General features: G+C 37.4%; 2 protein-coding genes, 1 long non-coding RNA gene and 1 other non-coding gene across 4 annotated transcripts; 2 read left to right on the forward strand and 2 right to left on the reverse strand.

Annotated features, from left to right (window-relative positions):
- The first annotated feature begins 208 nt into the window (after positions 1-208).
- On the forward strand, positions 209-24052 carry LOC106911117 (disks large-associated protein 2-like). Its single transcript, XM_088001924.1, has 5 exons — positions 209-1426; positions 16083-16300; positions 17770-17923; positions 19968-20187; positions 23238-24052. The coding sequence occupies exons 1-5, from the start codon at positions 347-349 to the stop codon at positions 24050-24052; spliced, it is 2487 nt and encodes an 828-aa protein (XP_087858050.1). The 5' UTR covers positions 209-346.
- Positions 8204-8276, reverse strand: trnav-uac (transfer RNA valine (anticodon UAC)). Its single transcript has one exon. It is a non-coding gene; the product is annotated as a tRNA-Val (tRNA).
- On the reverse strand, positions 16227-36116 carry LOC106923561 (uncharacterized). Its single transcript, XR_015761784.1, has 4 exons — positions 35966-36116; positions 18961-19199; positions 18063-18120; positions 16227-16310 (listed from the first exon to the last, which is right to left on the reverse strand). It is a non-coding gene; the product is annotated as an uncharacterized LOC106923561 (long non-coding RNA).
- A 5237-nt stretch (positions 36117-41353) lies between these two features.
- LOC106923560 (disks large-associated protein 2-like) lies at positions 41354-49018 on the forward strand. Its single transcript, XM_088002272.1, has 7 exons — positions 41354-41387; positions 41523-41881; positions 42498-42583; positions 42658-43064; positions 43300-43391; positions 44687-44839; positions 47725-49018. The coding sequence occupies exons 1-7, from the start codon at positions 41354-41356 to the stop codon at positions 47938-47940; spliced, it is 1347 nt and encodes a 448-aa protein (XP_087858398.1). The 3' UTR covers positions 47941-49018.
- The last annotated feature ends 5813 nt before the right edge of the window (positions 49019-54831 follow it).

The raw sequence follows: 54831 nt of genomic DNA on the forward strand, positions 1-54831 counted from the left end.
TCCTTGCCAGTCTACGGCTTGGAAAGTATTATTTATGCTAATAATTTCTAATTTGAAGTCAATATACTCTCAAGTGTTTATAAAGAGGTAAAATGTAATTATTTTAATATGCATGACACTTAACAGATGAGTGTAAAGAATCACAGTAGTATTAAAATGTTTGAAGCACAGCCAAAAACGAGATCAGATGAAGACATTTAAACTGGACTTATGATTTCCTCCAACTCGGTGATTTTAATGTTTTCCTCTACTTCTTTCTTCTTTGTCTGCATCAGACCAGAAGTTTACATCTTGGTCCCCTCCTCGGAAGGTAAATGAAGGCAGACGTCTCCCCCCTGCCAGGAACATGAAGGGCTTATCGGGCAGTCGTTCCCAGCATCATATCCCTTTACCTCATGGTTTTGACTACGATCCCCACATCCACGATTTCCATGGCCACCATGGCTCCGAGTCCCGCCACCCATCATACCTGCTCAGTCCCACTGAGAGCTGCCCCGTGGACTTCCACCACCGGTACTCGCCCCGAAGCTCCATTCACTCTGACTGCATGATGATGTCCCCTGTCATGATGCCCCCACCTGCCGCATCAGACCACATCTCCAGCAGCACCTTCCCCAGAATGCACTACAGCTCTCAGTATTACGACTCAGCCACCAGGGAAGACTGCGCTGCCATCACGGCCTCCGCCACCTCGCCGACTGTCACTGCTGCGGCAGCCGCTGCTGCTGCCTCCTCCCACCACGCCGGCACCAAAAGCAATCGACTTCCAGCTAACCTGCTAGACCAGTTTGAGAAACAACTGCCACTTCACCGCGACGGCTTCCACACGCTACAGTACCAGCGCACGTCCACAACCACCGAGCAACGCAGCGAGAGTCCCGGCCGCATCAGACACCTCGTTCATTCGGTTCAGAAACTCTTCACCAAGTCCCACTCTTTGGAGGGGTCATCCAAGATGAATGGCACAAAAGGTGATATAGGAGGTGGAGCAGGGTCATATTACCATCATGGCCACCACTCCACCAAACACGGCAGCAAGAGGAGCAAAAGTAAAGAACGTAAGCACCGCTCTGGAGGTTGGTGGAGCTCTGATGACAACTTGGACAGTGACAGCACCTACCGCACACCGAGTGTAATGTCGAGACACCACGGGGAACATGTCAGCCACTGCTACCCAGAATCCATGCACAGCCACCACTTTGGAGAAATGTCGCTCAAGGGCTCCAAGAGTAACAACGATGTCAAGTGCTCAGCCTGTGAAAGCATGGCCATGGCACCTGAGGGAAAATTCATGAAGAGGAGCTCCTGGTCGACACTCACAGTCAGCCAAGCCAAGGAGGCCTATAGGAAGTCATCGCTTAATCTGGACAAACCCATGATGCACACCGACCTCAAAACGTCTTCACGAGCATGTCACTACCTTCAGGTAAGTGGGCTTTTTCTTCATAAAGTTGCTTTTATAATATAGTCGCCTTCCTAAAATAACATCCTAAGCAATTTTTTTTTTTTTTTACCCAAATAAAATTTTGGGGTGGTGATTTTTTATTTATTTATTTTCCTCCCCAAAATTAGCTTTGGCAAAAAAAAAAAAAAAAAATATATATATATATATATATATATATATATATATAAAAATTCCCCTCTCACCCTCCGTGGGTGGTCTCTTTCATCCTCTGAGCTCGGGTCCTCTACCAGAGGCCTGGGAGCTTGAGGGTTCTGCGCAGTATCTTGGCTGTGCCTAGAACTGCACATTTCTGGACTGAGATGTCTGATGTTGTTCCTGGGATCTGTTTGAGCCACTGCTCCAGTTTGGGGGTGACTGCCCCGAGGGCCCCTATGACCACAGGCACCACTGTGGTCTTCACCTTCCAGGCCTTCTCCAGTTCCTCTCTGAGGCCCTGGTATTTCTCCAGTTTCTCATGCTCCTTTTTCCTGATGTTGTGGTCACTTGGTATTGCTACATCCACCACAACGGCTTTCCTCTGTTCTTTATCCACCACCACAATGTCCGGTTGGTTCGCCATTACCATCTTGTCTGTCTGGATCTGGAAGTCCCACAGGATCTTAGCTCGGTCATTCTCCACCACCTTTGGGGGTGTTCCCCACTTTGACCTCGGGGCTTCCAGTCCATATTCGGCACAGATGTTCCTGTACACTATGCCCGCCACTTGGTTATGTCGTTCCATGTATGCTTTCCCTGCCAGCATCTTGCACCCTGCTGTTATGTGCTGGACTGTCTCAGAGGCCTCCTTGCACAACCTACACCTTGGGTCTTGTCTGGTGTGGTAGATCTGAGCCTCTATTGCTCTGGTGTTTAGTGCCTGTTCCTGGGCGGCCAGGATGAGGGCCTCTGTGCTGTCCTTGAGTCCAGCTTTCTCCAGCCATTGGTAGGATTTCCTGATATCAGCCACTTCAGTTATTTGTCGGTGGTACATCCCATGTAGGGGCTTGTCTTCCCATGATGGTTCCTCCAGCACCTCGTCCTCTGTTCCCCATTGTCTGAGACATTCGCTGAGCACATCGTCCATTGAGGCTTTGTCCTTGATGTATTTATGGATCTTGGATGTTTCATCCTGGACAGTGGCTCTCACACTCACTAGTCCTCTGCCTCCTTCCTTACGGCTTGTGTACAGTCTCAGGGTGCTGGATTTGGGGTGGAACCCTCCATGCATGGTTAGCAGCTTCCGAGTCTTAACGTCCGTGGCCTTTATCTCTTCCATTGGCCAGCTAATTATTCCGGCAGGGTATCTGATTACTGGTAAGGCATAGCTGTTTATTGCACGGATCTTGTTCTTGCCATTGAGCTGGCTTCTCAGGACTTGCCTTATTCGTTGGAGATATTTGGCTGTGGCTCCTTTCCTTGTGACCTCATCGAGGTTGCCATTTGCTTGTGGTATTCCCAGGTACTTGTAGCTGTGCTCTATGTCTGCTATTGTTCCCTCTGGGAGTGAGACCCCTTCTGTGTGGATGACCTTCCCTCTCTTTGTAACCATCCGGCCACACTTCTCTAGTCCGAATGACATCCCAATGTCAGTGCTGTAGATCCTGGTGGTGTGGATCAGTGAGTCGATGTCTCGCTCGTTCTTGGCGTACAGCTTGATGTCATCCATGTAGAGGAGGTGACTGATTGTGGCCCCATTCTTGAGTCGGTATCCGTAGCCAGTCTTGTTGATGATTTGGCTAAGGGGGTTCAGGCCTATGCAGAACAGCAGTGGGGACAGAGCATCTCCTTGGTATATGCCACATTTGATGGACACTTGTGCAAGTGGTTTGCAGTTGGCTTCAAGGGTGGTTTTCCACAGCCCCATCGAGTTTGCAATGAAGGCTCTTAGAGTCCTATTGATGTTGTACATCTCTAAGCATTCAATGATCCAAGTGTGTGGCATCGAGTCATAGGCTTTCTTGTAATCAATCCAAGCGGTGCACAGGTTGGTGTGTCGGGTTTTGCAGTCTCGGGTGACTGTGTGGTCTACAAGGAGTTGGTGTTTGGCTCCTCTGCTATTTATGCCGATGCCCTTCTGTGCCGTGTTCATGTATTTATCCATGTGCCCGCTTATCTTAGCTGCTATGATGCCTGACATGAGCTTCCATGTTGTAGAGAGACAGGTTATCGGCCGATAGTTGGATGGGACTGAACCCTTTGAGGGATCCTTCTGGATCAGGATTGTGCGCCCTTCAGTTAGCCATTCAGGGTGAGTCCCATTCTGTAGCAGCTGGTTCAGTTGAACTGCCAGTCGCTCATGGAGGGCAGTGAGTTTCTTTAGCCAGTAGGCATGGATCATGTCAGGCCCTGGTGCTGTCCAGTTTTTCATACCCGAGACTCTTTCTTGGACATCTGCCACAGTATATATATATATATATATACACATATATATATATATATATATATATATATATATATATATATATATATATATATATATATATATATATATATATATATATATATATATATGATATACAATATGATATATTTTAGGAAGGTGATGATATGTATATTGGAGCTCTTATGGATGCAACTTTATGATGGCATGTATAATTAGAAAAGATATGTTTTGTTGCCAAGTCAGAGTCCACCATTTGACTTTTGATGTTAACAAATTCCAGTTTAGTTCTTCATTAAACTTAATAACTAATGTACACTACATTGATATGACTGTTTTAATTAAAACTCAAAGACTATTCCTTCAGAAATACTATTTTGTATATCATATTGTTATCTTTGAAAATTCATTGAGACGCTTGCAAAGAAATGTGAATGAATCAAACTAGCTGTTCTTGTAAAAAAGTACTTTGTGGACCAAATTAGGAAGGAAGCAAAATGCTCAACTGTAAGTCATTTTAAGTTAGATAGGCTAGTCTGAAGTACCAAGCACACAATAATACTCTATAAATGCTTAGGCTATAACTGGACAGAAAATGTTTTAAAAAAGAAATCCTTAAGATGTCTTTAAGAGTTATTGATATTTCTTAAGAGTACAGATATTGTTTTCCCAGTGACGCCTTGAGATTCACAGTCAGGCAAAGAAGCAAAAAAAAAAATGCTATTTTTTTTCTGTGCTACATGGAGTCCTTTAATAGAGAAGCATGTTTTGGCAGGTCTCTGTGTTGGGCAAATGAAGAGGCTGCAGGTGGCACATGGGCACAATCTGTTCTAAGAATGTTCACAAAGAAAAGGCTGTTTAGTGGGGAAATGAAGAGGAAGCTTTGTACAGCAAAGGATAAGTTAGCTAATCAGATTTAATAGTTTTTATTTTCTGGGTTGTTTTTTTTTTCCCTCCAAATGTTTGACAGTTGGTAGTAGGGCTGAAACGATTCCTCGAATGATTCGAGTACCTCGATTACTAAAATTCCTCGAGGAAAATTTACCTGCCTCGAAGCTTCGTTAATTTATGTTTTATTAGTTAGCGCACCGTGTTCCGGCCGGGACTTCATTTGCGTTGCGCGGAGCTCTCACTTCCGCCTCTGAGTTGTTGACAAAAGCTAAGTCTCAGCGGCATAAAGTCCAATCTTCAAGATTGGCCCGTGGGGATTTTATTGATTGATGATAATGCCCGACTTTTTATCGTTTTTGGGGAACCAATAAGCATCCTTAAAATGACTGGGGGAATGCCTGGAGTACGGCAGCATTTCTCCTCCGGGGCTGCTCGTTGAAAGCGAACGGCGGGAAGAGCGCTGAGGTGAGCGGATAGCCTGAACAGGGCGGGCGGCTGAGTAGCTGATGCTTACCGTGTAAATGTAGCTTTACCGACGAACCGCACAATAAATTTCATATCCCGGTCTGAAGAAACGGGTGGCGGAGCGCATCGTACATGGCTGGTAGATGAGTTTCTGAGTGTGACCAGTGAAGGTGTCGTAAATATCCCGTATTGCTTCCCCCCGTGTTCGTCCCCCGGTCTAACGGTTCGTCAGTCCGCTGGTCTATTTCCTCCCCTCCACCCCATGTTCGTTCATTCGCCCTCTCCTCCCACTCCAGGCGACATTTCCCGTATTTTCAAACCCAAAGCGTGACAGGTTAGGTGGCAAGGTGAGTTTAATTAATCTATTAAACTCACTGAAGATGAATACATAAACTAAAAGCTGGATTGTAGACATTTTTTATAAGCATATTTGTGAGCCTGCCTCTTTGTTATTAAATTCAATATAATTTCAGATTTTTCTATAACTTTTCTTCTGGTTAACTTAGAAAGTGAGCTATTATTGTTACAGGTTAGTTTTCTAAACTACAAAAAAGCAACTGTTAGGGATGCTCAAATATGAACAATTGGACTGATATTGATATCTGATAGTAACACCGGTATTATGCCAGATTTACCAATATTTCATTTTATAATTTTTTTTTATCCGATTACTCGATTAATCGTAAGAATAATCGATAGATTACTCGATTACTAAAATATTCGTTTACAACAGCCCTAGTTGGTAGTATGTATTATTTTCTTCCAGAAGCTGTTAGAACACCAGATTGGTAACTTATATCCTTAAACCTCATTTATATTGATAGAGATAGTTCACAAACCAGCATCTGCAAAGTGTCAGCAAACACAACTACAACTACATTTGCTCTTGATTAAATCAGGATTTTTGCATTTTGCTTGTTGATTTTATTTGTAGGAGTTAATGCACTTTTCAATCTAAAAACACATGAGAGTCACTACAAACACAATGCTCTCTCTGGTCCTGTAATACTATACAAAAAGACAAGTGCTTGTCAAACACTTTAGTGTGTATAATGCCTGTGTTTGACACACTTCCTCGCTGTGAAAAACATCAAGCATCCTTCGTAATCTTTTTGACCACCCCTGGAGGAGCATTCACCTCAGTTTGTAGCAAACAGTCACTGACGCTAGTAAGAGTGTGAGGTAAGGCACGCAAGAGGAAATTTTGAAAAGTAAACTCAATGTTACAGGGATAGGACATTTTTACTGTCATCTGGGGAAAAAAACAACTCAAAAAAAAAAAAGATGACTTGTGGAGAGTAACTTAAAACTGAGTCAAGAACACAGGTTCTTTTACAGGCTGTCATGTTGAAATATACAAACTGTTTGAATTGGTAGGGGGGAAAAATGAATCTTACATCAGCTGATTTACTGCTTAGGTCCACCGACACCGAGATTCACAAATGTATTAATATCCTTTGAACTTTTACATTTTCTCACCCGATAGCCACAGATTTATGCATATTGCATATTTTATTTTAAGCACAAAGAAGCACTGAACTGTAAAATTAAAAGAATTATAGTTATAATTTGTTTTACAAATAGAAATCAGAAAATTGCATCTGTTTGTATTTTGACAATACCTTTGAATAAATTCCAACACAATGTCCCAAGCAAATGCTTCATACATTTTTGAGGATCTCATTTGTAAAGAAAAATATAATTTATGCTTTATGTTTTACATAAAATCTAAATGAAAGTTTGGTTTTGGGTTGTAATGAATGCTTCTGCAAACCAATGCTGTACACAGCAAATCCAGGAGGCCCAGATTAACGCTGTCAGATTTGATTTCAACACTTTTAAGTGTCTGTATGTGTCCACACCAGAAAGTGTTAATTTAACTCTTTTTGGAGTTGGTACCTTAACTCTAATAAAGTGTCAAATATCAAGTCTGCTGGAGTTAATCATTTTACACTTACTAACACTAATTCAGTGTTAGATCTTAATATTAACTCTCACAGAGTACTTCTTTAACTTCTTAAGCGTTATTCGTAATTAATATTAAATAGGTATTTTATTGTGTTGAACTTTTAAAAATTCTTTGGAAAATAAACATTTAATAAAGAGGCAATGATTTTCTCAAATGCATTTATTTCAAAACGTGCACCGTAATTACAAAAACTTTTTACAATGTGGAATAATGTGCATGTTTCACATGTCTCTTTCCTTCACATATTGCTTTTTAAAAGGTCTAACACAGGGGTGTCAAACTCAATTTCACCGAGGGCCACTTCAGCATATTGGCCCCCCTCAACGGGCCACATTGACGGTACAAATCAGGAGTGCATCCCTGCTAAAACACCCCAGACAAAAGGTTGACTTCCCTCATTCAGTTCTGTAGAGGATTATAATGAGTCAATGGTCCAGGTGTGTTAGAGAAGGAATCCATCTAAAGCTGCAGATGGTAGCTCTGGAAAACTAGACTTGGGCACCCCCATTATAAATGTATGAAAATACAATGTTAAAAATAAATTAAACACCTCATATTGTTAAATAACTGATTTTATGTATTGAAGTTTTAAATATTGCATTTGAGTTCCCATGGCCTATAAAATGCTGGGGGGCCACGAGTTTGACACATGTGCATTACACCATAGAACTGCCAATTGGTAATTGAAGTAAAGTAGCTTCGATTTCAAAGAAGCCTACACTGAAGTCGATTGGCAAATGAACCAACACCAAAGAGGAAGGCTCTTATTGTCTCACTGCACCCCAAGAGATGCATAACCTACAAAAACCATTTCTGTCTGGTTTTGAACCAGAGACCTTTTGCGTGTAAAGCAAACATGATAACCACTACACTACAGGAACTGAACTTCTCTGTTTTGTTTCAGTTTAAGGTTCCAAAGTTGATGATGTGAGATGCAACGCATAAAAATTTCAACTGAGGCTTGCACTCAGATGCCTGGATTCAGAGTACAGACCATGACACCACAGAGCCCTTGTTGACCTTTACACCTGTGATGAATAGAACATGCAAAATCTGTTTCTGTCTGGTTTCGAACCAGCGACCTTTTGCATGTAAAGCAAACGTGATAACCACTACACTACAGAAACTCATACTCTATGCAGTGTTCCTGGTAGATGATCCACATTTTGTTAGAGACTAATGTCAACGATGAGCATAAAACAATGTCAAATACTTATACCACAGATCCTCTCAGAGAGCACAGTAACTTGGTGAACAAACTGCCAGACTTCTACTTGTGCCTAATTTCACATCACAGTCCATAAACTAAGCCTGGGATCAACAAATTGTATTAAAGATGTCATTAGCAGAGACAAATGGTTCTGCAGAGACTTGGCTAAATGGCTATAAAATAAAGTCAATACTTACAAATAAAAAATATCTGTGAAATACAATCAACACTTGAAAATGGTTCAAAAATACAATCAACACTTCAAATACAAAATCTCTGGAAAATAAAATATTATGCATGTTGTTTTGAAAAACATTAGAATATAAGCACTTATCAAATCTTCATTGTGGTAAGATCATGTAAGTTATTCTTAAATCCATGGAAACTCAGCAGTTTGTAAGGTAGGTGAGTTAGCTCAGCAGGTTAGAGCACGGTGCTGGTAATGCTGAGGTCAGCGGTTCAAACCCCGTATGAGGCAATTCATGTCTAAGGTCTTTCAGACAATCAACACTTCAAAATAAATAAGGGTTCAAAACTAAAATCAGCACTTCACAATTAAAAAATGGTTCAAAAATAAAATCAACACTTCAAAATAAATAAGGGTTCAAAAAATAAAAAACACTTTACAATAAATAAGGTTTCAAAAATAAAATCAACACTTCATGGTTCAAAAATAAAATCAACACTTTACAATAAATAAGGTTTCAAAAATAAAAACACTTCACAATTAAATGGTTCAAAAATAAAATCAACACTTTACAATAAATAAGGTTTCAAAAATAAAATCAACACTTCACAATTAAAAAATGGTTCAAAAATAAAATCAACACTTCAAAATAAATAAGGGTTCAAAAATAAAATCAACAGTTCAAACTGGTAAATGTTTGTCTGTTCAGTCCATAAAATCAATACTTACCGTTTGTAAGAATTTATTTTTGTTGAAATGGCGCATTAAATTCAATTCTCCATTACAGACCAGAGAAAACTAAAGAGAATGCAACGTTGTGTTAATCCATTTGAGGAGCCGGTAGTTTATCTTGAGGAAATAAACGACGATGCAGAAGTTAATTAGACTGTAACATGCGCAGTCCGCTGCTCAACCACTGCGGAATTAGAAAGAAACCGCTGGAAGTAACTCATCCAGCGGATTTAACAAATGGAGCCTTCTGGGTTCACGTTACCCAGGAGAGCGGCGCTCTGGAGGAGCTGCAGATGTAACATCATCTGTCCGTTTCGGAGAAGCAAAACCATGCAAAAAAGAAAAAAAAATATCCTGGTAAAAGCGCACACCGGACCGCACAGGGTAACTCACAGAGTTCAGTTGATCTGTTTGGATCAGACAGATCCAATTGACTGATGAATTAGCAGATGGGAACCAGGAGGAAGTTGTTCAGACCCCAGCAGGTGAAGTGATGCTAATTTAAGTGAAGTCGCTTAATTTAATTTATTAAAAGTTATTGGGGCCTCAGTCAGTGGTTTTTGTCACTACGAGAAAAATGTAGATGCATTTATCTGCTTAATTTGTGATGGGATCTGGATTCACGGTGAATATTAACTAAACCGCATAAAATGCGACTAAATATCCGATGTTAATATGATTGTAATTTCACGGATAAAAATAGTACATGACCGATTTTTTTTATGTTGTCGGTCAAGATAACAGATAACAAAAAAGTCTAGCGCGACCTGCCGCCCTGACACCAACTCACACACATCTTCATTCACAGTCTTACTTGTAAATTGATTTTTCTTTCCTTGGACGTTTTGATGTTAGCTTGTTGATGTCTCAGTTTTATTCAATGGGAAAATCAATAAGCAGCTTGAGGTGACTCTGCTGCTCTCTAGTGGCGAGAAGCCGTAATGTTGGCTGGTAACAATCGGAATGCATTGTGGGAGATGTAGTTTGTAGTCAATTTGTGCTGAAAACCTATTTTAAGTCAATCATCGGCCTATAAAATGCTGGGCGGGCCACATAAAATGACATGGCGGGCCACATGTGGCCCGCGGGCCTTGCGTTTGACATGTGGTCTAACATATCAGCTCGGCAATACAAAATGCCGTATGCTTAATACATTTTTCTTCAGTACAATATGCATGAAATTGTTCAAAGTACAAGGTGGAGAAAGTAAAGCCTGTATCAATACATGCAATTCATGTAATATTTGATAGAGTACATTTTCTTTTAACAGGTAGATTGCCAGATATGTACAGTACATAACAGACCAACCTGATATTCAGATCCATCATTTCTTATCCAGTTTCTGTTTCTGTTAATAAGAGACAGATCCTCTGTGCACTCCACCAGAGAGATGTCCACTCACTAACAGATTGTCTTCAGGTTGTTGGGCTGTTCATGACGTTTGGCGGAGACACCAACATGCTCCTCTACTGCATCGGACAGTCTTCAGTCTCTGAGTACTACAGCCAGTGTCGGTCTCTGGATCATAACAAACAAAAAACAGAACAATAAGGAATGGAGCGAAGGAATACATTTTTACTACAACTCTTAACAACAAGCCTCCATTACAGAAATGTGGAGTTTCACAGATATTAACACTTACATAATCATTTTTGGAGCTTGAATCTTCAAAGAATCCATGGAGGGATCAGGAGGGGGAGATTAGGCTGACGACTGGCGATTCATCCGCAACCAGACTGGTTCTAATATATACAAAAAGGCAATAAAAGGATTAAAACATGCTGCAAAACGTATATAAGAAGACACAACAGCGGGAATAATGCTCTCAACGTGAAAAAGCCTTTTACATTTTTTTCAAAGGTAAGAAATCAATCAGAAAGGTTGATAAATCTGACCAATATGCATGTAAACGTCCAACATCACGAAAAAACATACTCCAGATTATTACGGATCTGTTCAAGTTAGCCAATAATTTGATTAAATCTTCATCGGCTCGATATTTATCCAACCCTTATAAATATGCTAACACCGAGCCGTCTGTCATACAGGTTGAGCTCAACTCAAAACAATAGTTATAAACCATCTCAGAAAAAAAGTAACTTACCAAGCGCAGTAAATAACTCAGACATGTGGAGAGTAAATAGTCCTGAAATGACTTGGCTTCTGTCGCTTCGCTTCGGTGGGAATCTGTGATTCTGGGGCGGAGGCAGTGAATTAACTCCTTCAGTGTTAACTCCGCCGCTGGTGGAGTTCAGAGTTAAGAAGTCAAGAGTTATTGATTCCATTTTAACACCTCTAGATTTGATACGGAAACACTTTGTTTTAACACTGGATTTTAACTACTAATAATATACACCCCAGACTTACATAAACAGAAAGTGACTATAGTAAAATTAACTCTGCTTTTGCACAAAGTCTACCAACACCAAAACATTTAACACTTTTGAATTTGCTGTGTACATACATAAAATAATTATTTGGGCAGGTTCTAACAGAAAATTGTTCTTGCTCGTTATCCATCTTAGGTTACTGAAACAAGAACCGAGTAAATTTACAGAAACAAGTGAACGCACTTCCAAACTAGGTTATTTATCATTGATCTGACAAAGAGGTTTTCAAATACAGTCTTCCTAGAAAGTAACTGCTGACTAACTCACCCTGGTGTAAGAACTTTTTCAGTGAATTGGACTTTTTACCCAAAGATTATTTTAAAACAAACTCTCTTTGGTGTTATATTACCTAATGAGGCTGTAAAGCAGCTGGTCTGTCTGGTAGCCTGAGAGGGTCAGCACATCTTGTCAGGTATAGCATCATATGAGCTCCAACAGCAGTGCTAATGAGCTGGTGCACAGCCTCCATAACTGATTGCTGCCTTGTTAACTACAGTCTCAGATGATCAATGGCTGCACATTAAGATGAAAATCATTCTTTCTCTGCTGCTGTCATTAAGGCTTATTAATTTATTTAGCACATTATGGATGGATGTTCTTCCACTCGTGGGGAAGGATAAATCTAACAGAAAGATGTCATGCATAATGATTTAAGTTTTTTTCACATTTTGAAACATCCTAGGATATTTAGTTCTTTATATTTCTGTTCCGTCATTAAATTCAATAAACAGGACAAGGAGAGGTCAAATTCTGACAGGAGCTCATTTTGGACATGAGCAGAATAGAATGAGAGGGATGGAGGCAGACTCCTCGATGCCAGAGCCAAAAAGAGCAATCAGCTCATGTGCTTTCTCTGACAGTAGTTCAGCAGTGGTGGCAGAGACACAGCCAAGTCATGTAAGTGGATGAAGTGAGTGACTGGAAGAGCAGAGGAGAGTCTGCACTGTGAGCAAAAAAAGCTTCTCTCTCATGACACAACTGAATTCCCTCCTGACACTTTGTGATTTATTTTAATTTCAGAACTGTTAAAAAGAAAAAGTCCCCATTTTAATTAATTAGACATCAACGTGAAATAAATCTGAGACTCCTGTGAAAACACCTCAAACAATCAAAATGTTGCAGCCATTTCTTTCCTTAGATTGATAAACGGGTAAAAACAGTAACAATGACCCCATTTTAGTTTACTTTTAATCATTGATATTACTGTTTTCTATTGAATTGAGCAGACAAAAAGTGAATCTAACTAATTTTATAAACTAATTTGTCCTCAAATCATAATTAAAGGGAGATCCTACACCGGCCCAGCAAAGATAAGCATTAAATAAAATCTATTGGTGAGTAAAAATCTGCATTTTGAATACCAAGGAACACAACAGATCAGGGATAAAACTCTTTAAAAGTTTAAAACTTGACAGTCATCATCTTCTTTTTCTAAAACCTGAAATGAATTAGAAATTTTAATGCTACAGCAATGAAAGAGAGAACAGGAAAGACCCATGAGCATAGAGAAAATATTCCTGAGCATATGTTGCACTCAGAGGTTGTTTTTTTTTGGTGACTAATCATGACAGTAACTGTTGCCACTTCAAAAGAACCTTTAAATATAACTTTGCAAGTAATGAGGCAGCACTGCACTTTGCCAGGTTCAGAGAGCATTCTGATAGAACAGACTCAGATGTATGCATATAGAAGAATATGTAATGAATTTCTTCTGAATCCAATTTTCTTCTCAATCCAACAGGGACTGAATCTATAAAATTAATTTCACTAACATCTCTTTTACACCAATACCTGTACAGACAGTACAGACAGGAAAGTAATTACAGATGCTTCATGTCTGACCACTATATCTTTTTTTTTAAATCAGACAACATTAGGTACTTTGCTGAATAAATCTCTCTAGTTTCCATCTCACATGATGTATCCAAACATGTGTGCATACATCCCTTTGGTCTGAGAACTTGAAAATATACAAGTTGTTCTAAGAAGAAGAAATTAATTCAATTTGTACACCACCAACCACAAAATGATGATAAGCTTCTACTTCATTAATACATCTGTCTGTTTGAGGGACATATTTTTTTTACAGTGTCAGCATCAGTGTATGTGTGCAGTGTCTTTTGACAGGGCTTACTCTTCCAGCAGGCATCAAGGACAGGAAACTTTTATTGGATGTAGTTTTATCCAGTTAAAAAAACATGCAAATGCTAAAAGAAACACTTTTCAGTAAGACTCAGTGAAGAAGTATCAGTGGAAATATGTTACCACGGAGTATAGAAGGAATGTTGCGTCTTTGTAATTCCTGAGTTCATAGTATATCTAAAAACCAACAGGTAGTGCTTTTCTATGTGTGTAATAACACTTGAGCTCAGTAATGCAAGTCTCTACTTTGCATTAAAGATCACATATTTTCCAGGAGTCATAACCTGGTTTATCTCTCCCCCAAAATGACAAAATATTCCAACATAAAAGTCATAATGCGAGAGTTTTGTTGCATAAATTTTTAAAAGTAATACACACAGAGCTTTCAAGCTGAAAAGTTGTAGCAAAGAGATGCAAAGAGCTGATACGACATGATTTATCGTCTTACAATAGCAGCAGAGGAAGATAGCAGTGGAAGCAGAATGAGTATCTGCTGTTAAAAAGACAAAATAAGAATAGAAAACTTGTTTTTTAAAACGGTTTAAAACAGTTTTTTCCAGATGTTGTACAGATTCATTTGAATGTTGTAGCTGTCAGGCTGATCTCCAGTGCTGTGATAACAAAAAGCCCTCTAAGGTAATTAATTAAAACTAACTGATATTTCCTGGATAAAATAAGAAAGTAATTTTAATATATCTAGTTTCCCCTTTTATCATTGCTTTAGTTAGTGAGGAAAGAAAGACAAGCATTATGTCACACTGCTAAATCAGGAAAAGTATATCAGTCTTTGTAATTTACTGTATAGTAAATTACTTCCATGGTGATACTGAACATAATACAGAAAAGGTTTTTGAACTTCGTTTTGCTTGAGAGTGCATGTTTCATTGTCTTAAATTACTTTGAGATTCAGAATTATGAAGCATCTCAGCCTGTGCATTTTGTTTGGAGCTGTCTTGGTTTGCATATAGCTTTGTTTGAATCACTCAGATTTGCAGAAAATACAGGGATTTCTTCTACCAACAACTCTAGTTGGAACAAGAAATCCATCCGGTTTATTTTTGTCCCAGAAATCACACTAGAATTATTGTAACACAGAATGAAAAAGTCAAGATTCTTTTCCTCTAACTTTTTACTCTGCTAGCACCGTTGTTCACCCTTAAAAAGAACAAATTCTTAGTCTGTTTTATGCAGGTTAAAACAAAATCGATTCATCTTAGCTCATCTTTTAAATACTCAGGTTCAAAGTCCCAATAATAAGTACTGCTGTTTATTCAGCAGATCTTACATGAAAATATATAAATGTTGTTACTGATCAATTAGCATATCAACTGATGGATGGATGGATGGTCTGTAATTCACTTATTCTGATCTGCCAACCTGGGTACCAGGAAAAAAAAATGTCACTATGACCTACTTATTTTGATGATTAGTCCAAATAATCCTCCTAAAACCAGAATTAGGTCCACTGTTTCATTTAGGTTGGTTTAATTTATGACTGTATGTTTTCTTTATAACTTTTTAACTTTGTGTTTTTATTATGTAAAGCACCCTGAACCGTTGTGCTGCTGAAATGTACTTGATTGATCGACTAATTGACTGATTCAAAGACAGCTTGTTTGTGAAACAAACTGCAGTTATTAATTCTTGCCTTCAAGGGAGATGATTCATCATAAAGCAGTAAAGGACTGTCCACCTGAAATGGCTGTTAATTTATCTTTTGCAATAATAATAAATGATGCTAGGAAAAGCTGTGCTCAACTCAGATGTTTATCGTATAAAAACTAGCATCATCAAGTTCAAAATATTCACTCTGTCCCTTGAAATTACTGCAAAGAACATCAGCTCTTAAAATGCAGGACTTGTAAAAACACAATGTGCCTATTTCAATGTTTTTAAGAATGAATCAGGATATTTATTAATGTTAGCTAAAGGAAAGGCTGCCTCTATCTTATTCTAATGAAAGAGAGAGGTTTAATAACGATATTGTTTATTTTAGGAGGCGAAGCTCAGAGGTCAATAAAACAGTTATTGAGCCTAATTTTCCCGTTGGAGACACAAACAAGCCGATCTTATGCAACAGCTTTCCTCATAAACGTCTCGTACTCATTTGGCTCATTGGGCACCATTGTACATGCTAATGATAATTTTGCACTCACTAAAAAAAGGCTTACATTTTGCACTCAGAGGAAAAGGAGCATCCGTCTGAAATTTCTCCACAAACACTGGACTAAGCATGACAGTGTTTTGCATTAAGATGTGTTGTGTCCTGCAGGTACCCCAAGATGAGTGGAGCGGTTACCCCGGTGACAAAGACGAGGAGATTCCATGTCGCCGCATGCGGAGCAGTAGCTACGTCAAAGCTATGGGAGAGCTGGAGGATGAAAGCGGAGACTCCGACACGAGTCCTAAGACTTCTCCACAGGCAGCCATTCGTCCTGATGCTCTTGTCCTTAAATCAGCCATGCAGAGACCCCATTTAGACTCCCAAAGGTAGGGCTGCCTGCCAAGCACAGCAGGTCCTTATCAAAGCTGTGTCTATGGTTTAGTTTTCAGTTTTTAATGACAGATATCTTGCTTTATAAGTAAAAATAAGCAAACCCTCAAGCAAACATCAACTAAAATGCTGGTGTACAAGTGAAACATTTGTGGGATTTAATAACTTGAAAATACAATGTCGCTAGTTGATATGCACACACAAACTGGATGAACGTTGCCCCTCTTAATGGAATGAATAGACTTAATGTGAAAAAAGAAAAATTCTCATTGATAATGTAGCATAATCTAACATCAACGTTGGTCAGAAGAACAAATATTACAAACAAATATTTATTGAGGTCTAAAAAAAATAGGACACGGTTGTTAAGAAAAAGTTAATGGGACAAGATTCTCATTTATTTTGTTTGTTAGTAGTCCCTATGAGACAATAGGCAGTACAGGTGTGGTGTTAACCTAATATTTTGATCATTTTGTTAGACTGTCTCCAAGCACCGACTCTCCCACATGACCTTTTAGGTTAGTTTATTTTATTTTGCACAATTAAAATACATATCAAAGATATTAAGAAAAAGAAGTAATGAGAACAGTGCAGGAAGAGGCAATAGCCCATTGGATGTAAATAAAGCCTCCGCACAAATGGGAGTTTGCAAATTGTCAAATACCAGAGGGAAACTTTTGTTCTTTCAACAAATGTCCAACTAGTAACTTTAACTTTTAAAATAATTATTAAACAGAGAGGATTTCTTTTTTAAACGGGGCTCTGGGAAATTGCCATTAGCAGACAAGAGCAGTGGTTACTTAAACCTTTACACTGCTGCCACCTTTACAGTTGAGTGTTCTTCACAGTCATCTGAACTTACTTCAACAAAAACTGAAAGAATGATAGAATAATTCTTCTAAGACATAAAGTAAAACATTAGCAATGAATTTGAGTTTTTCCCGTGTGAGGTGACTGGACTTGTTTGTTTCATACCTGTTGTTTTACTGACTTTCAATTGAACTTGTTTTTATAATGTTGGCTGTCTGAATTTTTGCTTTAAGCCACTGTAGCTTTTAAATAGAGACAAGTTCTGTGAGGCGTCATGCACTACTCGGTTCTCTCTGCCTCTGAGTGCTCTGTGCCCTTTTATTCACCATCATCACTGTGGGGTTCTGATCGCTTCTGCGGTTGTATGCAAACAAAAAAGACCCTGTGGTTTCTTCTGCACAGCTCACAAATGTAGTAATCTATCATTGTTCTGAATCTACACTCATTTAAGTGCAACTCTTGTATAATTGGACTCTTAAAGCTGAAGTTAACATAGCTCACATTTAAAACTGTTCTTAAATTGATCTCTTTTTTTATTTTGTCTGGATTCTGCCTATACACGTAATGTATTTTCCCCAGCAACAGTTTAGTAAACAGTTTTTAAACTGAGAAATTTTGTGTCCCTCCACCCCAACTCGCTCCTGTCCTTGTTCAGCCAGGGTTACCACTTGCAAACCAGAGATTTGCGGCCCCACCCAAGTGTCACGCTGGATCCTGCCACCTCCTTTCATCCCCCTCCTTTTCGCTCTCGCAACCAGAGCTACATGCGTGCCGTTAGCACCCTCAGTCAAGCTAGCTGCGTCAGCCAGGTGAGTCTTAAACATCCATCTAAAGGATGCATAACTTCAAATGTAAAATTGAACTTACCTCATGTTTTGCACCATTTTCACAGCTCTATATAATGTTACTATTGGTACAGTTATTGTGGAAACACTTCTCATTTCTTACCTCAGTTTTAATCCTCATCTTCTCTCCTTACGTCCATTTCTACAACTTGACACTCAAGCTAAGCAGACAGAAGAAAATATCATAAAAGATTTGAGTCAGAAAGGGAGCTGTCATGAAAACAAGTGTTTACCAAAATGTGGCATCATCTCTTGACAACCATTGTTTTAAATCAGACTGTTATTAAAACATGACGTTTAACTTAGCTACATCATTTGTCAGCTGCTTTAGCAGTCTAAAAATCAAAATATATGATCAATGAGTATGCTGTTATCTATGGCAACTTGTACACATAATCTTTGATTTGATTTACAAATCTTTTTATCAATTAAGGCATTTCCCATTACAACTTTTGACTTGCTTATTGGCACCCAGACAAAGATTTATAAAATGTAATTCAGTAGGAAAAATTAGCACTTTAATTCCTCTCCTAACCCAACGGTCACGGGACCTAAGTGGTGAATTCTTGGATATCCAAGCACTATCAATCCTTTACTGTGTAGAGCACATTGTTTTCTTAATGTGGGTCCTTAAGAAAATAAAGTACAGAGATAAAAGGTTAATTTATTTAAAGACATGGGTGCCAATAAGTGTGGAGGGATATGTTTTGAATATTGATAGTCAAACAAAATCTGTTTTTCAAATTGACACTAAATACATATATTCTTGGATCTGTTTTTGAAGCACTAAGTCTCATTGTAACATCTACTACTTCCTTTCAAAATGTTGTGGTGTAAAGAGGTAAAATTAATGAATTGGAAATTATACTGATGCCAAGTTTATCACTGCTCTATTTTAGGACTTAAAAAAACTGGAGTTTTTAATCAATTGTTTTTCATCAAAGTAAAAAGCTAAGCTTGAACAATGAATTTTAATATCTAACTATCCATTACACACCAACCTTTACAGGTATGTCGCTCTTTAATACTGTGTGTGGATTCACACAGCTGGATCCTCTGTGGGAGTTATTTCGGACCGCCACTGTGAGATGTGCTGGGGTTGCTGCAGTAAGAAGATGCATGACAGAGCCAGCTCCAATGCTTCCATATGGAGAAGGGGATACAGCAGGAAAGATTTTGGTCAAAAGATAGGGGCGTACATTCAGGCAGCTGCTCTCCTTTGGATGCACATTTAAAGTTTCTGTGGAATAAATACAAAATGGAGAGAGAACAATTATGGTTTTATACAATTATTCTAGTGCACAGATTGGTATAAATTCCATAAATACAACACAGTGCATACAGAACAACTTTGATCTGTGAATAGCAGGATACTTTTAAAAACACAAGAAATAGCAAAATTGTTATCTCCTAGAATTCTTACTCTCTCACTTTTTTGCAGCATGTCATGGAAAATATCTTGTGAAATAGCTGTAAGGTCCCTTATTTCACTTCATTTTAAATAACTCACTTGAAAAAATAAAGCTAATTTTGAGTCTTCTTCACACAGAAGCACTTTATAAGTATGATGATGAGGATGACAATTATGAGGCTATTGTTAGCCCAACTTGCTGGATTTGGCCAATCAGGTCAAAAACAACCAGCTCAGCCACCAACCAATTTCTCGGTGCATCTTTAATCACACACTACTTCCAAAATACCTGCTAGAGTTAGAGAGACAATGAATTGACACTGGAATGCGTTTTAATATTTTGTATAATTAGTTATATGTCACAGTCGATCTCATGTCTTATAACAGCTTCTGTATCTTTTTCTGATTTGTCTCTTGTTGTCACCTGCAGTGTCTCCATTTGAGCTGACTTTCATTCAGTTTAAGGTCGAGTTTTACAGTGGCGTTTCCTTTTGCTAACACTCCTTCATATTTGCTGTACAAAGGGGAAGAATCAAAGTGAGAAAGAGAAAGGAAGAGGAAAAATTAAGGACTGCTATTCCTGTTTTTGTCTCTCAGGTGAGTGAGACTGAGATCAATGGCCAGTTTGAGTCAGTTTGCGAGTCCGTTTTTAGTGAAGTAGAATCACAGGCCATGGAGGCCTTGGACCTGCCTGGTTCGTTCCGCACTCGAAGCCACAGTTACCTCCGTGCAATTCAGGCTGGTTATTCCCAAGATGACGACTGCTTGCCTTCAATGACATCCTCCACTGTCACTTCAACTCTCAGATCCACAACAGGTAAAACAACTCCCTCCCCCCAAAATGAAAGAGGGCTTAGTCTGCATATCGTCATACATCGTATACATGCGCACAAATCTGACATACCTACATATGTACAGTGGGGAACCCTTAAGATCCAGAGATGCCAGGCTGAAGTCCTTTCATTTTCTTTGAAATCTACGGTGTTTATGTCTGTTTTTGCCACTGCTTACTCCCAGTATTTTAGATGGATTTGCTTCTCTGTTAATTTGCATGAACTGTGCATTGGCCAATTTTCCACATCTGTACTATCTGGAAGTTAAAGATGAGGTTTATAATTTACTTAGTCCTATCCTGACAAACCACACAGTCCCATTACACAAGGCATGCACAATAGGAGTAGCCTTTACCCTCAGCATGCTCAACTGTGGTGTTTTATGTGTGGCAAAGCGTGTCAGTTACTTAGGGAGGGGCTGAGATCTGATGTGCTCTAGTGGTTGGTAAGCCTTCCAACTGTCTATCTTGGCTCTATTGAGTGCAAAATTTGTAAATGACTTTCTAATTAAGCACATTACTAAAAAACAGAAACCAATTTAAGGTAAGTCAAGGAGACTTAGAGAATGGAAGACATGTGCACACACTTGCTGGTTGCACAAAGGAACTGATTTTTATTGTCAATGTTAAAGGAACATATTCGCTATTTTTTTTCTTAGTAAGCTGTTGTATTGTGGTGCATAAAACTGGAAACAGCAGTGTTAAATACTTACAGGGCTTCATGTCTATGCTGTTGATGGAATTATTTAAGATTTGAAATGACTGCATTCTATGCAAAGGTCTTGTCAAGGATTAATTTTTAATTCCGATTTTAAAAAATTGCAATGTAGGTTTGAACCTAAACTTCAAAATATTTTTTATTCATTACTGACTCTTGAATGGACTAGAATTACAATATGTTGCTCTTTTAATACGATTTCAATTGGTGTTATGGTCTTATGTAACACAATACATGCAGTACAGTGAGAAGACTCAAGTACATCAGCATCTTTGTGCAAGCAGAATCTTTGTATTACCTCCCTGAGTAAATGTATTTGGTGTTTGCCTGCAAGAGTAAAGCTATGAACCCTATTGAAACATTTTTTTTATCTATTTACATGAACTGTTTTTCAATATTATATCCAATAACTTTGTACATTTTGTCAATTTATTATTGGAGACATTTGCACTTTTATCTCTCTGTTGGTTTTGTTTTCTTGTTGAATCTGGAGAATGATTTATTTTTTTAATCTTTTTATCCTTAATTGGGCTTCCAACTGCAATTTCTTCGTGACTGAACGACTATGGATAAAGGTCTCCAATCCCACCGTCTTATTTGCTGAACTCTATTGACTTAGCCATCGGCACTAAATCTTTCAGCTAGGTCTGGGCTAAAAATTATTTGGAGTAAGGTTGTATTTTAGAAGTTAGTAAGGTTATAATAAAAGTTATTAAAGCACAGAAAAATAGTTACTTGGTGATTAGTTACAAACTTGTTCATTGGTGTCCTTTTGCACAGTTCTTGGAGAACAGTCGTCTTGAAATAAAATGCAATCACCAAATAAGGCTATTTAAAAAATATCAGGTCATGTTTTGTTTTTTTTATAATGGTAGTATTCAGGACTAGTTTGAACCCAAAGGTTAGAGGGCCATTGAATGGGAAAAGGAATCCCATGATGCTCCGTAGGGCAGACGAGCTACAAACCCCTCTACATTTGACCATCCAGATGTTGAAGGATAACCAGGGGAAAAGAACAACTGGAGGCATCAGGGATGATTGTTTCAGGTATTTTAATGTTGACATGCATACATATCTATGTATATGTGTGTTTTTGCACTGCCTTCTCAGTAGAAATTATAGAACCATAAAGTTTAAGTTATCCTAAGTAGCAAACACAGTTCCAAACAACTCATAAAATCTCAGACATTGTTTCTTCTTTAACATTTGTACCACTGAATATTGAATTTTAAAGTGATGAATGTGATGCTGGCTTTTGTGAGTTGTTGATCATGTCTCTATTTAAATGTTTTTAGACCATATTCTAAGTGTAACCACATCAGACATGTAATTTCAAAGAGCTTTCAGAATGTTTTCATGTCAAAACCATAAAATAGCAGTGAATGTCATTGCCTTGCCACTGTCTCCAACCATTTGTCAGGGCAGAATCTGCCTGTTGTACATGTGTACATTTTATTTCTTCCTTGCCATAAAAATTGAAGGCCATCTTTGGCAAAGTCTAACCTTTGGAACTGAGTTTGTCAGCTGTTTTTGACTGTGGGATTGCAGCCTCGCTCTGATGGGGCCTTGGAGGCAGAGAGTGTACCTCTCCCTTTTGCTGGGTTTTATACAACTCTGCACGGTCTTATCAGCCACTTTGGACCTGATATGTTCAATAGGGTTCATATTTGCTTCTTAACCCTGTGGGTTGTGATTCCTCTACTCCCTTTACATCTTTTCTTTTGCACAAAATGGCACACGGTGCTGGGACATATTTGGCATGCTCAAAGAAAGGGGTCCTCAAAGAAAGGATTTCTGATTGATAATGATTGATGTATTTTACTTTTTGTTGTGCTGTGCAGTGAAAAGATGGAAAGAAGCCTTGTGAGGACTGAGAAGGCAGTGTAAAAACATTGTGAAAACCTACAGTATGTGAGTTTTTTTGGAAATAATTATAGCAAAGTGACAAAAGACATTTTTTTTATTGACTCTTCTAGTATGTATAACATTCACTGAGTTTACAATTAATGTCAGTACTGATTTTTAAAAAGCAAACGATGAAACATTGCTTTGCATTCCACCCGCATTACAAATGTTGAGGTTTTCCACAGTTCTAATGTAGCAGATGTGATTTGTTGGGTGTTCTTCCTCCTTTTTGCAAACACTTGAAAGTGTCTATATCAAAGTCTGCTGCATTTTAATTTCCTTTTCTCTCACATACTGCAAGTTTTCCATAGATATGTGACCATTCTAGTTTTAAATCCTAATCCAATCATGTTCCAGTTGTTCCTTTCACCATGAATGTCCTTATATTTGCATACTCGCATCTTTCTTGCAGAGGGATATGATCTTGTGGATGCCACATCCTTGCTAAATGATGACATGATAGAGGATGATGACGGTGCTAGCTCCTCTGCCTATGCAGAGCTGGAACGGCTAGAGAGAGAGACTGCCGCTGCTCGAAGCCAGCATAGCACTAGCTCAACTGTAACAGCCATCTCCGTCCCCCCAGCAACGCCACCTTCATATAGGGTCCCTGCTGCTTCACCCATTGCCACCACTGAGCCACCAGTACCCCAAGCGCTCCAGGCTTTCAAGGAGTCTGCCAACATGGTCGCTGCCTTCAACTTGCAATGGAAGGATGAAATCTCTGCAATGCGCTACGAGCTAGCAGAGCTGCATAGAGATGTCTGTGGAGAGTTAAAAACTTTCAACAGCAACTTCTTCAACTTCACTCAGTGCTACAATATGTGGACTTTATGCCGGGAGCCCTGCAGTGACAGCACCACACAGACAGACGACAGAGTGTCCATAGGAATTCAAGCAGGCTCAAGCTGGTCAGTTAGACATCATACACAGGACAAGTCAGTGATGTGTCAACCAGAGCCAGCACCTTTCAGCATTATGGACTTTATGGACCCACCTCGAATTGAAATCATCGAAGGAACTCCTGAGAGCACACCGGAGGGGTCCGGCAGTCCTGCCAGTCCACTACCAATAGAGGACTTCCCATGGGAGATTAACAAGAAGCAAAAGGCTCATAAGCAGTCAGACACAAGTGGCCACACAGGTGGTCACAGAAGTGCCAGTCTAGAACTGTGGAGCAGAAAGTACACCAGTGGGCCCATGTCATATCTGTCTATGTCATTCTAATCATCTGCATTTTCTGCATACTGTAAAAGGATTTAAAAAGATCCAGGTTAAGAGCCAGATATGTAAAGAAAAGCTGTTGTTATATGTCCCTTTACTCTATGCAGACACAGTCTGTCATCTCTTGAACTGCTTACAAGTTTCCAAGTATTTTTTTTAACAAGTGTCTTGCTAAGCCATGGAATAAAAGAGGGTGATTTTGTTTTACACCAGAGTCAGGTAAGATATGAATGCGAGAGAGAATGTGGCTGATATTTCAGATCCTCAAGTGCCAAAAAGTGCATCATTAGCTATCCTTCACTGTCCTTACATACCTTAATTACTGAGAGAGAAATACTGTTCATATAATTGAAAATGTAAGGAATATTTAGACTGAATCCCATTTTAAGGCCTTAAATGTGTCTCTAAATCTTTGATGAAATTAAACATCAATTCAGTTAGTCGAAAGTGATAAACAGGCCTACAACGCTAAACTACTTCACCCTGAACACCTATCATGCAGTGCAATTGGAAAACCCTCACCACTGGTGTCAATGTTAAACTAATGTAGGGGCACGACCTAGCTGAAGTAAAAGGAGAAATGGGATTCTTTCTAATTTATAAATTAATAAAAAGGTGTTTTTGGACCACAGAAACCTTTTCTTGGTTTTAGTACCTTTCAGGAGAAATTTCTCCTTGTTTTATAGAAGTCCCTATCAGGATTTCATTACCTACAACAATATTAAGGAAAGTAAGTTAAAATACTAAAATATGTGACAGAAAATCATATGAAAATTGGCGTAGACACCTAAAACATCACATGGTCAATCAAAAAAATTAAAATAAAAAATACAGAAACTTAAATGGAACCTCTCAGTTTACCTGTTCATCATCAACAAGCCTTTACTTATATAATCTTGTGTAATGGATCATGTCCAAAGGAACAAGATGCTGGATACAAGCTGCTGATGTGAGATTCTTCCATGGGCTCACCTTCCGATTGCAATTCATTCAGAGGAATTTTCTTAATTTCCCTTCTACTTGTTTGGCCCAATCTCGGACAGACGGATCATTCAAGCCAGAGTTTTATACTTCCCATAATCCTGGTTAGAATTACATCTGCTCAAAATACAATCTCATGTATATGAGAGAAAATCAGTGACCTTCACATACAAAGGAAGGACATGCAAATACTACACAAACCAGGCCCAGCCAATCCTGGTTCTGCACAGTCACTCTTCCCTCTCCTTCAATCCTGCACAAAATGCATAGGAGACCCACTATGTGTTGAAAACATATGCTGATGAGGATTTTAGCCTATTTACAGCTTTCTGGTATGTCATTAACTTAAATCATCATTAATATCTGAAGCTCAGAGTCTAAAAATAACACTATGAGCATATTCAGCTTCCAAACTGTCAGTGAGCCTTCAAAACTGGTTGGTCCAAAAACACCTACTATACAGGGAGGCAAATAGTGGCATGTTTCTGCACATTAATCTGAATAGATCATGTTCATTCCAGTTTCTCATTACGTAGAAACATCTTAAGCACCTGCATATACTGAAAAAATACTGTGAATACGTTTATAACTTTATAAAACATAGTTTTGTAATGAATGCATTAAATAATACATTATTTAAGAATATATTGATATACTACTGACATTCTAGTTATTTCAATCAAAGCATTCCTTTGCCATTGCCTTCATCCATTTGTAGCAAGTAACAGCGGAAATGGGCATTCCTGAAAAAAATTTACAACGAGTTAGTTAAACAAACTACAAACATTATTTAAATAGAAGATACCATGATCTAATGACAGGAATATAACACCCTATCAGGTTTGTAAACATTTCCACAACACTGTGTTGAATGCTTCGTCTCAAGGCTCTGCAAAACTTCATCCTCAAACAGAATTGTTTACAATGATTCAATTTGAGTGACCACGAGACCCAACTCTGTCAGGAAGGTGAAACAGGAGAGCGATTCAGGCTGATCACGAAGGATGAAAATATTAAGTTTAGTCCATTCCAGCACAAACTAAATTCATGCTACATCTCTATAAATGTACAATATATATACATGTATCATTTTGTATATAGACAAACTTATATTCAAAACTTGTACTGTTCGCAGTTACAGAAAATACTGTGTTCTGATAGAACTGCGAGGAATTGTTGAGGTAAATGTGGTTCTTAAAGTTTTTACTTCTTACTCTTTCCCAGCTATTTGTTTTATTGTCAACAACAGTTTTTTTTTTCTTTTGGCACATATGATGAAATTTGTAATTTCTCCTATTTTGTATGTGGTATTCACTGGAGGCCCTCACATGTTTGATACAGTGTCTTATATTTTAAAAGACACTATGACACAAACACAGACGTTCATCAGTTCTTTAAATGTTGCTTTTAATTTGAGTTAATTTGATCATAATCAGCAATTGTAGAACTTTTCCCATAATCTAGACCCGCACAGTTTGTAACTTCTGAATTGTAATAATTAAACATTATCCCTACAAGTAGACAATCAGAGCCGACAAAGGCCTCTACCTCTTAGAAATGTCCCCAGAGGTGCAGTGTAGTACCGCTGAATGTTCCAACACCGCCTCACTAGTGACGGCTAAGGTGGACTCCTGTCTTAATGGATATGGGGTCTCAATCATTATTTTGTCTCTTAACTGCCACAGCCATTTCACCTCCTATATCACTTTACTGACGTGGCGTACCAAAGCTCACACAGACATGAACAGATCTAAGGCCAACAACATTGAAAAGGCATAAAAAGAAAGGCATTGTCGCCTGGTTCATAAAACGAAAATTGCTCCATTTCTACACTACCAAAAGACAAAATTGATCAAACATATAATATTTTGAATTACATTGATAAAGAGTTGAATTTGAGGCCATACAAGAAAATGCAGAAACGACCCTGGGATTCTTGCAGTTGCTCTGTCTTAAAAAGCAAGGAAATCTATGTCTTGAACATGTGAAAATTTTTCTCAATTTCTAAAATTGCTACAAACATGAAGTGTTCATCCCAAGGATTGCACACATAGAAATAAATTAAATTATGTATTGTAAATTGGAGTTATACAGATATTAATATTGCTCACATTTACTAAAACGCGTTAAATGTGTAGTAGAAATGTTATTGTAGCTAATGGCAGCTTTGCGAGGTCTTGCATATAAACTAGGTGTTTATACTGTGTAATTGTGGTCCATTCCTTCAAATGTCTTCAAAGCTCTCTTGTAGTTACTCTGATCTTCATTTTTTATCAAGACCGTATCACATTCTTGGAATCTAAAACCAAGTGAAAGTTTCCTTAGTGTGTCTTGCTTTAAAATCAGGAATATAACACCCTATAAAAAATATGGTATGTGCAAAGACATCCAAAAGGTTAATTTTTTTTTATGTTATCTAACCGGACTGTACTCTCCCAGTATTTAATTGGCCTCTCAAATGTTCTGCATCAAATATTATAGTTTCCACATGTTTTTTCTTCATCAGGGGAGTCTTGTGCAGTGAACATGCACAGAGGCCAATGTGGCTAGGCCTTTTCACAATGGTCAGTGACTCTTTAACAGCTATTCTAATTATTTTGATTCCTCTGACATAAATATTGGAAGAAACTCCAAAATGTGACTGGTGTTTGGTAGAACACGGGTCACTGGGATGCTCAGATCTGTAGAAATATAAATGTAAACAGTTCCATCAGTATATTTGGCAGGAAGGCGCAAAAGCAATTGCTTTCAACATGCTTTTGAGGGATTGGTATTAAAAATCTTTTTATAGGCCATCAATTAGGTCTTTATATGCACACCGATATTATATGCACTATAAGTACAGACAGATTACATACATTTTTATGGTTTTGAATGTCTTTTAGCATTGAATTTCCTTCAGGTGGGAAATGCTTATTCCCTGAGTCATTCCACATAATTAATAGACCTATTCACTTTGATATCTTTGTATGTGTGAATTGCTATTTTTAATTGCCACCGGCATCTTTTATGAAGATCACCTCAATAACCCCATGAGACCAATTTTAACTGGGAAAAACATTGATGTGTTCAAAACGTATTTTCCTTGCTCTTTTGGTAAAATTTATTAAAATCCAATATGTATTTTTTACAATGGAGATTTTCCCAATGACATGTTTTACTTATTGATTTAAAAACACGTAACCATGAAGTTTGGAAGAATTGGGTGCAATGGAGATTATTGTCAAACATAGCCACTTGCAATACAGAGAAGAAATTTCAAAATATTTTGACTTATTACTCCACTTAAAACATCATTACTGAGGCCAAATGCTGGATTTTTGCAAATAAATCAGAGAAGAAGGCTCTTGACTGTGACAAACATCCTTTAGTAATCCAATGAATATAAAAAAACATCCACTATTTAAATTTTTTTTTTTTTAGAGTTGTTTATGCTAGATTTTCTGATTTAATTATCTTCCTATTGTTTTAATCGTGTAAACAAATTTAAAGGTGCTGTAGACTGGCAAGTCATGATGTCTTCAATTTACATTTATTCATGCTATGCAAGTCCTTTATTTCTATATGTATACCATCAAAGTATGTGCCAGTTGTAATATTAATAAACAACACAAAGCGTGACTGGCTGAAATAGAATGGAACCTGGAAAAGTACTGATCATGTTATTAACAAAATTATACATATGCTTTGATTTAGCTGTTCATTTTTAAGTTTACTGACAACATACGTGCTTTCCTCAGATAGTTAACATTATAGCTTACACATGATGCTAAAAATCTAAGAGGTTGTTGGTGAGATTACTGCCATGTAGTAGCATTTGCATGATTTGTGCCATTATGTAGAAATCCTCTCTACATCACTCAGAATGTACTCACTTTAGCATATTATCCCCCCCAAAAAGACCTGCTAGTATATAATTGTTAGTATATCATTTTTCTCAATTTACAAAAAAGCTAACCAGTAATCAATAGATTCTAGGTAACTTGGCCAGGTAGATTATTCCAGTCTGTCATTATTATTTTATCACACAGCCCAAAGATGTTATCCTTTCCTTGAACAAAGTGGAAATGTAGCAAAATAAACAGATCTAAATATTTTAAAATGATATATAACTATAGCTATATACACAGAATTAAATATTTAACAAATCTCAAGAAGAAAAAAAACAGGATAGTCACCATTATTTTTAAACATGCAACTTTATTTTATGTAATGAAATATCTACAGTAAGTGTTTGTGAGAGTTTCTGAATTGCTTACAATAGCTAATATGTTACCACACCCTCTCATCTCGCTATGTTTTGTTTCCTTTTACTTGTAAACCAGAGATTTAATGCAACAACTGTGCCAAATCTGTGAAGTCCAGGTAGGACAAAGGTTTCTGGATGGATTCTGACCTTGTAAAACTGCTTGAATATAAACCTTCTTTCCCATTTTGTGTTTTTCTCCGTTATTTAATCCAAGTGTCTTGGATAAAGTATTATTTTCTATTCATACTGCAGGTTAGAGGAAAACTTCTGACATTTTGCTTTTGTAAAACATTTCTTTAGCCTGCATTTTTGTTAGCCTTTGTCTATTTTGTTAAACTAAAGAAAATGTTTTTTTCTTTAACGGCCATTGCCTACTATGGTGTTTCTTGTCTTTTTTTTTACTTTATGTGTTTTCAAAAAAATGATTGAAGACAGTGGATTAAAATGTTTATCATGCTTAAGTTTGTTGTACTCAAAATGGGGGTCATAGCTTTACTACGCATTCAAAGATAAATCTCACTTGCAGCATGTGTCCAATGTCTACACATCTGAACACACACACAGCTACACTACATAGACGAGGCAGAGTGTATTTTACTTCAATATGCTTTTCTTTTCAGCTGAGCTGCCATCTTTTTTGTTTTTGTTGGTTTATTTGTTTTTCTTTTTGTTTTCCCCTATTTTAGGCGCCCGTAGTTTAGCTGGGGGGCGTAGGGAGTACGGTAGGTCTGGTAGGGAACTGCTTTTTTAAAATCTTCTTTTCTCCATGTTGTTACTTCAGCTTTTCACACATTTTGTCTCTCATGAACATTTTCACTTTGGTTAAAATAAGATGCATCATAAGTTGAAGCTGTCATCATATATATTAAATCATTTAAATGTTTTCATCTGTTTCTACATTGAATCCAATGGAATTTTAAAGATTCTATATGATGAGCAAAATCAAGAAAGGTAGCAAAGTAGGAAAAGTTTATATCCTTGTGTTAGCTCACTGGCAACCTTTGCATTTATTTAAAGAATACATAATACATAATGTTCCATTTCAAATTTATTTAAGGTGGAACATACCACAGTAGAGAGATCCATGATACACAGTATAGTGTTCATAAATTAATTTATTTAGTTTGTTTTTTTTAATTATGATTTAATATTGTTTTAATGTTATAGTTTTGTTCAATTCATCAATATAAGTGATTCACTTTCTTGCTTTAGCCATTTTATATATTTTCTTTGGGTAAACAGAGGAAAACAAAATCAGCAAGCAGTAGTTTACCTTTTCCTATCTTAAAACTTTGTCCAGTAAGGTAGATTATAATCAACATTATTCTACAAACCACAACAAATCAATGGCTTCCGTTAAAGCAATAATTTATAATGTTATAGCCACTCTCCAACATGTAAAATAGCAAAATTGATGTTAGTTTAATGTCAGAGAATTAGGGTGAAACAAATCATAAAATTACAATACTGTGAAAAAACACAACTTTTTGTCACTCATTTTATAAATTGAAGCTCATATTTTGAGTAGATTCATTAAAAGTTGTGTTCAGTTTTGGTCTTAGGTTTTGTTAAGCTTGGATTGGACAATTAAGATTATTCTTTCCATTGATTAGCAAAATGATTATTTTGTTGTTTTTGTTCATATTTGGTACAAAGACAAAAGGGTTTCCTATTGTGTATTAACAGAGAACAGTGATTGAGGGTAGGATTACTAAAACTGTAGTCTTTATTCCAAGATGATCTAGATCAGGGGTCCCCAAACTACGGCCCGCAGGCCGGATCCGGCCCGCCACGTCATTTGGTCCGGCCCCCTGAACAATGCCGGATCCGGCCCGCCTGCGCATACCAGAGAGCATTCAGTGTTTTTTTTCATATATTGTATTTTCTGGTTTATATGTAGATTTTTCTTCAACCACCAGGGGGCTTGAGCAGATGTGAAACTAACTTTCCCTCAATGGAATATATACTAGTCAGTCCCAGTCACCGTTTCACTCACGGCTTTTTCCATTTGCAATTCTGGGTAAAAATCTATCTAAAAGCGCGAATGTGTCCACCCCCGCCCCCCCTCGACAAGAATTTTCTAAGGTTTCTTTCTCCAAAAACTAAGACTGGCCCCCGACCAGAGAAAGGAACAGCTATGTGGCCCTCGCAGGAAAAAGTTTGGGGACCCCTGATCTAGATCCTTAGTCTACCCTTGAATAGTCCAGTTCTTTTCATCTTTAGGCCAGGCTTGCAGGTTGCTAACATTTCCAGATCAAAGCATGTCCAATAGACAGAGGTTAAAAGTTGACAAAACATTTATTGCTGTTAAACATTCACGACTTTCTCCTAGTACAGTCTTTGCTCCCAGCCTTAGTGGTGTTGGAAAAATTGACCTTAGGATGTTCTTCTCTCAGTAATTACAACCACACAGAAGAGGACTTCAGTGAGCCGATAAGTATTTGTTTTCCTTGATTGGGGGAAAAAAAAATAAAAATTAGACTTTTTAAGTTTTAAACTGTCCAGTCAGTGGTTAGCTGAAACCTGCTAGATTAAGGTCACCGATCAACAAAGTTGGAATCATATTGGAAAATATGAGGTTTGCAAGCATTTTACAGCAAAAAGTTAATAGTATTAGGCTTTTATTTATTTTCAGTTACTCTAGTTTATTTACCTCCTTTGACAAAGTTATTGCTTGTCTAATATGCATATAAAGATGTGTCTTTATAACCAACATATCAAGTTTTAGTGTTTGTGAAGGAAAAGTGTTACTAGAAACACCTCTGACCTCACAAATTCTAAAAATGAATTGCTTGGTGACCTTAAAAATAGTTTTCTCTCAAAACTTTTTTTATGAAGCATTCAATCAAGACTTTTTGATTTTGCCACCTTTAATGTCAAACCTTCTTGTTCCAAATTTAGACTGTGGCTTTGAAATTGAAATTATTTGGTAGAAGTCTCTTTCAAACAATACTGCTATTATTTTGATCTGCAATTTAACATGCAAAAATGGTGTTTTAGTTGTTGATATCTGGCCATTGATTTGTCTTGGTTTGTTGCGAGGATCTAACGTAAAGGTCGAGTCACTTTGCACCATGGGGGCATCACCACTGTATGTATATATGTATGTGGCTATATTTTACAATTGTTTAATTAGTAAGAAGTAAAGGCCTCCTCAAAACAATTGTTCAAGAAATTGTAAGTCCAGTACCATCATCTGGAATGAGGTCCTATTTGTCTTAATCTTTCATTCATTCATCCATTTTCCCATTTATTCATTCATCACTAACAACATTCACAGGGCTTCATTTGGTAAACATTGCAAAAACAGATGGTGTTTTCTTAAACTCTCTTTTTAAAAAAAAAAAAAAAATTATATATATATATATATATATATATATATATATATATATATATATATATGTTAATCCGAAATTAACATGTAACTGGAAGAATGCACACAAAGTAAAATATTTGAAAGCAAGAAAAGACATGACCATTTCCCCCATGGAGAGAGAATAAGTTGACAGGACAACAACTAGTTAAGTACTTCACTAACCTGTGGAACGGTGGTATTTTTGAAGAAAACCTCTAAGAAGTTCAGTTTCCAGCCTAACAGAAAATGCTCGTCACAGATGAAAAGGTGTAATTACCCATCACATTTGGCTATAACATGTCTTTGGAGAAATATTGCTACTTGTAATTTTTTTTTTTTTTTGCGAAAGATGATATTTTACTTTTAATGTTGATTAAAATAATAGTCTCCCTGTAATATGACAATATGTTGTTGTCCACATACTGTAATAATTTGAAAATAATAGGCTATAACCTAGAGTTTTTACAGAAAATGCACATTATTGCATATACATACATGCCATCCTTCACTCTTTACATTTTCAGCCCCCATGCTCATGTAAGAAACATCGCTGCACATCATTCATTCACAATACACCCCTACTTGAGCAGCCTGGACAGCACCTCTTTGCCAGTCTGAGCCCACAACTTTGGCAAGAACGGCCTGAAGCGCAAATGGAGGGAGTTGGACGAAGTGGAGACACAATCTGAGCAATTTTTTTGTCAATTTGTTTTTGAAATTTTAAGTCATGAAATCAAAGGAACAGGTTTGAGAATTCTTGCTGCAAATGAAGGAGAGTAATGGTCTGTCACATTCTCTGTGACAAAATTAGCATCAGGTTTCCATGGAGTTGATGCAAATGTTCCTTTTATTATATCTTTTCATATACACCTAATTGATTAATTGGAAACCTCAACCAGATTTTGCAAAAAGACTAAAGTTTCTGAGTCATCAAAGTTTGGCTTATGCTAGTTGAATTAAGTACAGCACAATGTGTACATTGTAAGTATATCACAAGTAAAATTATTTGATCCAATCACTCCAAAATTTAGCAAAATGTGCAAATGAATCTTTAAAAATGTCCCAATGCTTTACTGCAGCATGCATAGTTCTTAAATTGTTTTCGAAAAGTGAAAATAGAGAACAGAGACAGACTCTCTTACTTTCCAGTTCAGAACTGTGTTCTTTGTCTGGGTCTCTCACCACATTCTGTCTGACTTTCTTGTTGTTCTTTGTTGTCTTAATCTCATTTTGTTAATTCTGCTAATATGTAACATGAAAGCGACTCCAGTTTATTCCTACAACACTTCGCTTTGCTTTTTCAGGACCTGATGATCTTTCAAGTCTTTCTGGGCATTACTTTTACAGTGCAGTCCAAAACCGACTGAAGGATTGTGCCTCCTAAGAAGAGACGCAATCTCTTTCTGAATGGCTTAATGGTTACCTTGTAAAACACATTTAAAAGTACTTGTCTACTTTAAAAATTGAGAATCATTTCAGATGATATTTATACAACGACTGTAGCTTCACATTCATGTTGATAATTTCCTGTCTGTCTTGTATGCATGTTTAATATAGACATGGAGAGCAAAATGTTTACACATTTAAATGAATGTTCTTTGATGTTGTGTGTTTCAGTACGAAGTAAAAACTATTAAGAGTCATGATGCTTATTTTTTAGATTTAAAGCAATGTAGATGAGTCACATTCCTAGTAACTGCTATTATTCCGAAACTGTTTGCCAACAGTATTAAAGTCTGTTGGAAGTTGGTTTACTATTATACTGAAACATTTAATGTATTCAAATGGGTAAATAAAACTGCCTACAAAAGGAAGTTGTGCAAAGCTATGAAAGACAAACACCCAAAGATGTGTTTCAAGCACAGCAACTTTTTTAAGACGCTGTATAAGGAATGTTGCTCATGGACATTGCTCATCAAGGTTACAAGTTGCTTCAGGGCTATTAAAAGAAAATGCATTTGGAGAAGAAAACACAGATATTACTGAATAACGGTTTCAATAGTTATACAATTTACATGCAGAGGAATTGCTTAAGATTGTTACACAATGTACACTCAAGGTAAAAAATAATTATTATTGTAGGATTTATCAGTTAATATTAATGACCTGAATGTCCAGAAACCAACTAGTCTCAGTAGTGTTATAAATCAAGTTATCAGAGAGAGAAAAATGACATTTCTTATAATTTCTATTGTTTGAATAAACATAAAAATACTTTACAAAGAATGACAGTGGAAAAAACACTAAATAGTTCATAAATTGTGAAAAACTATTCTACTTCCAGGCTGGGTCCTATTTATTAAAAGAAGATGAGCATCTTGTTTTTTATAAGAATCAAGATGATTAGAGTCTTAAATGCTAACAAGTGCATTATTTCTCTGTGCATTAAAATTGTATCAGTAATTTCACTGGACTAACGTCTGTTAGATGCATTTCTTTAGCTGGGATGCCAAAGCTCAAAGAAGAGTGGTAAGGATATTTAGTGACTGAAAAGAAGGAAATGTTTTGGGGATTAAATAAATATTTCAAAGCATTTTCCTGATATCATGCATCTTTATAAATATCCATCAACTCTTCTAACAAAGCTGAAATAAGGAGCTTAACCTTAACTGTTTTTGTCTCCTGACCAGTGGAACTATAGATGGCTTTTATAGAAAAAGAATTATGAACAGTTTGTAATTTCAGGAAACAAAACACTATTTAATAAACTCTTATTATTTTAAGAACTATGTGATGAAAACATCAAAGGATGGTGTTAACATCGCCTAGCTTTTGAGATACTTGTATCATCTGGTGTGGCAGTGGAAAAATTACCTGCCTTAGCACGAATAAAAATAGTTTCATGTATTTTTTTGTGCGCTTAGATCTAATTTTAGTTTCAAGAAAGACTCGTAGGTACTAAAATGACAGTATCATCAGCATAATATGTTTTTGGCTCCAGTTAATCCCACACCAACTAATTTATTAACAAAATTACACCCTCTTTGAATCCAAGGATTTTATTTGTTTTAAGGTTCATTTTCTGTTTGTATAAGAGATAATGGGTTGTATTGTGTGGTTTTGGAAAGATGATGTTAGATTTAAGATATTTTAAACCCGTGTAGCATCAAGATCTGCTTGAAAGAGCTTTATTTTTTACAATGAGAGTACATGTAACATATTTTTAAAAAAAACAAACGCTTTTTTCAACGACATACAATTGTGCTTTAAGAGCTCTGTGTTTGCTTTTCTCCTTAGTAGTTCATTGATGAATTACTTATTCAAGGAAATTTGAAGTGGTCTTTCTATACAATATTCATTTGAATGAACCCATTTAAGAGTGTACTTTTACCTCCATGTTTTCTTTCTAACTGATGTTACTTCCTCCTTACAGGGATTCAGTTTCGTCTCCCTACTTCATGCAGTGTGGACCGTGCTCAGCCCCCTCCAGGTAGCAGTGTTATACCGCCCCTGTGTTTTTTTTTTCAAGTCGTAGTAAAGACACGTCTGTAGGAGTTAAAAATAGAACAAAACAAATGGGAAGACATATCGTTCTAAACTTTAAGTACACTTAATATTTCACACGTAAACCTACCACATGGTGTTTGAACAATGACTATTCACCACTTCACATCTAGACAATATTGATTTGGAAAACATAGAACAATTGTTTTTTTTTACCAGCTTTTAATAGAGAGTAAAAAGCTGCTATGGGATTTGGTTTTACAAGATGAGAAAATGAGTGTTTTGGACAACCTGACTCCACCATATTTTTGCATCAAATCCACATGGACAAAGACCCTGCATGTGTAGCACCTTGCAGAGTAATGCCCTATAACATTGACGTGGTTTAAACAAAAAAAAAAAAACGATGTCTCCATTTTAATTTCAAATTGAGCTGCCATGTTGACCTGTTGGGGTTATAGAAAATTAAAAAAAACTGTAAATTCTCATAGGTACTGACTGTGTGTAAGCTGAACAGCAACACAATTTGCAGAATTTAATTTAGGTTTGTTTAGTCCTGCTTTCTCTCTCTGTGGGGGGTATGTATTTACCGATCTGCTTTCGTGCAATTATGCAAAGCCAAACAGTTCAATTTAACAAAGGCAGCATCAACTGGATAAATGAAGGACAATGAACTTTCCTGGTCTGTGTAAATTTAACCAGCGGGTCAACTGAAACTATAAATCTCGTGATGGATGTTTCTCAACTTCAGGTACAGAATTCAAGAGGTTGAGCTCTTTTAGCAGGCAGAACATGAAGAATCATCTATCTCACAAAATCTCCCCTTTCTGGTGCTCCTTCAGGCATCTGTTTGTACTGACATTAAATTTTCTTCTTTTCTCCAGCAGCTTTAGATTATATGTTCCAGTTCTTGTCATTAAATAGTTGCTTACACTTCTTTTGACTTAACTTTAAAGGTCATTCAATGTCAAATAGTTTGTGTTTTATGTTCAGGGCAGTCCCCTAGTGTACAATGACTCACAACTCACAACTAGACTGATTCTAATTCCACGTTTTACCCTTGAGAACACCTTAAAACTTGCACCTTGTTGGGGTGGTGGTGGATCAATGGGAATACTGGTCATCTAGTAGGCAACATGTAGATGTGCCTATGGGTAAAGCACTAGGACGAGATTGCTTTAAAAGGCTTTTGATTGGTCAGTATGACAAAACCATATAATTGAAGTTAAGTCCATTTATCTGTCAAAAGTAAAAAGAAAAGTAAATTAACCAGGCAACACACTATGATGACCATGCCTAAAGGTGTTTTAGTCCTCTTTTTGCTGCCAAAACAACCCAGAGCTATAAAAGCTGCACTAGACCCTAAAGGCCCCATCAACATGTTGGTCGTGGGTGCTTAAAAACACATCGTGTAGTTGCTCAATGGCAGATTGGGGTTGCTCTGCACAGAGCTGAGCTGGGCAACATGCAGAGCTCTCTGTACCAAAGTAAAAATCACAGTGGTCAGTGATAACATCATGGTGACTGATAGATCAGAAGCAACTTTGTAGACGTCCACAACAAGCGAAATAGCAGACAAGCCTCCATGGATCGGATTTATTTGTTCTGCACTCTGGAGAGGGCTGCACAGCAGAAGGATGCCTGTGTTTCCATCCTAAACTGGTCAATCGTGCAAAAGCAACAAAAAATGAATGCATTTATTACATATATTCTAAAAAGCAGGGTTAAACCTTTGTGGAATGACATAGCAATATAAAATTATTCTATAAAATCAATCTCAAAACCTTTAACTGCATTGAATTCAACATCAGAATATTTAGAAGTCATTTTACAAAGACTGATTTTTTTTTTTACAGGACAATTTACAGGAGGACATCTAGTGTTCTGTCCAAGTACCTGCATTTCCCCATTTGAACCTATATTGTGTAAGAAAAAAATTTAAAGACTTATATTGCTGCAGAAACAGTCCAAGATAGGCAAAAAAAAAATCATATAATAAATATGTTGTTGTTGGGATACATCAAAGATATGATTTAAGATGTACTTCTCATTAATAATTAATTTATTAAACGTATTAATTATTTAGGCACTCATAAAGTGTATGATTAAACTTCAAAAGATGTGATTGGTATTCGCTTAACTGGTGGCCTAATACAGCCATTATCATTAAGCTTTTGAGAGACTCCCATCTACTCTAATCATGATTACTTTGTGATTACTCGGTTGTTGACCATATTGCCAGTTTTTAAAGATGTTGCGAGACCTTTTAACCTTTTCCCCAAGTACCACAACAGGCCAAATTATGAGTTTTTAAAGAGTTTGATTCCTGACTCACTGGCTGCAAATGCCCTCTATGCGGTACTTGTTTATCGGGGGAGTACCGGCCTCACTGTGAAAATATGACATTCCTCCTTCAATATGTTGCTTAGTAGGTCTTGCACACACAACTGTGACAGAGAAAGGGATGTAGTGCTTTTAAAAGTCAGGTTGACCTATCTTAACAACATTTCCGCTTTCCGGTAGAGCAGAAACTAAATTCATCAATTTCATTTGAACCACCAAGGGAAACGACAATGTCACACACTTGATTGATTCTAAAAAGGATATAGGGGTAGTCTTTGTAAAGTAACATACAATTTAATGGTGGGTTTTAATACATTTATCGTTGGGAAACATATGCTTTTACTCTCACGTTTCATATGAATATCTCTTACCTTAGCTGTTTTTTTGTTTTGTTTTTTCTCTTTTTCCTTCCAACACACCAGGTTTGTGTTAGCTAATTAACAGGCGTCTTTCCCTCGTCTCCTTGGTTTATTTCTTGGCGGTTGCCAAGAAGTGTTAGGTATGCATTACTGCCACCTACTGGTACGGAGTGTGGTAGCACCTGTCTTTCATTACTGATAACTTCAGTCTGAGTTTGTCTCAGGTTGACTTTCATTTCTTAAACCAAATTTTCACCTTATGCAGTTCCCTTTAATATCCTCACAATGCATCATCTGCTGTTTGGATAGCTTTCCCTTTTTTTTATTTTAATCATTGTCTTAAATTTAAGACCTCTCCATTTCCTTCTCAGCTTCACATAACATTTTTCAGCTTTTTACAGGAATTATTAGAATGTTTGTTACCAGAGCCAAATTAATAAAAGGTATGACTCTCGGATTTTTCAGATTTAAAATATAATAGCAAAACAGATTTTAAAGCATACATATATATATATATATATATATATATATATATATATATATATATATATATATATATATATATATATATATATATATATATATATATATATATATTGCTAAAAAAAATAAAGGGAACATTTCACTTTAATTTTGTGTGTGGCTCCAAATCCAGGCCTCCATTGGTTAATAAATTTGATTTCCATTGATGATTTTTGTGTGATTTTGTTGTCACCACATTCAACTTTGTACAGAACAAAGTATTCAATGAGAATATTTCATTCATTCAGATCTAGGATGTGTTATTTGAGTGTTCCCTTTATTTTTTTGAGCAGTATATATATATATATATATATATATATATATATATATATATATATATATATATATATATATTGCTAAAAAAAATAAAGGGAACATTTCACTTTAATTTTGTGTGTGGCTCCAAATCCAGGCCTCCATTGGTTAATAAATTTGATTTCCATTGATGATTTTTGTGTGATTTTGTTGTCACCACATTCAACTTTGTACAGAACAAAGTATTCAATGAGAATATTTCATTCATTCAGATCTAGGATGTGTTATTTGAGTGTTCCCTTTATTTTTTTGAGCAGTATATATATATATATATATATATGTTCTTTTCATGCTAGTTGCTAAAGCCTGACATTTATGTTATTGAGTTCTGTGCTGGCCACTGAGCACTTTGTAACGTTTTCAATTTAAAAAGTTATTCAGTCAGTGCCAGTGTGTAATAATAGAAAGTGTGGAGTTATTGTACACTCTGAGTCATTGCGCCCATTATATTCTTATACCCACCTGCTGTGTCTCACAGAATTCCAGCCCCTTTATGCTGGATAGAAGTCAAATCTAAGATAGAATTTAGTTTAAAAGAGTTCCTTTAATCCACATGTCCTCAGTGTGTGCGCAGAATGTGCGTTTAAAGATAGCTACGCTCATGCCGGGGGTATTTCAGCAGGAAAAGAACACTTACATTCCTGTATTAGATAATCTGTTCACTTATGGTGTTTATTAGATAACATCCTTTATGTAAACTTGAGGATGAGTGTTACTAAATGAAATATATTACGAGCAGATTAGTAAAGGAGGATATCACATACTGTAGGGGATATATGTATTTCTCAGCATGATTGCCGCAGATTTGCATTGTGATCTGTGATTAACGTTTGTGTTTCTTTGTGTTTCATTTTATTGTATTTCACTCCATTTTATGGAGGAAACTTCAATTGAAAACAAGAAAAAAGCTGAAAATGAAAAATTCAAATCGCACATTTTGAGCTTAATGGTGGATCACTGATTAGTCGTCATTCAAAGGTGAATAGATTTACCCAGCTTTTAATGAAATTACTTAACTATAGAACCATCTGACTTATAACTAATAAAACACAGGCTGATCTCTCAACAAACAGTAAACAAGAACTTTACTTTTGTAAATAATTTGACTACTTCCTGCTTTTTTACGTACAATATACTGGGACAATTGGAGACCTGATTCATCATTATTCCAATTCAATGAGTCAAATAACATTGTCTCCACATATAATAAAGACTCAATTTTCAACTTAAGCTTTAGGCATTTTGTTACCAGTAGCCCCTCACAAGAATACAGTTTTGTTCCAGTTTTTAACCTGGAACTTTTACAGACAAAAACAAAATAAGCTTTGAGTCAATAATTTGCAGAAAGATGCTGCCCTTCGATAAGGGTGTAAAGATAAATGACATAAGACGTCACAACACACAATAAAAGGTTTACTAGAATTAGGAAAGATTTTTTTTTTAAATTCTGGAAAATAAAGGTTCTTTCCCTTTTTAGCATAAAAATAAAGCTATTACACAGCAAAAGCAGTGTTTTATACAATATGAAACCAGTATACAGTAATTCAGTCCAGTTTTGTAACTCTGCTTTGAAGTCCAGCCCAGGTGGATTGTCATCAAAATTTCATTTCCACAGAATTATCAGTTCTTTCCCATAATCCTTCATTGTTCTTCCCCAATGAAAGCTGCTATTTTCCACCTTAATGACACTCACCCTGCTTTAACTGCTAAATCAATGTCTGATATCTCATCATGCAATGACGTCCCTCTATCACACCATGTGTGATGGCGGTGAACTGCAACATTTGCCTTTGTCAGCTTTGGCCACATTTTTCATTATCACGTTTTTTTTTGTTTTGTTTTTTTGTTTTTTTTTTTTTTGCTCTCTTCCCCCCCCCCTTCTCTCATCCTGCTTTTGCTATCCAGCGGTTTCATATCCTCCCAGTTACAAGAAGACCCCACCTCCTGTGCCCCCGCGCGCCACCACCAAGCCTCTTATTTCTGTGACAGCCCAGAGCAGCACAGAGTCCACCCAGGATGCCTACCCGGAAGGCAGGCATTCGCGAGGAGGTCTGTGGACCACGGATAGCCTTGGGCGCCCTATCTACAGCTCCATGGACAGCCTGGACAGCACCAAGGCGGTCAACATGGCCATGGAATCAGCGGCAGGCAAGAGGCATGCGTTGGTGGGGAGTCACACCTCCGTCCAGACATGTGACAAGGCGGTACTGGTATCAAAGGCTGAGGAGTACCTCAAAACCCCACGTTCTTCTATTGGTATACAGGTAATGAGACACCTAGCAGCCTCAATGTTCTAGTCATCTTGAAAAGTAGAACTTACAACTGACGTTTCTCACAAACTATACCAATGCTGTTTGCCATTTTTGGCAGAAAAGCTAAATCAAGTAAATCTTTAACATAATATACATAAGAATTTATATGCAATATGTTTTTTTTTCGTATTTTGTCATGTTATAAATGCAGGTCTATTGAGGTTATAATTGATAAACCAAAAAAAACAAAAAACAAAAGTAGAACCTAAATGTACGGTTAAGCGGGTTACAATGACTCATTATTTTCAAAATGTTTTTTTGCAAATAAAAACTTGTAAACTTTGACGGTCATTTTGCATTCAGCCTCCTTTATTCTGATAACCCTAAATAAAACGCAGTGCCATGTATTTGCCTTCAAAGTCCACCTGTATGTAACCCAACTCTACAATTGGATCAATAACAAGATGGAGAATGGAACCACTTTCAAAACAACATGGTTGAAGTTGAGAATGTGAACAAAACACAATAGTATATCAACTTTCTTAGCTAATGCAAATCCTTGATATTTAATATGTGTATTTATACTGGAAATGAGGGTCATTTTTACACTGGTGTGTGTATTCCCCAGGTGGAGACTGTGACAGACTCTGAGGCTGACAGTAAAGGCCTTCCTCAGTTTCACTCCATAGGGATCCAGGTGGAAGACAGGAAAAGGTATGAAGGTGTTGTAATACTTGTCCTTTTTCTGTCGCAAGTTGGTATACTTCATTGCTATTTATCATTGCTAGGCACGGGAGGTTCAAGCGCTCCAGCAGTGTCACCACGGCGGTGCAAGCAGACTTGGAGCTGGAAGGCTTTCCTTCCATGGAGGACAAAGGCCTGCAGTTCGGTGGCGCCTTCGGACGCCACTCTGAGCCCAGCACACCAACTCAGTATGGAGCCATCCGAACTGTCCGCACGCAGGGTCTTTTTAGCTATAGGGAGGACTACCGGCCTTCCAGTGGGCGTTCCAGCCCCCAGCCCGAACCCTGGTTGGTGGAATCCAGGCTGGAGAGCACCGACTCAGGCCGAGTATCCCCCCTCCGGAGGGACGGCAGCTGGTTCATGCAACTCCTTCACAACGAAACAAAGAGGCTTGAGGAATGGTGCAAAGAGATGGAAAGAGAAGCAGAGGAACATGACCTGTCAGAGGAGAGTGAGTGTCCCTAAGGCATGCTGGGATTTTTGCTCTCTGACGTCAACGGTTCACAGTGGCGTCACATCAGTGAAGCCACCGTAAATATTCATAGTATTAAAACAGTGACGCTGACAACAGAGATGCGACACACACTTTTTGAGCTGATTTGCTTATTGTGACCAACTGAAAGCCGATTGCTCATCGTTCTGTCTTGTGCCAAGCTGTCAGTAATAAAGTTGTGTGTGTCTTACAGTCCTAGGGAAAATCCGGAGTGCAGTTGGAAGTGCTCAGCTACTAATGTCTCAAAAGTTTCAGCAGTTTTACTGGTTGTGCCAACAGAATCTGGTGAGTAATTCTCAAATACATTTTATCCGTGTGATATTCATTTTGTTTACAGGAAAAGAAAGGCTTATCTATGCTTTTTTTTTTTTAGCAGTATTTGCATGTAGATTGGTCTCACCCGCTCTAAACTTTAGGCAGGTAGTTGTCCTGACGTTGCATTTGTGCACCTTTCCAGAAATAGACTGCAAAGATTGATGGCGAAGCAGTCACTCTGCTGCTATTGACCCACAGTTGACGAAAGGGGAATTCCAATAGGAAACAGCACCTGTGTTGAGGCAATCCATTAATGCACAGAGGCAGCAGGTTGAATGGGAACTCAGGGTCTGAATAATGGAGTGCATCACCGTCTCACTGTTTAGCCCTCATGTCATGTCTGCTCATACTTCATACCTTTTCTGATGCTAACTATCCTCCAAGTCAGCTTATATCAGAATATGAAGTTCAATGAGTGGGATGTTTCTGCAGATAAGGGAGAGACAGACAGTGAAAGAGAGAGAAACAGACTTAATCAGAGCCTTAAAAGATCAGACTAAAAGAGAAAAAAAATTAAATGCATCATTGTGGAGGTGGATGAAGTCTGTTGTCTTAATAACTTGTGTTGTTTTGTGCTTTCCCCCCCCTTCTTTTGAATAACCCTACTGTTTGGCTCTCCTCAAAGATAATAGGATGATGAATTAGGTCTTACATTGGTAGTGACAAGCCTTAGATTGCCCCGAGCTTTCAGATATCTTTCAAAGAGAAGCAGATGAGTCTGTTTCACTCTCTGAATGGTGGAAGAACTGCACTGAGTGTTTATAAAAAGCTCTGAATATTGTTAACTTTTGAGCTGATGAAACACTTCTTGGTTTAAGCTCCCATTGTTTTTGTGTTTTGTTGTTTGAGGTGATGATCACAGGGCTCTCTCTGTCTCTGTCTGCCTGTCTTTGTGTGCTGTTACTTCAGATTTACACAGTGCAAAATACAGAACTTCAAAACTGGTGATGACATTCAAAACTCTAATTCAAAGGCCGCGCAAATTTTGACTGGGTTATAAGTGAATAATTCCTAATTCATGTTTAAAATACACTCACAAGTGTAATGCTAGATGTAGCCAGCAACCAACGCTGGTAATATACTGCCACATAGTGGTTGTAATTGGGAAATCAAGCTGTAATTGAATGATTGGGAGCCCAAGAAATATCTACAAAAATGACTGTGATTGAAACTTTTGCATTGACAACATGGAGAGTCATTCTCCATTCTGTTAGTTGTAGAAAAGACTTATTTTATTTGCATTTTTACAAGCATCTGTTTCCTAGGACCCCAGTGCCATGCCTCGACCCACATCTCAGGACCTGGCTGGATTCTGGGACCTTTTGCAGCTTACCATTGATGACGTCACTGCCAAGTTTGATGAGCTGGAGCAGATCAAGAGCAACCAGTGGCAGCTGGTGGAGAGCCCCGAGAAGAAGGTATCATTTCCTTCCACACGCTCGTAATGATTAGTCTTAATGGACTCCAGATGAACACGCACAGCTTAAGAGGAAACTGCACTAACAACGTCAGTGTTCATTTTTAGGCATTAGCCCTAGCAGGAGGTCAGAGTATAAACAAGATGGAAGCATCTGTTTTCGCTTAGAGGGCTAATGGTTAAGTTTGCTTTTCCGTTAAAGCAACCATCAGCATCCATGATGTGAATTCATAACCCTTTTAAAGGCTTTTAAATGGGGGAAGTAATCTACAGTGTAATCTACAGCTATAGATTACTCTCCCCATTTCATTTCACTTGGTCACTTCTGTAAAATCATCAAATCTAATTTGACACAACACTAAAAAAAATATTCCATTTTGCATAGCCACAACTTATCAGGCAAGTTTATTTTAATCAACGTCTGAATACTTGACACTTGGTATTCAATCAGGTTTAGATGTGACTAGTTAACATGTAGTTAGCTTTCAAAAATACTACGTCATATTCTTTTACCAGTGATTCTTTGCCGTTGTGTTTGACTTGTAGTCTGTCAGTTATACTTATTCTTATGTCCAAAGTTGGGCATGGAAGTGAAAAAGGTACATCACTTTTGAGAGGAAGGTAGCTATAGCGGATATTTTAAGTAGAAACTTTATGATGAGTTTTCCGGGATAGAGAAGAAAATCCAGAAAAAATTTGTACCCACAAGTCTGAAACCTGATAAATTATGAACACATTTTAATCTGAGAAACTTTATGCTCACAAACAATAGTTGGAGTTACGATAAATGTCTGGGTGGGAACTCACTTAAGAGATGCATCAAATATAGCTGTGGCTTTAAATATGTTCTATCTTTGTCCTTCAACTTTGGGCTGTTGATTCCCTCAAAGCCAAGTTCCCAGTTGCTTTATAATCCTGTGGCAAGAAGTGATTCCAACACAGATTTCTGTTGGGAACAATTCCTGCCAAAAGACTGTGTGGGGAAAGAAAGAGTACTCACTCTGTCCCTGTTGGAGTTGCTAATAAACAACATCCATGAGACATGGGCCCGTTGGAATTTATGTTTTTTTGGTCAAGAAATCAACAGATTTTCAATTGATTGGAGTTACATTTACTACATCATCTTACATTGTAGAGCAATCCATTTTTAGGAAAGTCTGTGGCTTAAAAGTCTTTTTTTTTTTTTTTTAAATCTACTTTGAGAAGCAATGGAAAGGGCCAGTTGTCACCTAGTTGTGTTTCACACTTTCGATATTAGTAAGGTTTTTGCCCTTTGAGCATTTATTGCTTAACTACTTTGGGGAGTTAAAGGTCTTGCTTCACATGAATGCGTTTGTTTTATTTTGACAAATCATCAAGAAGCAATCTTTGAAGCTTTGTTAGTAGTTGTTCCTCTAAAACAAAACGCTGTTTTTTAAAACCTGGTGCAGGATGCAACTCTGTCTACAATGTAGCTCATATCAGACAATACTAAGTTTGAGGAAAATATTTTACTTGTTCTACTGTGAATGTAGGCTTACATTATAGATGACTGACATTTTTAGAACAAGGTGGAATTCACAATTTGATCAAATTATTACTAGAAGGGAAGAACAAATTTCAATAGATGCAAAAATACTGCAGTTATTTGAGCTTTCAGTTCAGGCACTCTTTACATAATGTACATTAAGGCAAATGTATCAAAGTGGTGCTTGCAGATGAGAGACCTACAGCTGCAAGACATCCATTTAATTGGTAATTGCAACTTAAGAAGTAACAAGATCGTTTAGGGCACTTGGGTAATTATCTGTATTCTACACTTTCTGCTATAAACACTCTACTGCCTCCAGCAGGCACATAGCGAGCGCAGTGGAGCTTAACCGTCACAGTGACACAGATGTTCCACGCGTAGCCTTATTGCATCAGGGCAGCCACTGTTTAAACCAGCACCAGCTTGCAGTCATAGAACCTCACCTTTGCCCTCAGAAATCTGTCACAATCTTATGAAAATGTTGTGTTTATTTCTTCAACAATCTTCCTGTGTATGGGACACGGTTTTTAGAGTTACAAGCAACATATACTGTGACATCTAGTCAGTCGTACTGGCGTGAATTTGTGTCACCGACTCAGTGGCTCTGAGGCCGCTCTGTGAGGAAAAATCTGTCATTCCACAAGAAATGCATAAACACATTACATTTGCAAATGCACACTGTGGTCTGATGAAATTAAAGTTGAAATACTTGGCTGTAATGACTGTTGGTGCGACTCATACACTGCACAATATAGATGGCATCATGAGTAAAGAACATCATAAGAAAGTTATTCCCTGAAAAACTCACAGCATCAGCCGGGAGAGCAAAGGTTGGACACAAATATGTCTTCCAAATGGATAATAGCCCAAATCGTATACTGCCAAATAAATTACAAAGAGGCTTAGGGACAGAGTCAGTGTTTGGGAGAGATGATCACAATTGCCTGGTCTCAGTCCAGTGAATAGTGGTGTGAAAATATCAAGACAGACAAACCTCATTCATTATATCAGTTCCTACAAAGCATTGTGGGGAAACATGTGGAATGATACACAAAATGTTAGACCCAAGTCATATAGTTTAAAGTTCAATTCCACTCCATTACTAAGGACATGTATTTGAAGATCATTTTGCAAAAAGAAAGATTTTGGTCTGAAATGCTATTAATTCACAATTCGCTCCCACAACGGTCTTCCTCAATGTATATTTTTGTCGTTTGTATGCTAGCGGAGGAAGCGTGGACTGCATAAGATGTTGATAAAAAAGCAATTCCCATTAGGATGCAAAGATTGCACCACAGAATATAAACAAGTTGTTTCTAATTGTAATAAACAGGGACTATTTTCAGGGGTGTAATCAATCCTCTATGTGTCCCAAGGAGCAAAAGTGGCCCCCTCCTCTGCCAAAGAGGCCAGCCAGGGGCCGTGGTGGTGTGATGAGGGAGCGCTCTCTCGACCTCCAGGACCGCCAGCGACAGGAAGCCCGCAGACGCCTCATGGCTGCCAAACGAGCAGCTTCTTTCAGACAGAACTCAGCCACGGAGAGGGCGGACAGCATTGAGATCTACATCCCAGAGGCCCAAACGCGGCTTTGAGGTCCACACAATCCTCCTTAGCTCCTGTAGTCCATCTCCATCTGACACCAGCAGGTCGCGGCACAACATCTGCCCTCTGTCTCCTGTTTGCTGAATCTTTTTTACATGCTGTCCTGGCTGTCCCTGAAAAGAAAGTACACTGGGCAAAGATTTTAACAGAAAATGTTGCCCTCCTCCTTTTTTTTTTATCTGCATAAATGACAACAGTGATGAATGATAAAATGCACGGGAGTCTGATTTTTTACCACGTTTTTAAACCCCAACAATCTGGGGGAGAAAAAAATGATACAGCAAACAATTTTTTTCAGTTTTCATTTGATATTCCTCAGCTAAAAGTCGCCCAGCGCCAGCCAAACGTTATAAATACAGAGGCTGTTAATGTCCACAAGATCTACCTTTGCCAAGTGTATCTTAAAGATCACAGGGGCATTTGCCAATGGCTGAGAACGAGCGGACATAAAGTAAAATAACAGCTGCCTGAATTAAATCAATTTTAAGACTTATTTTGGCCTTTTTGGTCCATCTAAATTGTTGCTGTTTCCGAACTGTGTCAAAGGACGAAAACACTTTTTTTCCCCCCTTTCAAAGAAACAAACCGCTACTTTTCCCTGCTCGCAACAACGGTCTGTGGCTAAAGCACCCTGTGTGTTTCGCTACCATATTATTTCTTTGCAGTATAATTTTAAATTTCTTTGCTTTTCTTTATTTTATTTTTTTTTAAATAAGGTGAAAACCTGAAGAAAAGTTTGACTTTTTAAAATAAAGCGTTCAATTTGCCATGGTTGATGTGGCAAATACTTGACATATTTTTCTTTGATCGTCCTTTAATCAGTCGTGCTGCAGCCATTAACCATTGTTGCTGGCTAGGATTTTAAAAAAAAATAGAATAACACTAAAGACTCCATCCAAAAATCATTTCCATCCCTGCAATACCATTCAGTCTTAGGACTTTTTTAAAGATGTGTGAATTACTACTAGCTGCTGTCCACATTTCCACTGCAGAACAAATATGAATTATTAACAAAAAAATTAAAAAAAAGATTTACACAGCCTGAAAAAGGTTATTTCAACCAATGCATTTTGCACCTTATAATATTCATGTTTGTATTTCCAAGGGAAATGTAGTTTATGACGCTCATGTGATATTGTTGCAGTTGAATTGCAAGAACAGAGATGAAAAATCTACTACAGAATTTCATATATAAATATATATATATATATGTCTATATATAAGTTGTAGAAATTGCACCTTGTTTCCTTTTTTTTTAAATGGCATTAATGCCACTCTTAAGTCAACTTTTATGATTCTAACACTTTTAATTCTACGTACAGTATCTATCATAAGACCAATTTCAGAGTTTATGCTACACGTTTACTATTTCCGGTAATAACAGGCATCGGTTGACATGACAGAGCGTCTGTCTGATTATTAAGTAATATTTCTTAGCTGAGAGTTTCCATTCTGCACTGCATCTGACTTTCTGTTCTCGTTTGATCTGCTTGTGTAGTTCTAGGGGAAAACAGGTGCAAATGACACTTTAACAATATTCAGTTACTATAATAAATGGTGCTGCTTTTTACTCTAAAACTGTTGTCCTTCACCCAGTCCAACATGCGCACACACACACGCGCATGCACACACACACACACACACACACACATAGTGCTTTTTACACTGAGATTTATTAACATGTCTCCCCGATGGTCGAGTGTGACTTTAGACACAATCAATTGTGCAATGTTGTTGCTTTCAGTGAGTTAAATGAGGAGACAGTTGTTTTAGTTCAGATTGTTGCCCAGAACAAAGGAAAGGGAGTTTTATTGAGAAGAACAATGTTATTATTATTATTATTATTATTATTATTATTATTATTATTATTATTATTATTGAGCAGGAGGGAAAACAGGTTTTGACATGCCAACAACTTCTAAAATAAAATTAAGAATACATCACAGTTCATGTTTTTATTTTTCCTCACACTTCCGGCGCATTCCCACTCGTCTCCATTTGCCAGTCCAACCTCGGGTAATTAAAACAAATGCTGATATCGCCGCCGTGATCATGTTCGGTCCAAAGTGTTTCCCGTTTTAATCTTAACACGTCCAGCGGTGGGGAGCAGTCTGCGTTCTCTGTCTGAGGTGGTGAAAAGTCAAGAGGGATAACGACACTTTCTAATTATCTACTGGGAACGGGGCTCAGCATGAGCTGGACTATTTTACTCCAGGATGAGCGCGCTAAATCTGAAACATTTACCCTATGGCCTTATCAAAAAACACTGATGAATGTAGAGATGACATTGATGCAAAAAAAAAAAAAAAAATCTTCCCAGGACATCAGGCGATTGCAAAAATTTCAAATAAATACAACGGGATGACAGGGTGTTTTGATTTCATTTGTCGCATATTTAATTTCCAGTATGAAGTAGGGCAAACGTATTATTTACTTTTTAACGAGTTGAATTTTGTTAGCTCATAAAATGAGCAACTGGGTATACTGAGCCTGAACTCAGAAAAAAAAAAAGTGTAGCATTAATGTGTATATTTTTAGAACGTAGAAAGTTTGGAGCGAGTTCACAGAAAATGCTAAAACAAAGTTTGAACTTTTTCAGATATATCATTAACTCTGCTGCAGCGCTTTACAGAAGTATGTACACCCCTGATGTTCCTTGGATAGTATATTTTACACAAAAAAATCTGCAAATCGGCACACATTTGTATTCAGCCCTTTTATTATGAATTCCAATATAAGGCCTAGTTAAAACCTAAAGTCAACTAAAAATTGTTATTCGCAAACAATCCTTCTACGGCTGTATTTATTTGATGGCAACTGGCTGAGCTGAATCTATTTAAGGGTTTTATCAGAGTAGATAGAAAATGACCTGGATGTTTTTCAGATGTTTATTTGTTTAAAAATCCCACAAATCACATTCCTTCTACTTTAAAACAAAGTCTTGGTCTATCACATAAAATCCAAATAAAATACACACATGTCTGTATATACTTTATAAATATGATTATAACAAATCTTTTTACAAATTATTTATTTTAGGTTGTGTTAACTACTTTAATAGTCTAATTTAAGCAAAAAAAAAAAAAAGAAAACAACAACTTTATCTTAATATATTTTATAGATGTGTGCCCACGATAGAATATAGGAATAGCAGCATAAATTTGCTCTATAAGTCCAGTGCATTATAGACGTACAATAAACTGTTAAGATGGTAAGGGCTTAGTCTTCGCAGGTCGATTTTTTTTTTTTTCCAACATTATTGTTTTGCTTAAAATGATTTATGTTAGAGTGATAGTGAGGAACAAAAAAAAAAAAACACACAATGTCATTTTTCAATTATTTTGAGCTTCATTTGAGATTGGTTGTGTCTCTTATGTTTGAATTAGACACTAAAACAATGTAGTGTGAAATACTTACAGTTTATCACATTATGTTTTTACAATTTGGTCAAGACCTTCAACGAACACATTTTGCTTCCCTTAAAATGTGAGAACTTATGCAAAAGGTTTTTCAGATCACAGCTGCCACTCTTACCGTCACCAGAAGCTTTTACTTCTCGTTTAGTCTTTCATCTTCATTCCTCCCTGATTGTCTTTATCAACATCTCAACTCATCTTGCAGAAGGAAGCATCTTCTGAAAATGCCACAGTTGTTTTGATCTCATCTGAGCGACGGTCGATGGGCTACTTTTACAATCTAACTGCTCTTCCACCTGACAGAAGTCAGACAAAGTCTACTTCCCACAGACTGCAAACTGTGACTCCGTCGTGTCTACTGCTGCTGATCTGGCGGTCGTCATCGCCAGTGCGGGTTTTCAATTCAATTAAGATTAAACTGAGCTTCTCGCAGCTTTAAATTCACGTTTCTGTTGTACTCGCGCGACAGTTGGCATGAGTCAAATCTGTCGTTATCCTTCCTCCTTCGTGACACTGTGTTCTGGTACTTTAAAAGAGGTGGGACTGAGACGCAACAGCAAAGTGATAAGGATTATCTCGAAATACACTCACAACTTCATAGTGTTTTTTTTTTTTGAGTGGAAAAAAAAAAATCATGTCACTTCAGCTGCTTTCACAGTTGGACTGAAGTCCTGACACCAGGATGTTCTTAGAAGTTACAGGGACACTGTTGGAATCGACTACGCGTCTACAGTAATACATTGTAAAGGGTATAAGATACACAATTACAATATCGGAAATCACACAAAGTGTTTCTTGTAGTATCTCGCAGGGACGTTATAATATCACGGTGCCATTTTCGTACCATTATTTTTAAGTGTTTGTTTTTTTTCCCTCGCTCTCTCAACCATTTTATACGGGGCTTAGAAGTTTGGCAACTATGTACATGACAAAATCCTCAGGTGCCTTACAGTTTGATTCTCTTAGGACTGAGCAAATGATTTGGTTTGAGGTTTGTGAAAGGACTGCAAGACCTTTTAGAGTTTGTACTTTCATAAAGGGCTGGAAACTACATGCTCGGTTGGATCACAGAGTTAAAAAGTGGAACGACATTTATATTTGCCTGCTTCAGTTGTCCTGATTTAGCACAAAAGACATCAAAGGAAAAGCAAATTTGGTTCAGACCTGTTAGTATGATTTAAAACACTTTTCGATCCATATATAAAAACCACTTTAAAAACCAATCAAAGGAAGGTAATTGTTTCAGAATATATTTTTCCATTCATAATTGTCTTTACCGTCACCTTCTGTTTTGCCCATTTCGGAATCTCGGTGCATACCAGAGTTGGAGGCTGGACCAGCTGGAAAAAGTGCAATAGTATTTTATTACAGTGACAGACAGGCTGGCCTGGAGCTATTTACCTCACGGTTGAGTGTTTTAGGAGCGGTTGTAAGCTCCACCTGAACGCTTTCTCATGCCTGTGTACTATGCAGCGGTGCCTCTGCAGGGTGGCTGAGGTTGCAGGCCTCTTGTGCAGATTGAACTCCATGACGGGAGACAGCTAAAGGCACCGCGTACGTTGTGATGAACGCATCAGAAGGAAAACACAACCAGAATGGGATACAGTCGATCTGCCAGTTGGTATTTAGTTTACACTGATATATACACACATATATATAAAAAGCTTAACATTTAAATATCTTACAATGACGTTCAAGGACTCACAAGAATATGTCCTTATAGAGTTGCTACCCATGTTTTTTATCCACATCAAAAGCACCACATTTTAGATCATTTAACTGAAGTTAAACCTCACGAAGGTCTAAGGTGCTGAACTAACCCATCTTATTGTATTACGTGTTGGTTTTATTTTTATTTTATGTTGATATTTGACTAATTAGTAAACACCAAAAACCATCCAGTGCACATGAACTTTAGATCAGCAGTGTATAACGGCATATTCTCAACTACTCGGTTAAGTTTCTGCTCACGATTTTGAGGATTTTTGTAAACTCATTCAACTTTCATTATTTCCAACATTGTTGCTCTGCAATATTCTTGTCTTGTTCTGTTTTCCATAATTCACATGATGACATCAGAACTTTTTTTTTTTTTTTTTTTTTTTTCCCAATCATCCAGCAAATGCGAACATTTACTGTGAGGCTCATGTAAACCTCATCTCTATGTATGAGTGTTTCTGCCTTTCAAGCAATAACCCTCATTTAAACGTTACAGATGTTTTTGTGTTGGTTTCTGAAGTCAGAGGAATGTTTGACGATTCCTTGGCTGGTTAAAGAATAGTTTGTCACAATAGGTTGTTTGCCTGTTTCACTTTATTTAATCGGAAAAGACTTCTGTTAAACACATCTCCTGTGAACTTAGAAAAGTTATTGATTTGTTTGAAAGTTGTTTTTTCTTTTCAACTGCTAGCCTACCACATAACAAATACAATCATGTAAAACCAATACTTGCCATTCAACAATGTGGAAAAAAAGAGTATCAGTCAAACGGTCACCTAAACTCATCATATTATGTTTTAGCTTTTAGTGGTTTATTTTAACTATTCTTTTTTTTTTTTTTTTTTTTTTGATGGTGCTTTGATGGCATTACATACATCAATGCCTTTTGAACACAAGCTCTGGGTGTCTGAGTTTGAATTGGATATTTAATTTAATCCACAAATCTGGAAAAGTACTCAAAGGTGGTCAAGGTGTTAATAATTTGCCAAGTATCGGTGCCAGTGCATGTGAAACTGTACGTATAGTTCTGACTGTGAAGATTATAAACAAATCTACGATAAATTCAAACCTGTGCACCCAGTTCTTGTTTAACTTTTTTTTTTTTTTTGCATGGAGAAAGGAACGACTCAAACACGTCATTAAAAGCCACATCCACGACGACTGCATGTCAACTTTTGACCAAAGCTCTACAAGTAGGTTAGCTTTTGAAAGGGCTAGCAATTTAGGCAGCTTCAAGTCCTTATGCTAAGCTAGGAGAGGTGCTAATTTAATATTTCCCGCACAAGACATAGTGGTGTCAAAGATCAACACTGAAATGACAAACTATTCTTTTCACCAGGCAGCATTAGGATTAATATCCACAAGTTTGTTTCGTGTGATTTATTTTATTATATTTGGTTGTTTTTTTTCTGTTGCAGCTTCAGTGTCCATCTGTGCAATGGGCCTGACTAAATGTACAAATCCAGCACCGACTCTGAGGGGCGCTAATACTAGTCATATTATAACAGTTCTGCCAGAATTGCACATTATGTAATTTGGATATATTTTGTGTATAAATATGAAACTGCTAAGGAAAACATATTTTTCGGTGTTTTATGAAGAGATAGAGCAGACACGGTTTTGTTTGCCTTTGGTGGAGAAATGTGTTGTGGGTTATGGGTAAAAAACTAAACTAAAATGAGATCAAAACCATCAGATAGTATATACAGGTTTGTGGTTAGCTTAATTCTATTTTGAAATTGTTAA

Source organism: Poecilia mexicana, unplaced genomic scaffold (assembly GCF_051168715.1).
Source record: "Poecilia mexicana isolate PSO_F unplaced genomic scaffold, ASM5116871v1 scaffold_21, whole genome shotgun sequence".
Classification (NCBI taxonomy): domain Eukaryota; kingdom Metazoa; phylum Chordata; class Actinopteri; order Cyprinodontiformes; family Poeciliidae; genus Poecilia; species Poecilia mexicana.

What these genes read in the sequence shown, in the direction of transcription:
- LOC106911117 (XM_088001924.1), top strand. Translation starts at nt 347, where the DNA reads ATGAAGGGCTTATCGGGCAGTCGTTCCCAGCATCATATCCCTTTACCT. An exon ending in AAGCTAGCTGCGTCAGCCAG is followed by an intron (nt 17,924 to 19,967) that starts GTGAGTCTTAAA and finishes TTTGTCTCTCAG; the next exon opens with GTGAGTGAGACTGAGATCAA. An exon ending in AACTCTCAGATCCACAACAG is followed by an intron (nt 20,188 to 23,237) that starts GTAAAACAACTC and finishes TCTTTCTTGCAG; the next exon opens with AGGGATATGATCTTGTGGAT.
- LOC106923560 (XM_088002272.1), top strand. Translation starts at nt 41,354, where the DNA reads ATGACGTCCCTCTATCACACCATGTGTGATGGCG. An exon ending in TCACACCATGTGTGATGGCG is followed by an intron (nt 41,388 to 41,522) that starts GTGAACTGCAAC and finishes TTTGCTATCCAG; the next exon opens with CGGTTTCATATCCTCCCAGT. An exon ending in ACATGACCTGTCAGAGGAGA is followed by an intron (nt 43,065 to 43,299) that starts GTGAGTGTCCCT and finishes TGTGTCTTACAG; the next exon opens with TCCTAGGGAAAATCCGGAGT.